Source organism: Carex rostrata, chromosome 5 (assembly GCF_964058835.1).
Source record: "Carex rostrata chromosome 5, lpCarRost1.2, whole genome shotgun sequence".
Classification (NCBI taxonomy): domain Eukaryota; kingdom Viridiplantae; phylum Streptophyta; class Magnoliopsida; order Poales; family Cyperaceae; genus Carex; species Carex rostrata.
In genome coordinates, this window is record NC_135922.1 from 15108933 (window position 1) to 15161496 (window position 52564).

At 34.4% G+C, this 52564-nt stretch overlaps 3 protein-coding genes and 1 non-coding gene across 4 annotated transcripts; all 4 read left to right on the plus strand.

The window, feature by feature from the left end:
* The first annotated feature begins 6848 nt into the window (after positions 1-6848).
* LOC144554868 (small nucleolar RNA R71) lies at positions 6849-6955 on the plus strand. Its single transcript, XR_013511793.1, has one exon. It is a non-coding gene; the product is annotated as a small nucleolar RNA R71 (small nucleolar RNA).
* Positions 6956-17731: 10776 nt separating this feature from the next.
* Positions 17732-21469, plus strand: LOC144554258 (KTI12-like, chromatin associated protein). The gene is made up of 11 exons (XM_078302580.1): positions 17732-18085; positions 18173-18276; positions 18419-18475; positions 18578-18663; positions 18756-18841; positions 19444-19559; positions 19646-19696; positions 19787-19873; positions 20615-20782; positions 20885-20940; positions 21024-21469. The coding sequence occupies exons 1-9, from the start codon at positions 17917-17919 to the stop codon at positions 20780-20782; spliced, it is 924 nt and encodes a 307-aa protein (XP_078158706.1). The 5' UTR covers positions 17732-17916; the 3' UTR covers positions 20885-20940; positions 21024-21469.
* An 11749-nt stretch (positions 21470-33218) lies between these two features.
* On the plus strand, positions 33219-35998 carry LOC144554630 (serine/threonine-protein kinase-like protein CCR4). The gene has a single exon (XM_078302942.1). The coding sequence runs from the start codon at positions 33382-33384 to the stop codon at positions 35719-35721; it is 2340 nt and encodes a 779-aa protein (XP_078159068.1). The 5' UTR covers positions 33219-33381; the 3' UTR covers positions 35722-35998.
* A 2287-nt stretch (positions 35999-38285) lies between these two features.
* Positions 38286-40665, plus strand: AMK2 (adenosine monophosphate kinase). Its single transcript, XM_078302574.1, has 7 exons — positions 38286-38570; positions 38865-38960; positions 39188-39316; positions 39460-39594; positions 39898-40044; positions 40123-40197; positions 40393-40665. The coding sequence occupies exons 1-7, from the start codon at positions 38367-38369 to the stop codon at positions 40510-40512; spliced, it is 906 nt and encodes a 301-aa protein (XP_078158700.1). The 5' UTR covers positions 38286-38366; the 3' UTR covers positions 40513-40665.
* The last annotated feature ends 11899 nt before the right edge of the window (positions 40666-52564 follow it).

Below are 52564 nucleotides of genomic sequence, written 5' to 3' on the forward strand. Positions count from 1 at the left end.
ACAAGATATGTGTAGTGAAATTATAAATGGAGAATAAAACTCTTCTTCTCCAGAGTCATTTGTCGTTCAGAGAATTGTAACCCATTTACGTATAAAAAAGATGAAGAGAAAGAATCAAGGTTATAATAGGAAAATAAAAATTTTGACGGTACTTAACTATAAAAAATTGACTCTAGGGGTAAATAAGAAATATGATTAAGAGTTAAGAGGTATATTAGATATAATATACTGGTACATATCTGATTAGTCTAAATGTAGATGCTAACAGTGATATTCAAGGGGCCCATCTAGCAAAAGAACAAACAATGAAACAGGATATGTGTAGTGAAATTATAAATGGAGAATAAAACTCTTCCTCTCCAGAGTCGTTAGTCGTTCAGAGAATTGCAACCCATTTACGTATAAAAAAGATGAAGAGAAAGAAGCAAGGTTATAATAGGAAAATAAAATTTTTGACAGTACTTATGACTATAAAAATTGACTCTAGGGGTAAATAAGAAATATGATTAAGAGTTAAGAGGTATATTAGATATAATAAAGAGTGTAAGGGTAAATAGGAAATCAAAGAAGTTTTGAAGGGTATATGGAAAATTAACACAAATAATAATGTACCTTCCAATCTCTCACTTGCGAGTTGTGATGAAGCTGTTTCAACCTGTCACTCAAGGTTGCAGCTCCTGGAACAACAGATAATGTGAGTTATTTTATTAGGGTTTGCATTTTAGACAACTTTCTAGCTAGTTAGCGTTAAAATTTACTTACCAATGACTTGTATGTACTGCAATTTGTTAGTGTTACAATGACTTGTATGTACTGTAATTTGTTAGTGTTACAATGACTTGTATGTACACCAGTGACTTGTATGTGTTATAGACCTGTGATGTACACCAATGACTTGTATGTACTGTAAACACCACACCAATGACTTGTATGTACTGTAGCTGTAATTTCTAGCTAGTTAACGCTAAAATTAACTTACCAATACAAACCCTAAACATCAGAGGTATGTACCCTAAACACAAACCCTAAAACTAACAAATTCATTTAGAAACTATCTTCTTCTCCTCTCTTTATCTCTCTCTCTATGCATCTCTCTCTGATTTCAGAATACAAATTCACTTACCGGTACAGTGGTAAAATCAGGTCTGTGTGTAATTTGAGGTTTGATAATACAAGTTCAGGAAAGGATAAAATCAGGTCTAACGTTTTCCATTTGCATCATGTATTCAGAAAATGCTAAATTAAGCTTTTTTTCTCATTTTTATATACCAAAATCATATATGAACTGCAGTATATGAGATGAGATCAAGTGATACAGAAGGAGGTGACTAAGGAGACCTTGTATATGAGAAACTCAAATCCCACTACAGGACACCTCTTAAAAAAATTATATACTATAATATATGCCATATATTAAGTTTAGATGCCACATATATTAGTAAAATTAAATGCTAGAGAGCCAAAACCAAAAAAGCTAGAAAAGTAATAGATGCCACATATTGGACGCTTTCATTTCTACTTATATTTACTAAAATTATGATTTTTGGCTTCAAATGGTATCAAATAACTGGAGCTGTACCAAAAGAGCTAAATACTGGTTCGCCCCATTTTAACACAGCCAAGTTCTTAATTGTGCAATCACAGTTCAAATTGACCATTCAATTACTGGTATTCTCATATTAAACTCTAAACAAATCGTACCGGTAGAACTGAAGCTAGCAGAGGCGGACTACCGACAACTCGCGGGTATTGAATTGCCCAATCTGCATCAAACAAAAGACAAAATCGATACAAAAATTAAACCCCAATAACAATATTATACCTTCATAGGCTTGGTTTTGTGCTTGTGTCCCACAATTTTAATTGGTTTTATTCCTATAGCTCAAATACAACACAAGCACAGAACCAAGCACACAGGCAAGAGAAGCAGGCCAGCACAAGAGAACAACACCAACTTGGTGCCAGAAAAACCAGAGCCAAGAAAGGCTCCTCAGCTGGTACCAGTAAAGATAGAAACAAGCATACAATGAAGCAAAATTTACAAAGAAATGATATGCTTATACTGAAATTTACAAAGAAAACACTATTATGCATGCTCATAAATATTAATGACATGCTTAATTTATTGGCCTTATCAAACTGAAATTTTATTTTGATTTGAATAACCAAGTTCTGACAAGAAAGATAAGCAAAATTACATATTGGTACTCTATCTTTCTGAAAATCATAGAATGCTTAAAATCCAATGACTTTTCATCCTTGAACCAGAATAAGGGGATTTATTAAACCATAAAATAGAATAAAGATCAAAAGACCCTTTTTGCTTCACTACATCTTATATTGTATGAAAAGGAAAACAAATAAAATAAAGATGTTACAGTACTTACCTGCTCAAGATAATAAACATAATATATTGTATGAAAAAAAAAATGACATAAAGTTCTTCATTGATATAACAGATTGTACATAATATATGTTTATGTTACTTCATTGATATAATAGATTGACATAAAGTTCTTCATTAAGTTTATGTTGCTTAATGAAAACAAGCAATGATGTGATACTAATCGATAGCAAAAGTCGATAAAAATACAACACTTCATACCAGATAACTAAGCATAACACAGAGAAACTGAAAAGTAACACAACAGAATACATATAAATTTGAGAGGAGAATACAAAGCAAATTGCTGAACCCCTATATGTATTTCACAGAATACATATAAAACTGGATTCGGCAAGCAAGCCTCTTCACTAGTGGAGAACTTGGAATTAGTGTCGGCTGTTTATGGGTATTAGTGTCGGACATTAGGCGACACTAATCGAGCTGATACTAATACTTTGTAAAAAGCCGACACTAAAAGTAAGGCATTAGTGTCGGCTATTTATTAAATAGCCGACACTAATACTAACTTTTAGTGTCGGCTATTTATTAAAAAACCGACACTAATAAGTATTAGTGTCGGTCATTTAATAAATAGCCGACACTAATGTTTTTTTTTTTTTTAAATTTCAAAAATTCACTATAAATCATAGAAAATTCCAAAAATGAAAATTTTTGTTCAGAGATGCTCATATATTTTTGCTGAACTATATATAAAACAAAGATATCAAATAATTCATCATAATTTACAAATAACACTCACTAAATAAAATATCATCCAAATTGCTCATTTATCGTTATTCTTATAAATGGTTTGCGCAAGAAAGTTGAAATTGAGAAGGCAATGGATTATCTACATGACATGATTTCTAAAGGGCATCAGCCTGATGTCGTAACCTATAATATTCTTATAGATGGATTATACAAAGAATGGTGAAATTGAAACAGCAGTGGATTTTTTACATGACATGATGTGTCAAGGGTATGAACTTGATGTCGTGACCTTTAACACTCTTATAGATGGAGGTGATGTAGCGATGCCTGGTGTAGCGCTGCAGAGTCCACAGAGGCAACTTCATCTAGGCAACGCCTGGTGTCGCGAGAGAGAGGTGGTGTAGCGAGAGAGCACAGTTGACGAAATGAAACAGTGTCATCTTCTGGTATTCGCCTAGAAGAAGCGGCTAGGTTTGAGAAGATCAGATCGGAGAGAAGCGTGAAGCGAAGTGAAGGCTGTGTTTTAAACCCTAGGCGTGCGTTTGAAAGAGGTGCGCGGGACTTAAAATGAAATTTTTTCAGCTTTAGTGTCGGCTGTTTATAAATAGGCGACACTAATAATTGAGAATTAGTGTCGGCTGTTTATAAAAAGGCGACACTAATGTATTAGTGTCGGCTGTTTATAAATAGCCGACACTAATTGTTAAGTATTAGTGTCGGTTGTTTATAAATAACCAACACTAATACATTAGTGTCGCCTTTTTTATAAACAGTCGACACTAATTCTCAGTTATTAGTATCGCCTATTTATAAATAGCCGACACTAATATTATTAGTGTCGGCTTTTTGTAAACGACCGATACTAAAGTATTAGTGTCGGTTTTTTAAGGCGACACTAATTGTATGTTCTCCACTAGTGCTTGTACCAGTTTTATATGTATTTGGCATGCAAGCCTCTTTGCTAATTGCTGAACTCCTATCTCTGATCTCTGATTTCAGTAAAACAACGGGTTTGAGTGAAGAGGGCAATTGTGCAACTGCAAATCGCAAATGAAAAATCAAGTCTGCAATTTGAGAGGACCGAATTTGATTGATATATATATAAATATAGAAGAGTCGGTTCAATTTGAACTTGCAAGGGCGGAATAATTACCGGTCAAATCCATGAGAAGAGATCGAAGAACCAATGTCGTTTGAACTTGGAATGGGGGGACAATTGTTTTCTCTTTTTCAGATGGGAGATCGAAGAACCAAGAGGTGCGGAGATCGAAGAACCAGGTGCGGTGGTGTTCTTCTTTTTTCTTTTTCTTTTTTTGGCTTTTCGGACATCCCTCGGGGTTTATCGCTCTTCGATCTCCGCGTCGTCGGAAAAAAATAAAGGGGAAACGCGTGGCGACTGGAGAGAAGGGAAAACGCGTGGAGACTCTGTTGAATTACTATGCGGCTTTTCATGTAGTGGATACGGTTTTAATTAAATTTAGATTTCTACACGCTTGACAACATTAAACAGCTGTATAAAATCAAAACTATTTATTAAAGGCTGAGATTAAGATCTGTTTTGATGAGTGACTGAGATTTATGGAATCAACGGCTCAGATCTTCTCTGGATAAATAGAGGGTTGGATCCCAAAAAAATTTACATGCTATTAGTAGTGAGGATATTCTTTAAATCACCCCTGTTCGAATTTATTACTTAAAAAATTAATAGTTGCATTTCAAAAAAAATAATAATAGTCATATAGCTAAATAAAATACTACAATAAAATTTTAACTATGCAAATTTTTCTAAAATATTGGAGGAAACAAAAAAGAATGAAGCGAATAGCTTTGGAAGCAAAATATCTGTTTGTACTAAATAATGATTTTATGTTAAAACTACACACATTAAACCGTGATTTTTATTTTTACTCATTTAAATAAATATTTTATTAAAAATAACTAGGTTTTACAAAAATTTATAAAAATGCTCAAACCGTACAGAATATTTGCGGCCCGGAATTAAAATTCCGGACCACATAATATTTACGGTCCAAAAAAAAAAATTTCTTTCGGACCGCACAGAATATTTACGGTCTGAATTTTTCTTTTTTTTTTTGGAATTGAGTGAAGTTTCGTACGAAAATTGACCGACATATAGTCTTGATATCTCACTATCTGTTTGGAGATTTCGTACGAAACTAGACAGCCTTGTTCTAGGATGTCAAGAATACATGTCGGTCAATTTTCACGATTTTTGGAGATGTTTTGTTATGTTAACCAGGGATGCAAAATTGGGCTCATAATGCACTTATTTAGCAGTTCGGGACATTTCGGAGACCTGATATCTCACGATCTGTTTGGAGATTTTGTACGAAGTTTCACAGCCTTGTTCTATGATGTCAAGACTGCATGTCGGTCAATTTTAACAATTTTTGGAGATATTTTGCTATGTTAACCAGGGATTTAAAGTTGGGCTCATAATGCACTCATTTAGCAGTTCGGGCCATTTCTGAGACCTGATATCTCACGATCTATTTGGAGATTTCGTACGAAACTTTACAATCTTGTTCTATGATGTCAATACTGTATGTCAGTCAATTTTCACGATTTTTGGAGATGTTTTTCTATGTTAACCAAGGGTGCAAAGTTGGGCTCATAATGCACTCATTTAGCAGTTCAGGTCATTTCTGAGACCTGATATCTCACGAGTAACTTTTTTTGTTTGCATATTACTCTAATTTAGTATATTTTTACCGCAATTAGCGTATTCTTGCAGATTTAAGTATATTTTTGCTTGTTTTATCATATTTTCCCTGACTAACAAATTTTTTTTTGCATATTAACTTATTTTAGCATATTTTTACCGCAATTGGCGTATTTTAGCATATTTAAGTATATTTTGACATGTTTTAGCATATTTTATCCAAATAACCTTTTTTTTTGCATATTAGTGTAATTTAACATATTTTTACTGCAATTAGCGTATTTTATAATATTTACGTTTATTTTGGCATGTTTTAGCATATTTTATCCGAATAACCCTCTATTTTTGCATATTAGCATAATTTAGCATATTTTACCGCAATTAGAGTATTTTACAATATTTACGTTTATTTTGGCATATTTTAGCATATTTTACCCGAATAACCCTTTTTTGCATATTAGCCGAATTTAGCATATTTTTACCGCAATTAGCGTATTTCACAATATTTGAGCATATTTTGGCATGTTTTAGCATATTTTACTCGAATAACTCTTTTTTTCATATTAGCCTAATTTAGCATATTTTTACCGTAATTAGCGTATTTTTAACATATTTGAGTATCTTTGGCATGTTTTAGTATATTTTACCTGAATAACTCTTTGTTTTTGCATATTAGCCTAATTTAGCATATTTTTACCGTAATTGGCGTATTTTACCATATTTGAGCATATTTTGACATGTTTTAGCATATTTTATCCGAATAACACTTTTTTTTTTGCATATTAACTTAATTTAGGCGCTTTGACACTCATCTTGTCAAAAGCCTTCTGCATGGCATCCATCTTGGCGGTGAGAGCGGTGATCTAATTGACCTCAAGTCGGCCTCCTCCAATCACTCGAGTGCTCCCTCGGCTGGACCATTGTTGGTTGGTTGCCATATTGTCAATTAAGTTCATTGCCTCGGTAGCCTCTCGATCCATGAGAGCTCCACCTGCAACTGCATCAACTGAAGTACGAGTGGTATCAGTTAAACCACCATAAAAAGACTGAACAAGTAACCATTCGGGAATACCATGATGTGGACAAGAGTATTGTAATTCCCTAAATCTTTCCCAAGCCTCATTCAGTGGTTCATCAGGCCTTTGTCTGAAACTGGTTAGTTGGGTCCTAACATTGGCAGTTCTTTTATGGGGGAAAAATCTGGTCAAAAACAGTTTGGACAGTTCCCTCCAAGTGGTAATTGGATCCCTTGGTAATGACCCTAACCAAATCTTGGCTTTATCCCTAAGAATGAAAGGAAATAAAGCAAGCCTAATGTAATCAGCTGTTGCGCCATTGATTTTAATGGTGGCACAACACTCAAGGAAGGTCTGAACATGGGCATGCGGATCCTCATGATCCATGCCATGGAATATGTTTTGCTGGACGATGTTGACAACGCTCGGATTGAAATTAGGTTGGTTGCCGGCAACCCTTGGCAATCAGATTGCTCCTCTAACATCTCCTGCTCTCGGGACATTGAACTCTCGCAACGTCCTTGGCGCATAGTCTGCTCCTTCATCATCAGAGAATTGATCATGTACAGGAGGATCCTGGATGGGTGGATCAGTGATGGGTGGATTAGCTCCGCCGTTATTCATTGTCTTGTTCTGGGTCTGTCTGGCCTCTGTTGTCGGCTTGTACGGTCCGTATGAATCTTGTACGGGCCGTACGGAGAGGTGACAGATGTGGTGGTGTTGGAACAAATGTGTTGGAAGTTTGCCCTTTGCTTCTGAGATGGTAGTTGTTCTTGGGCCGTGACTCTTCCAGTATGTTCCTTCAAAGATGGAATAAGAAAAATTAAAATTAAAATCTAGAATCAAGCAAAAATAAGAAAAAGTCTAGAATTTTCGTTGCCGTCCCCGGCAACGGCGCCAAAAACTTGTTCGCACAGAATATATGCTACAAAGTTTCAGTATAGCAAGCTATACCTTTTAAACCTTTGTTATACTCTGTCAAATCAGATAGCAAGTGTACTATCCTATCGATGAGTATGCTCAGGTATCGATCCACAGGGACGGAAGAAAATGACCGGACTCGTCTTAAAATTACTTGAGATTTTAGAAGTTAGAGAAATTGGTTTGGTCTGGTTCTAACAATTCAAATGATTTATGACAAGTTTAAAAGACAATAAAGAGAATTAAAGTTGTTTTCAATTGATAAAAATGCGTTTTCAGGGTTCAGATTTCATTTCTGTTCAGCCCCGAGGTATATGGCCCATACGGATTCCCGTACGGCCCGTAGGGGACCCCGAGTTGATGCTGCAGCTACTGTTTTCTGCGTTGATGCTAATGTTTAGGGTTTCTATTGACCAGATCTAGATACCTAACCTCAACTTTCGCATTTTGGCCTAATACCCGATTACCGGACTCAAATACTTCCCTCTTAGATGCGTTAAACCTCAACTTTCGCATTTTGGCCTAATTTATCCAAGTTACTTGTTGGTTTACTAAAAGTATCCAAGGACTTTCGCCTCAAGAAAAGTTTCACCTTTCGGGTACTCCTTGGTTTCACCCTACTTCATATACTTTATTCGGTTGGATTAAATGTCATAGACTTGGCTCCTAACACTTAGATGTGCGCATTCATCTAACGGGATGACTAATCAATTCAAGCAAGCACAAATAAAGCAATCAAAATACTACTCAACAAGAAAAAAACAAAGCATTCAACACAAAATCCAAGTAGCATGCAAACAAAACCAAACTAGAAACTACATCTTAACCCTAAAAACAAAGTAAATTAGCTACTCATGTTCATAAGATAACACAAATAACAAGAAATAAAAGAGTTCATGACAAAACAGTGGAAAATCCGAAGATCCGTTGCAAACTCGCGTTTTTCACTTCTCTTCCTCTTCTCCTCCTCGTCTTTTACTCCAAGAAAAGTTGTCCAAGTTCCAATGAATGAATCCCCTTTTTTTGGTGTGGAAATATCTCATTTAATGCCCCAGATCACGCCCCCAGAGGCTTCCTTTTCGGCCTCCTTAAATTATGCTCATTTCAAATTCCAGCTGGATTTTCCGAATTAGCGTCCTACGGCCCGTAAGGGACCCCGTACGGGCCGTATGCTTGTGCTTTGTCTTGGAGACTTTATGCCTCTGTTGTGGAACCTTCTCTGTGGTTGGGCAGATCTTGTACGGCCCGTAGGGAATGTCATACGGGCCTTATGAAAAGTAGTCAGATCCAGTTTTTCGCCCTTTCTCCTGCAAAATACCAAACAAAGCATAGCAGTACCACATTTCATCGAAATGCAAGTACAAAGTCCACTTTTATAGGCTTTAAAACACAGGTTTTAGTATAAATCAGGGTTGTAATTTAGATATAATATGGAGATATCATTGAGCATATATTGGCATGTTTTAGCATATTTTACTCGAATAACCCTTTTTTTTGCATATTTGCCTAATTTAGCATATTTTTAACGCAATTAGCGTATTTTAGCATATTTGAGTATATTTTGACATGTTTTAGCATATTTTATCCGAATAACCTTTTTTTGTGCATATTAGCCTAACTTAGCATATTTTTACCGCAATTAGCATATTTGAGTATATTTTGACATGTTTTAGCATATTTTATCCGAATAATCCTTTTTTGTAGATATTAGCCTAATTTAGTATATTTTTACCACAATTGGCATATTTGAGTATATTTTGACATGTTTTAGCATATTTTATCCGAATAAGTATTTTACCATATTTGAGCATATATTAGCATGTTTTAGCATATTTTACCCGAATAACTCATTTTTTTGCATTTTAGCCGAATTTGACATATTTTTACCGCAATTAGCGTATTTTAGCACATTTGAGTATATTTTTACATGTTTTAGCATATTTTATCCAAATAAGCCTTTTTTGTACATATTAGCCTAATTTAGCATATTTTTACCGCAATTGGCATATTTTAACATATTTGAGTATATTTTGACATGTTTTAGCATATTTTATCCGAATAATTTTTTTTTTTGCATATTAGTCTAGTTTAGCATATTTTTACCGCAATTGGCATATTTTAGCATATTTGAGTATATTTTGACATGTTTTAGCATATTTTATCTGAATAACCTTTTTTTTTGCATATTAGCCTAGTTTAGCATATTTTTACCGCAATTAACGTATTTTACTATATTTGAGCATATATTGGCATGTTTTAGCATATTTTATCTGAATAACCTTTTTTTTGCATATTAGCCGAATTTAGCATATTTTTACCGCAATTGGCATATTTTGGCATGTTTTAGTATATTTTGACATGTTTTAGCATATTTTATCCGAATAACCTTTTTTTTCATATTAGCCTAATTTAACATATTTTTACCGCAATTAGCGTATTTTACTATATTTAAGTTTATTTTGGCATGTTTTAGCATCTTTTACCCGAATAACCCTTTTTTGTGCATATTAGCCTAATTTAGTATATTTTTACCGCAATTAGTGTATTTTACAATATTTGAGTATATTTTGGCATGTTTTAGTATATTTTACCTGAACAATTTTTTTTTGCATATTAGCCTAATTTAACATATTTTTATCGCAATTAGCGTATTTTATCATATTTGAGTATATTTTTGCATGTTTTAGCATGTTTTACCCGAATAACCATTTTTTTGCATATTAGCCTAATTTAGCTTATTTTTACCGCAATTAGCGTATTTTACTATATTTGGGTATATTTTGGCATGTTTTAGTATATTTTACTCGAATAACCCCTTTTTTTTGCATATTAGCATAATTTAGCATATTTTACTGCAATTAGTGTATGTTACCATATTTGAGTATATTTTGGGATATAAAATTTAGTATGGATATAGTTCTAAATTTGTAATAAAAATAGTATATCAATATTGTTAGAAACTAATTAAAATATATTATAAAGTTTGTGAATTATTTCTATATTAATTATAAGTAAGTGCGAATAATATTCATAAATTAGTAAAATGAGATTTTAGTATGAGTATTGTATCAGTGGGATTTTGAATTTTATGTACCGTATTAAGACTTTACTTTGGAATCTAAAAAAAATAAAGAAAGAAGCTTTTGTGGTCTTCCAAAATTCTGCCAAAATACAGCTAGGAAGAGAAGAAAAAAAAAAAAAAAGGAGATGAAAATTTGGCCGTGCAAGTGCAGCGATGACTAGATTCAACTGTCGGAGCATGCTAGTGAGTATCAAAGTACAGCAGTGAGTAGATTCAACTGTTAGAGCTTGGCCGTGAATAGATTCGGTCATCAAAATGCGGCAGCTATCGGACGAAAACGGATCCGATTGTGAAGAGAGATGGAGAATGAAGTATTATAGTGTTTAAGAGATTAAATAAATAAGATTAGATAATGAAAGTAGTTTAGATGAATTAATGAGAATAAATAAGTTTTGAAAATTAGAGTTATTTGATTTAGTATAAATACATTTTTTATCAATAAAATTATTAATTAAATAATTTGACATTTAAAATTATTAATCTTAAAAAAAAAATAAGTACCATGCATGTTAATATAAATAGAAATTTTTTTATGAATTTATGCCATATTCAGGTTCGAATCCATTTGATTGCTCCAATCGATTAATCAAGTCAAAATAGTACCAGTAAATTATTTGAGAGTACTGTTGTTAACATATGGTGACACCTTAAACAATCATCTTTCTAATTACCTTTTTGTTTGGTTGTGTAACAAATAGAATGAAAACAAATTAAGAGTTAAACGACATTGAAGTCCTTAAAAAAAGGGTTGAAACGAGAAAGAGAAATTAACCCTTTTTTCCAAATCAATCTAGGTTCAAATGATGGAATATTCTGTATCCTCCCAAGTTTTGCAGAGGATCACCTTACTTTACGATTTGAGATTAAATATTAACCAATTTGGAATTCGGGTCACCATTTGGGACTGTATTTTTGAGCTTTGAGATTCGTGCCAAGTTAAAAACAACGGTCCAGATCTCTAGTAATTGTAAAAGATTTTCTCATCAGATGATATTGGAGAGGATGTGAATTCCAAATGATGTGGGGCTTCTCTTTGAATACTAACTAACTCGCAAATGCATTCAATTAACTTATATATTGAATTGATGTGGATATATACGATATATAGAGAGATAACTCTAAATATTACTGCATGTGTAGTTCCAACGATCTTTTTTACTCGCAAGTGTGGCGATTAGAGAGGCGGACCACACACAATTAGTTTTCATTAGATTAGATGTGAGACATTAAAAACTACCGTATCATATCAGATTAGATTAGAAACTCTAAGTTTAAGTTTGAGGATGTAGATGCTACGAGATTTGAGCAAATTAACTCAAAATTTGCGTCAAATACGGACCCCCACTACCATCCTGATTCCTGAGTTTAATTAATTGAATCTGACACTGACATATATAATTTATTGCTTATAAATGAATTCACCATTAATTGCCCCACATCTGCCCCTTCTAAGTCTTAAAAATGAGGCTCCACGTGGTGAAAAGTCACATGATTCGTGCCGTGATGAGATTGACGGTTAAGATTCACCCGACAATTGTCCTGCAAGAGAGTGAATGTGATGTTACAATAATAAAAAGTCAAAGTCAAAGGATCTCTTCCCATACTCCAAAAATTATGTCTCTTCGACTGCTATTCATCTAGCTAGGACATGTTCTTTAGGTTGTCTGTGTTGAATTTTTTTTATAAACTATAATTAGAAAAAAAAAACAAATTATGAAACTAACATGATTATTTTTTTTTATTTTTTTGAGACCGAAATGACAATTCAGTCCTAGGTTTTTTCATAATTTTTCAATGTATTTTTTTCTCGAAATATGTGAAAACGGCTGAGACCGAAATGACAATTCATTTCCAAAAAACAAATGGGGACCGAAATGGCATCTCAGTTCTTATGACTTTTGTAAAAAACAAAGCGATCAAGTTGATTTGATAAAAAAAAAATTATTTATGGTTTCTAAAAAAAATCGTCTGTGTTTGCCCTTAGTAATTTATTTTATTCATTTTTTTTTTTTGTTGAGATAGGAATCAAGATCATAATAATTGTTGTACATATGTGTAATTTACTTGAACTTGCCAGAGATAGTTATAATCATGAACAAATATAATATAAGAAATATGACACGTCACGGATGGGAAAGAAATTAATAATGACAAGATTTCAGAGATTCTCTGAAGTCTGATCAGCAAGTTTCACGAGAAATTAATATCTTATGCAATGTAGGACAAATTCATGCCATCTCATTATTTAATCCTATATATATTTTGAAGTAACGGAGAAAGCCAATTTAATTATGAAAAAGCGTAAAATGTAATACTCACATGAGAAAAAAAATATATCAAGAAACTAAGCAAATTCTCATAATTCACATAATAATAAAAAAATGCAGAGAATAAAAAGAGGAAAGACTCATTATATGCAAATTAAAGTAAAGTGTCATGAACATTTTATTATTTCAATATTATTAATTCTAGATGAAACCTAATTAATTTTCAAGTCAAACTATATATATATTCAGACGGGACATTAGAACCGAAAGTTTGCAGCTAAAATAAATGAAAAATAAACCAAAAAAATCGGGTAGGAATGTGTTACCTCAAAAACAATTAATATATGATGACCAACAAAAAAATTTCAAAAGGCTCCCAAAATGAATAAAATACAAATGAAATCATAATGACTTTTTATCAATTAACAGTAATATATGATGGAGTTAGGAGGAGCGCACTACGTACGTACACTGACCAAATAGCCGTTTTGTGGGCCCCACGTTGAGAATCATACTGTCCCAAAAAATTTAAAAAAAAAAACTAATAAACCACTCATGTTTCATTTTGCTTTTTTCTAAATTGTAGACATGACAAAGGGTTTCCTATGGTGCTATATTTTCACCTAAGCTCCAAATATATATTGCACCACAAAAAAAAAGAAAAAAAAAACCCCCCAAAACCTAAAAAAAATGAACAAAAAAAATGAACAAAAATAAGAAAAGTAAAGCATATTGCATAGCCATGCATTTAGTTTAAATTTCACCTAAAAATGAAAAATCTTTTTCCATCGCTTGAATGATTTTTTCTTCTTCTTTCCTTCAATGTTATTACTTTCTCTTGCTCCATAATTCTTGTCCAAATCATGTTCTTGCACAAAATCTCCATTTCCAACCACACCATTTCCGACGTCGTCTTCCAGCCTCCAATAGGCCTTTCTCGTAGAAAAAGCTCGGCGCATCATGTTTTTCAAATCAGAATTGCTTTGCCCGAACCGTTGCGAGGTGGTCGAGTGGTTCCTTCTGAACACAAAATTCTCACTTTTCATGTTGGGATCTGTTGGAGGGATAAAATTGTCTATGTTGTGATTTGAATTTGAATTTGAATTTGAATTTGAATTTGAATCCTTTTCTTGACATTCTTCTTGGGATTTTGAAGAGGTTTCTATTGTGTGGTTGTCATTGTTTTCTCTAAACTTGGAATAGCCATTCATGGCTAATTTGGGTGTCTGGAGGGGAGAAAGATCAGGCGGTTTAGAGAGAGAAAGAGGGATCTAGAAAAGAATCAATGTTGAATGAGAGATTATTTTGAGAGAGAGGGGTACCATCATGTTTTGAATATTTGAATATTTAAACTCTATTTGCTGGAGTGGAGCAGACAGCCAAAAATTAATTAATAAACAATATTATTTTATTTGTTAAAATCTAAATTGACTTACAAGTTATACAAAGTGGTCCCCTCTTTCAAAAAAAGAAGTTTGTAAAAGAATATTAATATGTTATTAAGTGCATATATACCTTTGTAAGATCAGTAATTGTATTTCTTATATAGCGAGTTTCCGAAAGAAAATGATACAATGTCCTTGAAAAAAATTGTAACTGGGTAATGGCTTGATTAAATCCAGAAAATTTCTTTTGGGAATTATTTATAGTAATAATAATTCACATTTCGTTTGTGCTAGCTAGGCATTGTAAATAATTCAGACAACTAGAGTTAGTAGGACAAATTTCATTGCTACATTTTGTTATATAACTTTTGATTATAGTAAGAATTTGGTATTTATTTACTTATAAACAAAAGGTATGATAATGGAAGGTGATAAAAATTTCCTTCTTTCTGTTAGCTTTAATTATCAATGATTTATTGATTTTAATAATATTAATCTACATTTAAAAATTGGCTTCATAATTCAAATTAAATAACACAAGTACATAACTTGTTGATTGGAGCTGAAACGAGTTAACCAAAATGATTTTGAACTTATAGCTTGAGAATACCAAAAATTGAATCGAAAGAGTCGAGCTTGAGCTAGTTTAGAATCAGATATGAACGAGCCGTGTGCTACGAGCTAAACTTGTATCTCCACAAAACTTTATAAACGCTCAATTAATAGAACTTCAAGCTGAACTCACAACCCGGAGAAAAATATAAACTTTACGAGGGCCATATTGCAAATGACACTTCAATAGAAAAAGTACAAATAAAAAAGGACAATTAAGAAACACTAAAAGAAGAGAGATTGTGTGGCCTGATTAGATACATCTAGAAGTGTGACAATGAAAGAGAAACCCAAATTAAAATAAATAAATAACTTTGGTGATTTGAAACGGAATGAATAAAAAATAAAAAAATTGATACACAAAAGGATCTAGAATTAATTAGCATATTCCCTTTAAATGTTTTGTGCCACATCTAAGGGTGTAAACGGAGCGGATTCGAAGCAAATTATGCTAATACCATATCAGTATCCATTTTTCAATGAGCGGATACAGATACGGATAGTAAACATATATCAAAATTTAAAACCATATCCGCCTTAAACGAATACGAATACGAGTTCAAATATGAATACAAAATAAATGATTGTCAGATAATTGAGTTATGCACTTTAAGATACAAAAAGTGACTTGTTGTTGTCTTAAAATAATAACTAAAACCAATTTAGCAGAGACTAAAAGTATACTACATTCACGGACTAAAGTCTTGAATAGAGAAGAATGAAAAAATGGAGGCAAAAGGAAAGAAAATTGCGTTATTGTAACATCATCACCAACAAAAAAGAGATTAAATTAAAAATCAAATCGTATTATCATTTATATCACAACCAAGACTAAAATGAATATGGAATAATATATAACAACTTCTATCCGGAACAGTAAAGTTAAAAGTTAGTTGGGAGTAATTTCGGATCCGAATAATTACAGATACGAATACAGATATTCACCTTTATGAAATTATCCGTATCCGTATCCGTATCCGCCATTTTTTCACCATATGCAAAAATTATCTATATTTGTATCTGCAATTATCCGTGTCCGTTTAATCCGGATACGAAACAGATTATCCGTATCCGTTTAGCCCACATCAATAGAATACCGTGTATTATGGCATGCCAAATTATCTATATCCGTATCTGTAATTATTCGTGTCCATTTAATCCGGATACGGAACGGATTATCCATATCGGTTTAGCCCACATCAATAGAATACCGTGTATTATGGCATGCCAAATTATTTGTATCCGTATCTGTAATTATCCGTGTCTGTTTAATCCAGATACGGAACGAATTATCCGTATCCGTTTAGCCCATATCAATAGAATACCGTGTATTATGGCATGCCTGCCATCACTGTTGTAACTTTGCTTAAAAATACAATATCGTGTTATGTCATAAGATGCTAAAATATTACATTTTAAACAAAAAATAATAATATTTACCTGCCCCCAAAAAGAAGCAGATGCAAACTTGCAACCGAAAAAGCCCAAATAATAAATGAGAGGCCCGTTATTTCTTTATTAGGTAATAAAGCCCATGGGCCTCCTATTATTTTAATTTGATACACAGCCGAAGCGTAATCAGTGGAATATAAGGTGTTTAGTCTTAAGTTAAGCACCCAATTCTGGTTTAATTAATTAGGCCCGTCTAATTAGGCAAAAGTCTAAAGTTAGGCCTACTAACTTAAGTCACCTAAATAGTGGTTTAAGTTTAGGTCGCATTTAGACCTAACACTTGCAATTTTGATTTTTTGTTGATATATTTTTTCACACCAATCTCTCTTGAACAAGCTAATAATATTTTTATAAATTAAATTCCGATATTATGAATTAATTTTGAGTATAATAATAATTTTTTTTTGTTATAGTTGATAATTTTGATTCTCTTCATTTTATTTTGTTATATGCACAATAAGTGCAATCAAATAATTTTTTGGTATGTTTCCCACTGGTTAGGGACAATTTAATTGTTAATGTACTATTATTTTTAAGGTTCTAAATAGCGCTCTATACCGGCGCTATAGTGTTTTCAAATCATAAAAGCTATGATGCTATCAGCGCTATAGCGTGCTATTCCGCACTATAACAGCGCTATTTGGGCATCGCACTGTTTTTTTTAACCAGTTCACTATGGCGCGATAAACGCTATTTAAACATTTGGTTATTTTTAACTATAAATTAATGTATCTCTATTTTTCAATTTGATTGTCAATTTATTTCTAAAATATGTGTTGATATCTTTAAATTTAATTAGAATGTTATTTTTTTCTCATATTATAATGTTATATTTAATTTATATATTCTATTTCAAATTTTATTTATAATTAAAATTGCATGTATGGAAGAAAAAAAAATCAATATAAACTATAAATTCAAACCAAATAATATATAGTTTAACTCATGTCTTAATTTTAGAAACGAATCAAACATTAATAACTTAAAACAGACTCAAATAATATTTAGACCTTGAGTGGGAGCTAATTTGGGTTGGATGGACATCAGACTCAATTTGAGTTTGATGAGTTTCACGTCTGTCTGATCCGCTTTTAGATCCGTGCACACTATTTCAATAAGTATGCGTATCTCACGAATCTTAAAGCAGATTGAATAAACATGGAAGATGGAACCAATTAGACTCACCCAAATTGGTTCCCCTCCTTGCGTCTCAATCAAACAGCACAGAAAAGAAATACAAACCGGACTGGACCGGAGAGACTGAACCAAACCGGACTAAACCTCTCTGATTCTGAACCCAGCTGCTCTCGCCTCTCTCTCTCTACTCGCACCGCACTAGAATTCTAATTGTGTACAACCATTTCTCGATTTCAGTTTCGTTAGTGGTAGGAGAAGTAGGAGATGGCGTTGGTGGTGATGTGCGGACAGCCGTGCAGTGGTAAATCAACGGCTGTGATCCGCCTCGCCGACGCTCTCCAGTCAGCGTGCGCTACTGGAGGGGACCAGCGACTCGCTGTCAGGGTTATCGATGAGTCTTCTCTCCACCTCGGCCGCAACCAGAGCTACGTTGGTAACTGCTTTTCTCTTTTAACCTTGTTTTATTAATATTTACGAATGGGTCCTTTCTTTTTGTTAAATAATAATTTTCTTTTGGCAGATATGGTAGTCGAGAAGAATTTGAGAGGCGTGCTAAGATCTGAAGTTGATCGATCTCTGTCGAAGGATTCTATTATTATTGTTGATTCTCTTAATAATATTAAGGTTTTAATCTCATATATACAAACACGAACATGATCAACAATTTCTTACTTGTTTCCTCTTTTGTGATGGAAGAGGGTAGCTATTGATTGATAGAGCTAAGTTAGTACACTGTGATGTATATTTTTTGTTTTGGTTTATGTAGGGATATAGATATGAGTTATGGTGTCTTGCAAGAGCTGCTGGCATCAGATACTGTGTGGTAACTAATTTGGTCGATTTCAATTTAACATATATCTTTGTCTTAAAAAATCGAAGTGATTTGTATTTATAATGGATATTTGTTCTTGTTTTGTTTATTCAGGTGTTTTGTGATACAGACGTGAACCAATGCAGGGAGTGGAATGAGAAGAGAAGAGAAATCGGCGAACCGGCATATGAAACTAATATGTAAATTGCAATTTCTGTTTCTCGTCCTTCTATTTCTTACATTATTTTTTTCTGGGTTGAAATAAAATCATCATTTTTGTATTGAACAACAGCTTTGAAGACCTGGCTCGGAGATTCGAGAAACCAGATAGCCGCAACCGTTGGGATTCTCCCCTTTTTGAACTTTTTCGTTCTAGAGGTTTCTAACTTTTATTTCCTTTCTAAAATATTGTTTGAGTGAGGCTATGGTACTATGCATAGTGCATATTGGTTCATACTATGTACCAATATCTTCATTTTCAAAGTCCAAACAATTGATCTGAACCGTTCAACATGATCTCCATATGAAAATGTAATTGTAGATCAATTTTTTATATTTTTTTTAGAATTTTTTTATATTTTTTAGGTAGAAAATCACTTGATCTAAGGATTCTAGATCATTTAAAAGAAATGATTTTCTACCTATCTTTAAAAATGGTAAACAACTTCTAAAAAAATGTAAAATCTAGTATGCAAGTATATTTTCGTATGGAAATTATGTTGAACGGTTCAGATCGACTATTTGAACTTTGAAAAAACAAATATATTGATCCGTATTACGGACCGATCTGCGCTATGCATAGTACCATAGTCCATAGCTTCACTCATAATGTTTACTTGGGTTGCATTTTACCTGATACCAGCTTCAGCTTGGTACTGGGCTACTGGCCATCCATAAAAACTACCTCACGTGTGTAATTATATTTCTTTTTGCACTTCAAAACAACATTTGTACTGTCTTAATTTTTGCAACTTATGCAGATGATATTGAAAAATCATCAACTGTAATAGAAGAGGCGGTATCATATCTGACAAAGAAGGTGGATTCCAAGACGAGGGATGTTAGAGTTCTCCAGCCTACTATTGCTACACAAACTGTAACATCTTTTTTTTTTATGTCCGTATGTAATTTTGCAAAAGTTATGGTTGAGTTTGCTAATTTTACAATTACTTGTTATTTTAGGCAGTGAAATCTGAGGCTAACACCTTGTACGAAATGGACAAGGCGACTCAGGTACAGGAATGCAAAATTTGCAAATAATATGGTGAAGTAGATTTCTCAAATGTAAAGAGCACTTAACTGATTATAATTCATCTCTTGTAGGAGATTATAAATGCAATTTTTGAAGCCCAGTCTTCCAATTTTGGAGCTGCCATCGATAAAGTTACAATTGGGCCTGGTTTACCAACAATATCCTTTCTTTTCTCATTGTTGATTTTTCAGCATTTGAGCTTTTATTTTTTCCTAAGTGGGAATTACATTTTGTACCTTCCAGTTTGCGGTATAATTGAAACCGCATTAAGGCTGTTGTTGGTTGTAGATAACCTTAGGTGATCTAGCACAATATAAAAATTAGGAGTGAGGCTCTGGTACTATGCATAGCGCGGATTGGTTCATACTATGGATCAATATTTTTGTTTTCAAAGTTCAAATAGTCGATCTGAACCGTTCAACATGATCTCCGTATGGAATTATACTTGCAAGCTAAATTACACTTGCAGACTAAAAAATTATAAAAAATGTAAAATTTAGTCTGCAACAAGTATAATTTCATACGGAGATCATGTTGAACAGTTTAGATCAATTATTTGAACTTTGAAAATGAAAATATCATACCATTGTACGGACCAATCCACAGGATGCATAGTACCATAGCCTCACTCTAAAAATTAGTATAATTTCTTTAGGTAGAATCCTTATGTGCAAATTTTTGGAGCTGATCAGAATTTGTTCTTGCAATTGAAGTCTTGTTGTCAATAATGTACTGACGCATTTGCAATTTGAATTTTCACCCATGTTCTTTTTTGATAAAAAAATCACATTAACAGCCCTCATGGAAACTGCAGTATTTGTCTATCAAAATTTAACTACCATTTTATTCTGTCCAGTGATGTGTTTATGTTAAATTCCTTGACAAATCAGCTTTTGCACATAAATATTGCGAGAACAGTGGGATTGCCAGAGTTAAGAAGCCTGAGAAGAACGTTTATAAAACTAGCAGGACAGTACAGTCTAAGTGGGCCGCCTCCTCCCACCGACAGTGTCAGTGCCAGACGCATGTTTATTGACTACTTGAACCGTGAATTTGCATCTTCTTAGGTTTTATCTTTACTCTCTTTTTTTTTTTTTTAATTTATGTATCCGACTGTAAAACCTATGAGATGTGTGAAATATTACTAATAATTCTTTTTAACTTTGTAGATGTGCTAAATGGAGTTGACAGCCAGGATAGTTTTGGCATCTCATAGAGGAAATAGGTAATTTACAATTTGTATTTCTTTCATAGAGTGCATGGTGCTTGTTGTTTTACAGGGTTAACATGATAATTTAACGTTTGCAGGGGCACTCATGGAATTTTACTTTCTTAAGTTGTGGGTTGTATGATTCTGTAAAATATGGACACGAGGGGCTCTTCTAGTCTATATTTTATTTTCAACCCTTGGAAGGAGGTTTGAGTTTATTCTATTCGGGGCAAATAAGAAGTCGTTTTCGTGCAAAAAATAAACACAATCAAAATTTGACAAGTAAGAGATCTGTTGTGTACTGTACAACTGGGCAATTCTGTTTGTTTGATACCAAGTTGAGAAAATTTTGGCAATCAATTCCAATGTGATAATGTCATTTATTCTGTATTCTGTGATATGTAACTAGGTAGGAGTAAGAAATACACCAAACCATGGGTTAGTTTTCAAACATAGAAACTTGTATACTTGGGATGTAATTGTAACCATTGACATTGAAGGATTTTTTATTTTAAAAAGTACTAGTTGAGATTGTGGTCATAAATTATTTACTTTTATGCTGGATTTGTGGAGATTCTATTCTGTTACAAAACCAAGTTCTTCTGTGTGAACCAAAATTGAAATCAGAAAAGGCAAGTGTAATGTAAGGTCTATTTTGTCACTTTATGGGACTTAATTTTTGAGAAATTGACGCGCTATCTCTAGGTGGTCATATGACTCAAGCCGCACGCATTGTTGAAGGTCAAAGGGTTACATTTATATACACGTATATGATATAGCTATCATAAAATATTTTACAAACAGCTAAAATATGTGCTGTGGGAGGGACAGGTCAGGTCATGTGTGCCCCACAATTATTGTTTTATTTATTTGATTTTATCTGAGTTGTATTTTTGTGAAAAACATTCAATATGAGATCTTAGAAGTTGACTAGCAATAAAGTTTGTCATGAAATTCTGGTTAATTGATGCTATAAATTTCTCTTTAGTTGTACGGAAATAATTATCAAATAATATATGAACATAAAATAATATACTATTTCCAAGTAACATAGATAGGATTTGAGATGGAATCAAATTATTGTCGCTCCAAATAATTCCAACCATTTCGGTTTAGATATCAGAATCCTTATAATTATAAACAAATTAACTAAACAACATTAGTTGCGCTACAGAAATATTAAAAGAGACAAAATAATTAATTACACATTGCATTATTTAAAATCTTTTGTTTAAATGTAAAAATTATGGAAATGGTATTAAAATAACACAAAAGCACATGTGACGGTTTGTAACTAACTACCACTTGAATAAAATATTTAGAAGCAATTATCACACAATACATTGGCAAATGAAAAGTTGACATTATTACCTTCTCATAGAATTGTTAACATTATATTGAAATATCAATTTTAATGAACAAGACTAAACTTTGTGTGTCCTTGTCCCTTGAACTAGAAGGAATTTTATTTGCCTAATTGACCTAAAATGTAAAAAAAAATGAACTTCATCTTAGCTAGTGAAGTGCTTTATGCATTTATGGCAACCACTTTTCACAAAATATCTTTGGAAACTTTTGGTTAAAAAATGGAAAAATGGGAATAAAGGAATGAATTAAGGCTTGCCACTTTATATATGCTGTCAAGGTTGGATACAACTCATTAGCAGTTATTACAACTAACCTTTCTACTTTTCCTTAAGCCGGTTCAAATGGCATGTATTCACACCTTTCTCTAGCTTTTATTATTATTATTATTTTTTCTTTAAAAAAGAAAAAAAGAAAAGATATATTCATACGGTTTTCAAACCTAATACCTCCAGAGAAGAAAGACAGAGAAAATAAAATAATAGAACAGATGGCACATCACAAAATACTAAATTCATAAATACATGTGTGTGTATATATATATATATATATATATATAGTAAGGATTGGGTGCTATGGATAGCATAGAGGGCTACGGTGCTACAGCTCAATATTCGAGTTTTCAAAATTCTAACGGTCAATCCGAACCGTTCATCTTATTCTCCATATTAATATGTATTTGGAGACCAAATTTTACATTTTTTTACATTTTTTTACTATTTTTTTAGCTAGGTAGAAAATCACTTGATCTAAAAAATTATGCACCATTCAGATATTTGATTTTCTACCTAGCTAAAAAAATAGTAAAAAATTTTCAAAAAATGTAAAATTTGATCTCCAAACACATATTAATATGAAGAATAAAATGAACGGTTTGGATCGACCATTAAGATTTTAAAAACTCAAATATTGAGCCGTAGCACCGTAGCCCTCTATGCTATCCATAGCACCCAAGTCTTACTCTCTCTCTATATATATAGATGAGCTATGGTGAGCTATAGAGTAAAAGAGATTTTTTACTTCATAGCAAAAAAATTTTATTTTAAAAATTCAAACAACCGATCCGAACCATTCATCTTGTTCTACATATTGAAATGTGCTTGGAGACCAAATTTTACATTTTTTGAAATTTTTTTACTATTTATTAAGCCACTTTGAAAATAGCCGATCCGGTGGTCCAGAAATTTTTACTGTTTTTACTGTTCACAAGGATTTTCAGATTTTTCAAAGTGGTTTAATAAATAGTAAAAAAATTCCAAAAAATATAAAAGTTACTTTCCAAGCATATTTTATTATGGAGATCACATCTAACAGTTTGGATCGACGATTTGGACTTTCAAAATGAAAAAATAGCGTGGAGTACAAACGCGTTTTACTCCGCGTCTCACCGTAGCACATCTATATATATATATATATATATATATATAGAGGAGGGATCAAGTTACAACACTTGAAAGTTACAACAAAGTTACAACATCATTTTTTTTCATTTTCAAAGTCCAAATCGTCGATCCAAACCGTTAGATATTCAATCTATATTAAAATGTGCTTGCAGACGAAATTTTACATTTTTTGAAATTTTTTTGCTATTTATTAAGATGGGTACAAAATCGCTGTTTTTATTAAAATTCTGCACCATTAAAAACAGCAATTTTGTACCCATCTTAATAAATAGCAAAAATATTTCAAAAAAATGTAAAATTTGGTCTGTAACCACATTTTAATATAGATTGAATATCTAACGGTTTGGATCGACGATTTGGACTTTGAAAATGAAAAAAAATGATGTTGTAACTTTGTTGTAACTTTCAAGTGTTGTAACTTGATCCCTCCTCATATATATATATATATATATATATATACGATTTTCAAACCTAATACCTCCAGAGAAGAAAGACAGAGAAAATAAAATAATAGAACAGATGGCACATCACAAAATACTAAATTCATAAATACATGTGTGTATATATATATATATATATATAGAGGAGGGTTCAAATGCCTCCATTTTTTGTGCCTCCATTTTTTAAAACTTTAATAATTCAAAATTTAAAACTTAAAAGACAAAATAAAACCATTGGATGTGATCTACATCATTTTATTTATGCACGTGCAAAAAATTATAGCATGTCAATTTTATTTTGATTGTCATCAAGAACTTGTAAAAAACGCACTAATGTGGATGATTTCTAGACGTTGATTTTTGAGCTTATTGATTCACATAAAAACAAAATTGGAATGTAATGATTTTTTATGAGCACATAGAGAAAATAATATAGATCACATCTAACGGTTTTATTTTGACTTCTAAGTTTTAAATTTTGAGTTATTAAAGTTTTAAAAAATGGAGGCATGGTGAAAGTACAAAAAATGGAGGCATTTGAACCCTCGTCATATATATATACTCGTATTATGCCCGTGCGTTGCAACAAGACATATTATAAGAGAAAAAAATTATGAAAAAATATTCAATAAAATTAAGAATTATTCAAAAATTGAGGGACATGATCTTTGAATAGAATTATATGATTTTGTATTTTAATTACTTTGAATTGTGATCTCTTATAATAATTTGATGATGTGATGATTATGTATTTCAAGTACCAATGATTTGAAATAAGAGCTTTCTAATTTTAAATTAATTTGTACAAAATAGAATACCTGATACAACTGATTAGATATAATACCCATGCCATAAGCAAACTAAACGAAGAGACTTAAAATTTTTTGTGACCTTTTCAATTTTGTTTTCTTCTCCTTCTTCATGTCCCACTGATTTGTGCTTCTAAGATTTTCATTGTGATATGTATAGATATGTATATAAACAAAATTGATAATATTTATAAAATTCTTACGGCAATAGCTATAGAAATATAGAAGAGAAAAAAGAAAACATAACTATATCGCTAAATTGGAGAGGGATAAATAATGAATGAATAAAATAAGGAAACATATCGCTCAATTTCAGAATTTATTTAATTTTGATTGTAATGCATCATGTGGCAGTACGTGTGGTGAGTATGTTTTTAGTTTAATTTAGACTTCTACACATTATTCAGATGCATTTAATCAAAAGAAGACAAATTATGTAATTGGAGGGCTGAGATTAAATCTGAAATTTCATCTTTCAATCATAGCCATTGGCGGATCGGACACCCTACGTGCTTAATAATGGAATAGATATATATATATATATATATATATATATAGAGAGAGAGAGAGAGAGAGAGTGACTAATGTGTTAGTGTAATAATCTAGAAGTCAATAATACGATAATTGATTATATAAAGCTTTGTTCATGAATTGGATGATTAATATCATTTTGTTGCTTTGAGTATTATTGTATTTATGAATCATTTCGAGTTCATGACTGGAATTGTGAAACTTCATAATATAGATGATATATACTCTAAAAAAGTCACTGACCAAGGTAATTAGCAGGAACACTAATTACCACGATAAGGTTAGTATGTGGATTAAATGATGGTCAAGTTTTACAGACCATAGACAAGGAGTTGTCATTTTAATCACATAGATATATGTTCCAGGAACATGATATCTGACAGACCCCGAATGAAACATTATACGGAATTGTGTTCGTGTCATTAATGTTTTCATTCAGTGTTAAGTTCTAAAGTATGAGGTATTCATCTTTCCTACTAAGAAATGTATATGTGTGATTGTTATCAAACGCTGTTGGTAAAATACAGTTATAACGGTAGCTCTTCGGTATACATGGCTTAGCTGAGGTAGTGATGGTTTACCAAAAGTACTATTGTCCCTCGTATCTCTATACGAGCTATAACATCACTGGGCCCCTTGATAGAGTAAGATTATCAGCGCGCGGTATGATTACAAGAGTAATCATATTTGATAATGTAATACCGTGAACTTTTAAAATTCAGAATTAATGAAAATAATATGTGGTTAAATCGAATAATATATATATACGTATATACGAAATTAGTGACGTGGATGGTGAACAATAATTATACGATTAATTGTGTTAAGAAAGATGAGCAATAGGTGTTATATAAATCATTTAATCAATATCGAATAAGTGGAGGGTTTATTTTGCAAAAATACCACTTACAAGTGGGGCCCCTTTGTCATTCTTTCCTTCCCCCTCCTTCCTTTCCCTTCCTGCGTCCCCACCCCTTCCTTTTCTTTTCCTCTTTTCCTTTGTTTCCGCCAAGAGAGAAAGAACGAGAGAGAGAGAGAGTGAGAGAGAGACACCCCGGTGACCGTATTGCGTGAAAACGGAGATTTAGGAAGAGGAGCTCAAATCTCGCACATCCATCCGTTCCATTGGTAATTCCCCTTCCTATTTCTCTCTCATTTCGTGATTCCTTGTTTTTAGGGTTTCGGTGAAAATCCGTAGAATCGTACCAAATTGATTATTCCGTGCCTTTGTTGTTTATATAGTGTAAATTGACTGATTTCGTGTTCCAAAGTGCAACCAAATTCCAATTTACGGATTTTTCCCAAAAAAATTGATTTGAGGGTTTAAATTGTAAAAATGCCGGAATTTAATAAATTGACCTATGTATAGATCCTAACGAGCACGGCTAGCGGGATTGACGAGCTTACCGAGTCGCGAGATCGCGGACCCTCTGCGTGCCCTACGTAACCAGGTGCGGGGGTTCACGGGATCTGTTTTGGGGTTTATTCGTAGAACTAAATAACGGTGCATATTATTATATTTATGTTGATTGCTTGATTTAAATAAACTGTGCATAGCATGTTGAATCTCTGATTGAAAGCATTTGTTGCCGCATTGCATTAATTGTGATATTAGTGTAATTGAATTGTATAACTGTTTTGATTCTCATGTTGGTACGGTTTATCGATTGTTGATCTGTCGTTTTGAATAAGTGAGTGGAACCACAGTATGACTTGGATTGATTGTGTGAAGTGAACAGTGTATCATAGTGGAAAGTCTAGCTAGCTACTAGACTTTCATCCAGGACCCTTATGCGCATCTGGAGAATGGCCCTAGTGAACCCAGTACCGGTTGGGTAAGGGAAGTGCAGTGTAATTTTAGGTAGAACTGTGGTTCAGTGATTCAGTGATTCAGTGATAGTGTCAGTGATTTCTTTTTGAGAAAAGTGGTATTCTGTTGCATATTCGCGGAATATGCCCGTGTTTATTTTAAGTGATGAATTGATGAGATTGTATGACTTGAAACCAGAAAATAGAACTGTTAAGCCGGAGGCGATAGATAGTTGATATCTGTACCTCATAACCAGACTTATATATATTATATCTGTGAAACCAAATCTTTCTGGAAATTCGTTGATTGATGTTGATGAAATGTGAATTGAAATCCGTTTGAATCTATTCCTGGTACATGTGCATTTATTGTTATTGGTAAATAAATAACTCGATGCCCTATTGCTAGTGTATTTAGTTCTGGTGATGGATTTCGCACAAATCCAGTAGCCCTTTAAATTCCGCACTGAGAAAACGGATGACAGGTTTTCTCACCCCCTCCCCTCGGGGAATTTTTCCCTTTGAATTGATATGTGCAGGTAAACGCGAGTGAAGTGGGACTCGGGCTCGACACGTGAGTGTAGGCCGGGCTAATAGGTTATGCCAAACCCTTTTATGTCCATTTTGAATGTGTAGTTGAACCCGTAGTCGGTTATTTTGATGTATAGGTTATTATCGAACCGTATTATGTTATAAAACCCTAACGGTATGTTTTAAATAGTTGTTATGATTTAAATGTTGAAATTGCATTTTTAATGTCATTAAAAGGTCCAGTGAATGGGGAGTAATTGTTTAATCATACGGGGATTTGATCGGGTTTGAAAACGGGGTGAAATTTCACGAAAATGGGCAAAGGAATGAAAAACAGTACCCTTATTGCGGGCCGCAATAACCCTATTGCGGGCCGCAATGAGAGTAGACAGAGAAAAGTTCGCAGCTTAAAAAGCCAACCAGGTCATTGCGGGCCGCAATAAATTCATTGCGGGCCGCAATAAATTCATTGCGGGCCGCAATAAATTCATTGCGGGCCGCAATAAATTCATTGCGGGCCGCAATGAATGGAGGCAGAAGTGCTGTGCAGAGGCTGGGAATTTTGGAATTTGTTGCGGGCCGCAATGAATGGAGACAGAGGAAAATTTCAAAGGCTGGAAATTTTGGGAAGTGTTGCGGGCCGCAACAGCCCTATTGCGGGCCGCAATGGGGATTCTGAAAAATGCTGTTTTGAGTATAACTTAGCCAAATTAAGTCGGATTTGAACCAAACTTGTTTTAAATCAAATCATATGATAATTTGACTAATCTGGACCGTCGGTTAAAGGATTTTCATGCCATTTGACTTCTTTGAAATCAAAATTCTCCGGGCTCTATTGAGCGGTGCTTCGTAACCTCAGACAACGCTCGCAGGGGGCTGCCGCCCCCCTGCCACCCCCCGCATACTAATAGAATCGGGCCCACACACATAAACATAACGTTTTATATATATATATATATAGATCTGCATGAACAAACCGCATTTTAAAACGAAACTGCGCGACCCCCTGTTCCGGGGTGTGACAGATAATCTGCTCAAGATCAAGAAAAGATTAAGTTTACAAGGATGACACACACCTACCTTGAAACTAATTTGATAGCTATGTGACAAAAGAACTGACACAAGTAAATTGTTTACTGGATCATGATATTGTACTATACAGCATCATCTGTGTAATTGGATGGTCATGATGTATACTGCCAGATACCGCTCATGATTATAGAAGTTAAAACAGTTTTAATTCTATTTACCAACATAACACAGATCCTATCGGGTCACACTATATAGGAGTTAATCGGAGAATCTTATTGTGATTGATTATAAATTGGTTATAATCAATAGTAAGATGGTTATAATTAATTATACGTGTTATAATTAAATTATAAATGTTATGTAAAAATAACAAGCAAAAACATTGGTTAATTTATAAACGTGTGTGACACGTTGTATAAAAGTTAACCGGTTAATTTATAAATGTGCAGGACACGTTGTATAAATTATCGAAACAACAACCGCAAGAAATATAATTGTTCAGAATAATTATACAAATATTATTTGTATTCGGGCCGAGGACATTTTGGTCTTTTCACATGTCATCCTTATCCACATGACACGTCATCGATCTTATCCACATGACATGTCATCATCCTTATCCATTCAATGTCATATCTTGTAAATAGGCATATGTTGAGGGATATTTCTGTCTTTTGCGAACCTCCTCAAAAACCTATAAATAGAGGGGTGCATGTAGAGAGAAAAACCACTAATTCACTCGTATCGTTTCGTGTCGAAACAAATCGGTATTTTCTCTCTTTCTCGGTTTCTCTCCCAAATAGTGTTTCGGTTGAGAAAAGAAAGTTATACGTAGTTGACGTATAATCTTGCGGGTTGTTGTGAAGTATATTTACGGGATTGGTGAATAGTGTTTTCCCAAATTTCACGGTATGTCAGTTTTTCTTATTTGTGAAACTGAGTAACCGAAAATTCATGTTTACGGGTTTTCGTCTTTTCCTTGTGAATAGTGTTTTTGCAGAATTCCGCAGTTTACGGTATTTCTGGCAAAAGAAATAAACCGCTCTCTGGTTAGTCCTGGTGGATAACCTATAGAGACACCATACGTTTGGTGCTCCGAGGAGAATCATTCCCATGATGTAGCTCTACTCGCTCGGTCTGCATTCCAACTGTGATTTGGAAACAAGGTATAAATATGTTATATTAATTTATTTAATTGGTAAGTAGATTAAAGTTTTAGAAATCAATCATGGAGTAGATATGTAAAAGGATTAAATTGGGTTTTGATGTCAAAGGAATACTGAAGGTGGACCGTCTTGGAAAGTTTCCTGACATACCTCGTTTAATCCTTGGCTTAAGTTAGAAGTAAAATTTTTGTTTTACGTTCTTTCCGCAGCTTAAGCCTAAACGGGTTTTGGTTACCCCGAAACCCAACATAATGTGCATTCGTATGCATATGGCCCAATATGCATACGGTCCAAATTTGAAATTTCGAAATCCAAAACGTTGATCCAAACCGTTCATCTTGTTCTCCATATTAATATGTTCTTGGAGACCAAATTTTACATTTTTTGCAATTTTTTTACTATTTATTAAGCCACTTTGAAAATCGCTGATCCAACGGTAACAGTAAAATAAAAAAGCACCATTGGATCAGCGATTTTCAAAGTGGCTTAATAAATAGTAACAAAATTCCAAAAAATGTAAAATTTAATCTCCAATCACATATTAATATGGAGAACAAGATGAACAGTTTGAATTGGTCATTTGGACTTTGAATCCAGTGATCTATAGTTCAATGCAAAAAAAAATACCAATGCATTGTAATGTATGGTAGTCTTTCTCTCTCTATATATATATATATATATGAGAAAAAGTTAGGTATTAGTAAAATAATAAGTGTGGTAATTACGTTTATTTTTTATTTTTAGTAATATTTTTGTCATATAAGTAAAGAAGAATTATTATTGTTTTAACAATTTTCAAGGTCACTTCTTTTTATTTAATTTTTTTTTTAAATGAAGGATGGCACGAATTCTGTCCTTATATTTTTTTAATAAAGGGTTTCTCAATTTGCTCGTTTTTCGTATTACAAATAAGCCAAATTATTTTCACACGCTTGATCAATTAAAAATCTAAACCACAAAAAAAAAAAAAAAGAAGAAGAAGAAGAAATGATTAGCAATAGGCAGGGAGAATATATATGGAGACAAATAGGCACACGAAAGGAGAATTTTCAGTACCAACTAGCTATGGTTATTCTTGGAGAAGGTTCTATTGAGCAGTCTTAATCTTGAGCATTCTATTTGACTTTTAGGGTTTTTATCTGATTAATTGTTGCAATTTTAGAGGTTACTTTCCAAGAAATCCATAGTCAATAAAGTGATAAACTAAGTTATTTCACAACCTCTCAAGTTTTTTCTCCAACCTCTTTTTCTACTTCCATTGGTTTATTTCACATTTAAGCCTCTAACCTAGGCCACCATTTGCCAGTCATATATCTAGAGAATATTAAATCATAGGTATATATTTTTTTTAAAGAATGTTCTTTTCATATCAGATTTTTTTTTAAAATTAATGTTTTTGAAAATTGTTTGCTTTTTTATTTTCCCTTGAATTGTTTATTCCATTCTAGAATGTTCCATTCATGTTGGATTACAGACATTGCTTAGCACTAAAGTTTAATTTAGCATAGAAGTTTAAGCATTATACATAGTTCATTTTAAAAAAATTCCAATCCAAAAGAACAGTATATATTTTGACATTTTCTTTATAAATTATTAGGTCAAAAAAGTCCATGCACAAGAGACTTCATGAACACCATTTATTACAAAACTATTATTTTGTTTAATTATTTCAAAATAAAATTACATTTATTAGGTAAAATTTTCACATGCACAAGATGATTCAAGAACACATTTTATTACAAAACGATTACTTATTTAATTATTTCAATATTAAAATTATATTTTTTATTAGAGGAGGGTTCCAATGCCCCGTGTCTTTCATATCTCATTATACCTCATATTTTGTATCTTCATTTTTAAAGTCTAATATATCGATCTAAACCTCTTAGTATGATATTCATACTAAAATATGCTTAGCGATGAAATTTTATAATTTTTAAAAAAAATTTACTATTTTTTAAGATAGGTAGAAAATCACTGCTTTTGTAGGGTCTAGATATAGTGATTTTGTACCTATATTAAAAAATAGTAAAATTTTTGCAAAAACTATAACATTTCATCCTCAAGCATATTTTAGTATGGAAATGATGTTAAACGGTTCGGATCGACAATTTAGACTTTAACAACGAAAATATACGTACAATATGAGGTATGAAAGACATGAAGTATTGAAATCCTCCTCTTATTATTATTATTGTTATTATTTTCTTTGCTTATAGCATTGAACTATTATTGTGAATAGTGCGTACGTGCGCTTAGTGCATTAATCGAAGGAATCAGATCTCCTGCCCTCTGGGGTGCAGGAAATTTCTGCCCCCAGAGTCACTACGGAGTGGACCCGGTTACTGTTAAAGGGTTTAGGGTTAAAATAGTTTTGGATTTAGGTTTTAATGGAGATTCACTCTGCAGTGACTCTGGGACAGAAATTTCCTACCCCGGAGGCAGACAATTCGGTTCCTTAATCGAACTCTTTTACCATTATTTTATTATTATTATTATTATTATTGATGTTGTCATTAATGATATGTTATTCTATTTGGTTAAGATAGAAGCCGTCACGTCACCTTTAGAAAGTTTCAGAGAAAGAAAATGATTTATGTCATTGTTGTTGTTCAAACGGAGATAATTTAATTCTAAAGGGTGGTAAAAGTAAAAATAATTATTCCAGAAAAAAGTGGAACAAATTCAAAGGGACCGAGTAATTGGACTCGGTACCCCCTATTACCCCGTATAAGCCGTGTTTTATAGTATTTTAGTCTCATTTCCCCTTTTGATTTTTGATTTTCTGTGGCATGAATATCTGAGTACTTGGTATTGTGATGCTTCTTGAAATCATTTAAGATCATATCCTCTCTTAATATAAACAAACAAAATCTATAGATATCAATGGCTGGGGATCGGATGTTTCTGATTAGGGGTGTTCAAACGGTCGGTTCGGTTGAATCAAACGGTTCATATGTGACATCTAACTGAATTTGATGTGATACCCATCATAACATCTTTTTTTACTGATTGACTGATGATATTTAAACAAGGATTATAGCCTTTGTTTCATTGCCACATAAAGAAAATTGTTTCATTGTCAATATTGGAGTATGGCTATAAAGAATCCTTTGTTCTAAAAAGTATATTAGTTATGAGCCACACCAACTTTTGAATCTACTTTTATAATCAAATAAGAAGCACATAACCTTAAAAAATAAATAAATTAAAATCTCACAAACAACCCCACCAAATTTGAAAGCCTCAACCTTTCCCATACGTATACACACCTTCCCCTCTCCTCTCATTTCTTTCTCCTTCTCTCTCTCTCCAGCGCATTACCTACCATGAAACACAGCCTTTGTACACAAATCCAACCAAAACATCAATGCCTCTTTATTTCTCTTTGCTCTTGCTGTTGCCGATCTCTCTCTCAATTCCAGTTGCTCTTTCTTCACCTTTCTCCACTCTTGCCATCTCCAGACTCCACAAAGAAACCGTAGTTTGTGCTCTCATGTCGAGTTCTTATATTTCGTTGACAGCCTATGACCTTACTTGCATATCCTTACCAAGTGGAGACACAATAAACTATTCTGCAGAGAGTGGTGGCTATGGCGACAATTCTTTTGTTCAGTACTCGGCCTTAGCAACTGCCGATGATTTCTTATGTGGGATCCAATCACCACCAAATGCAAAGACCTCCATGCTTTGGTGGTCTTTTGAAGGCGACAATCCGAATGACCCGTGGGATAAAAAAAGGGTTTACTGGGGCCCACCTTTGCTCGCGATATCATCTGGAGACTCTCATGTCTGCGGCCTGAAAAATGAGTCGGGTGGGTCAATTGAATGTTGGAGGTGGCCGGAATTAGATATCCCCGACGGCATCGGTTTTAAAGCAATTGCGGTTGGTGGTGACTTTGTTTGCGGTATTACGAGTTGCGGCGGAATCATAAAGTGCTTTGGCAACAAGACAGATGTAGTAGGCAAAGAACCAGCAGGCAGTTATAAAATTCTCGCTGCCGGGTCACACCATGCGTGTGCAGTTAGCACTGCTCATAACTTAACTTGCTGGGGTTTGGGTGCACCCAAAATTTATCCAGTTCCTGATGATATGCGGTCTATGTCTCTTGGTACCAACATTACTTGCATCTTGACTTCCAATGGAACAGTGAAATGCTGGGGAAAAGGAGCGGCGCCTCCACTGAAGGTAGCCAAGTTGCAATTTGTTTCAATTGAGGCAAAGGGTGATTCGGTTTGCGGTGTGTTAATGGGGAACTACTCGGTTGTTTGTTGGGGCAGCAAGAATTTTAAAAACAGTTCTTTCGTGTATGATCGAATTCTACCGGGCACTTGCGCACCGGAAACGAGTTGCCCGTGCAGGTCCCTTTCTGGCTCAGCTAATGTTTGTAGTGATGAAGGTTATGTAATTTGTCTACCATGTGAAATTATTCTCACGAATAATAAAATAATTGTAACTCCACCTTCCCCAAATGCATCTCCTACAAGCCCTCCTTCAATTCCCGGAGGAAACAAAAGTAACACTGTAATGATCGCTGGAATTGCCGGTGGTGTAGCCTTGGCATCTTGTGCTGTAATAGTAGGGCTTGTGCTGTACAAGATAGCAAAGAAGAAAGAACAGAGGCCCAATCTGGCACCAAACGATCAAACAGGGGAGCGGCCAAACCCTGTGAGACCGGTTTCATGGCAACCAATAAATGGTTTAGTATTCTCATTTCGGGATTTACATCGTGCCACTGACGGGTTTGCAGATTCAAACAAGATTGGATCGGGTGGCTTTGGGACGGTTTATTGGGGTGTTTTGCCAGATGGGCGCCAAGCTGCTTTTAAAAGAGCGCACCAGAGGCGCCGATGCGATGTGGAGAGTGCATTCCTCTCAGAGCTGGCACTCCTTTCACGTCTTAACCATATAAACCTCGTTGGTCTCTTAGGATTTTGTGATGAGCGTAGCGAGCGTATACTAGTGATGGAACACATGCCGCACGGCAATCTTTACGACCATTTGCATAGGCTTCCTCCTTCTGATTCTTCGCCGCTTTTCACTTCATGGACAAATCGGCTCAGGATAGCATTAGATGCGGCACGGGGGATAGAATACTTGCATTCATATGCGGTGCCCGGAATAATCCACCGTGATATCAAATCGTCAAATATTTTACTTGACGAAACATGGACGGCAAAGGTGTCAGATTTTGGATTATCCATGATTAGAAGTAATGCCGGAACTGGAAGTAGCAGTGCCGTATCGGCTGGGACAGTAGGTTACATGGATCCTGAGTACTACAGGCTCCAAGAATTAACCGAGAAGAGCGACGTGTACAGCTTTGGAGTAGTACTTCTAGAGATGATAACAGGTCTGAAAGCAGTTTTTAAGCCGGGGGAAGATGAGGAGCCGTGCCATGTGGCAGAGTACGTGAAACCGATATTGAATTCGGGTGATACGGCGAGACTCTTTGATAAGCGGGTCACGTTGAAGGACGGCAGAGAGGAGGAGGCAATTAATATTGTGGTGAAACTAGCGGCACAATGCGTGCGGCCCCGAGGGAAGTCACGGCCCACAATGAAAGAGATTGTGATGGAGTTGGAGTGGGCCATGGGCCTTTGCGTCGATGACGAGGATGAGATGGTGGAGGTGGTGCTGGAGGTGGAGGATAGGGGGAGCACCATGAGCACCATGAGCTCCATGAGCACACATCATGAGTTGGAATGACCTGTTGAGATTGTGACACGTCGGCGCCAGCATGGCGAATTGATGTGACATGTGGGTCCATCTTGATCCATTCTGGCGATGATCACATTGTAAATTGATTGATTAAGAATTTGATTTGGAGTTGGTGGGGTTGAGAAACTGTCAATATCGCTTATTTTTTGGGGGTTAGTTGTGAGCTTTTTATCAAAATATTTTTTTTTGTATAGAAATGTAGGCAAAATATTTTACCAGTATAGGATTAGACTAACATTGATAGGAAGACAGATGTGAGGGAATTGTAATTTGTTTTTTTTTTTATTATTATTTTTTGTTTTTCAAAGGACTTGACCTAAATGGCATGGAAGCAACCAACTATGAATAATATAAAGAAGTTTTGGGGCTAATTTTCTGTTGGCGCACTGGTTTTGGTTGGCCTAAATTTATCCTCAGTTTCTACTTTTTAATTGATTGTTACTAATGATATCCATTATACGTACGTGCTGAGATTATCTGTACAGTACCATTTCAATATCAATATATAACCTAACTAGATTTAGAAGATGGAAATAATATTTAATTTTAACATCCACAATTAACAATTCCATCTGTACAGCAAATGGGACACACTATAAGATTTATAATCCTGAAATTCCTGCCTTTTCAAATCTAGCCGTTCAATTTTTTGTGTGCACGCATATCTAAATAACTAGTTTTTTCTGTGCACGCATCTCAAAACAAATCAACAGTTGAATTTAGAAAAGTAGGAATTGTAAGCTACTGTTCACATGTAAGCATCGCAGCAGATTTAGATCCTTAATTGACAGATGTCAAAGATTAGTAGAAAATAGCTATATGCTGAACTTCCTAACAATTAAGTTAGGTAAATTTCCAATAACAATTAATTATATGCTTTCAACAACCAGAGCAAGAGGTATTTTTTTTTTTTCACTATTAATTTTAATAATTTCTAAGTTGGACTATTTCATTAAGAATTAAATCAAGAAACCAGCTAATTAATTACCTGTTTTTCTAGGAGGTTTGGCAGACCCCACCATCTATAATTAATTCTGTTTGTAATTAAGAGGTCAGATCTGTATCTCAACTGTAATCAATTGTTTTTAAGCTCAATTGATTCAGTCAGAAAAATCAAACTTAGTTGACTTGGTTTAGATTATGTGTCATTTGACAGAGTCCCATTCCATACCTTTACTTACACAACACAATATGCCTTTCTTTATGAAGTATGTGTACCATTCCATGGTTTTGAACTAGCTTCTCTGGCAAATTAAAAATTACTACTATACTCCCCACCAAATCCCCTTGATGTGATGTGGATTTTTTTGTCTTCTCTAGAATAATAACTAATTAGTAAATTGATTTAGAATACTTTTTGTGACTACTATTTAGAAACTCTATTTAAAAAAGTTAATTAAAATTTGAATATAATCCCGTTTTTCAGCCACCTGTCATTACAAATTGACAACTTCACATTATGTCTCCACGAGGAGAGTTTCAATATCTCATCATGCCTCATATTTTACATCTTCGTTTTCAAAATTAAAACTGTCGATCCGAACCGCTCAACATGTTATCCATACTAAATTATGTTTAGGGATGAAATTTTTTACTATTTTTTAAGATAAGTACAAAATCACAATTTTTGGACGGCTCAAATACAATGATAATCATTGTACCTATTTTAAAAAATAGTTAAAAATTTTATTTTCAGTATATTTAAATATAAATATTATATTGAGCAGTATAATTTTCATTTTGCAAACGAAGATACGAGGCATTATGAGATTAAAATTGTAAAATATCAGTCGTCAAGTTGGTCCAAGATATGGCCCAAAAGTATTATAGGCTTTATTTCATCTCGCACAATCCTAAGCTGCAGCTTATTGGGCCGATATGGGCCTAAGTTTAGGTGTACACGGTTCTTATTGAACTTGGCCCTTTTTGCTGTTATTTTTTTTTCTTTCATTAAGTTTATTATTCATTCAATGTATCTATAAATCTATATGATGATTCTCTTGAGTCAAATTTGAAACTATGAAAGTGTAAACCCTTTCGATTAATTAATTTTTCCTTAATAGTTTAACGTTTTATTTTCTCTGCCGCACTCGGACCGCTACTCTGGTCTAAAATGACCACTACAACTAATCCTAATAACAAAACCTTAATTTTTTATTCTCTATGTCGAACATTCATATTAATCTGTGTAGTAAGTCGCTGACAGAAGCCTCCACATTTGATGCAGAATCACTCGCCACACATTTACGCATTGCATACCCGAATCAGAGAATTCGAACTCGAGAAAATTTCTTTCTAGTACGCCTGTATTTCTCCTGCGCCTACAGTACAAAGAAATCCGACGACTATCGAATTCATTTCGCCTAAGGTAACAGATTGTTTCCGGTTAGATTATGACTGTCCGATCAGAATTCGCACTAATATTAAAGGATCCCCGTGCATCCTACCTTGGTCCGGATTATGATCGTACGGTCCAAGTATTTACTGTAATTTTCTGTTACCTCAGAGATTCGGACTCCCAAAGAAATCCACCGATTTTCGTCACAAATAAATAAATTATTTTTTCTTTGCCATAGAACTGATGTGTGTGAAGAGAGAGAGAGAGGGGAACGAGAGAGGGGAGGCTCAAAGGCATGGCTGCTTCTCTGAGCTATTTCTCTGGCTCGTCTCTCTCAGCGACGGAGAAGCCATTGATCCCTTCTATCTCTACAAGTAATAACAGGCGCCGTACCAGTGGTGTGTGCTTCTCTAACTCTCGTAGCAATAAACACAAACACCATGAGCGCGTGTCGCTGAGTTCACGATGGAAGTCGCCGTGTATCACTCGGGCAACCAAGGTTTGATAATTGATTGTTTTTTGTTTGTTTGAGGGGTTCTGATTCTCAGAAATATCATACTGGTCATACTGGTAAACTGTTTACCTAAATCTGAGCAGCGATATTTTTCTAAATAAGAAAATTTTAATTTTAATAGGAAATTCTAGAATGTGTTGTGAATTTAATCAGAATTTGACTATGGCATGTCAATTTGTACCACTTTTTTTTTTTGAAAATACTGGTAGCAGCTACACAATTTGTACCCTTAAAGTTGGTATGTCTCTGGTTAATTGTTGTTGATTTCCTGAATTTTAGATTGAAGCAATATCAAAAAAAGAGCCTGTGAAAGTTATGATAGCAGGGGCACCAGCATCTGGAAAAGGGACCCAATGCGAGCTTATTACAAATAAAGTATGTGGTTATATTAATTTTTGCTGATTAGTCACTTAGTCTGCTGAAGCACAATTAAGTATCAGTTATAAAAATTAAATAAACAAAGTTGGAATGCCTGTTAAAATCTTACAATGAGATCCTTTTTTTTTTAAATGTAAGGAAGGGAATTGATGTATTATATGGAGATTTGGTTTATAATAAGCATATGCTATGAGTGCATGTTGGATGTTATATTTATTATGCAGTTTGGGTTGGTGCATATATCGGCTGGGGATTTACTAAGAGCAGAGATTGCAACAGGATCTGAAAATGGCAGAAAGGCCAAAGAATTCATGGAGAAAGGAAGGCTAGTACCTGATGAAATTGTTGTCATGGTACTCTTTTTATTTCTGTTATAATTACTGTTTCTTCAATTGTTCTCAACAGTACCCCTTTTTCTCTAACTTTTTTACACCTTTTTTTTTCATCCAAAATTTTAAATCTTTTATTTTTTTGTTTTTACTTAAACAAATTGAAGATGGTGAAGCAACGGTTAATGCAACCTGATGTAGAGCAAAACGGGTGGCTATTAGACGGGTACCCACGAAGCCTCTCGCAAGCTATGGCTCTTGAAAACCTTGAAATTCGACCTGATATCTTCATTTTCTTAGAGGTTTGGCACCCTACAATAATATCCACACTTCTCCCATGCATTTCTCTATTTTTTGTTCTTATTTCATACACATCTCGTGTACAAGTGCATGTGCTCGCCATAAATGGGTGCGCGCGCACACACAAAAGATGAGGTTAATTTGGTCATTTTTGATCTTGACATATAATTAGCAGTTGCTAAATGATGTTTGGTACCCTGAAACTGGTATGCAAGGAGATAATAGAATATTTTTAGGTTACCATGGTGTATATCGTCTATGTTTTCATACTATTTTCATTAATTTTAATTTGTTATGATGGTTAGGTATCCGATGAGTCACTGGTAGAGAGAGTGGTAGGAAGAAGGCTGGATCCTGTTACAGGAAAGATATACCATTTGAAATATTCACCTCCTGAAAATGAAGAAATTGCATCTCGCCTTACCCAGCGCTTCGATGACACTGAAGAGAAGGTACCATTTTTTTGGTTATCAAAATTGCATCTCGCCTTACCCAGCAGCTATATTCATTTTTTATTCTCTCTCTAATAGGTGAAATTGAGGCTAAAGACTCACTATCAAAATCTTGAATCTGTGATTTCCATTTATGAATCTGTTTTGTACAAGGTACTCTCTCTCTATCCGCAACCCCCCTAACTATTAGCAAAATCAAAACATTTTTTGAAGTGAAATGAAATTTAGAACTTGAATAGACTATATTGTTAAATGAAAAGTTTACCTTTCAATAAGCACTTGAATTGACTAAACCATTCTTTATGATTTTGAGTTTTACAATTGACCCTTGAGCATTGATAATTTTAGGTAAATGGAAATGCATCAAAGGAAGAAGTTTTTGCTGAGATCGAAAAGGGATTAATGTACGTTTTAGAGAACAAAAGGAATTTGGATTCCGCTTCAATAACAGCTGGTACGACACAATAGAGGTTATCGTTAACTAACTAATGGATGTATATTATTTATACATGTCATTAAGGAAGTTAGGTAACTTGAAATTGAAAGGTCATATTCATCTGTAATGTTTCAACTCTCTTTTGTGGAATGTTTTGGTTGATTAAACTGGAGAATAGCAACTAAGAGCAAGTTTATGTATTTTTTTTTATCCTTACATCTATTCTCTGATGTATTGCAGATACATTTGTGAAGTTTAGAATTTACGAATCATTAGAAAAACAGTAGTGTCATCTATGCTTTGTTTGAAAGAAACATAGCTATCATTGTTTTTTTGAAGGCCAAGGCGAAAGCCGCATGAGAGATGGTTCAGTGGGTGCAGCTGTTGTGTATCAGCTCTGCGCCACTGCCTATGCGGCTATGCCTTCTTATCCGCATGCAGCACTAAGGATCGGATCACTCACATAGAGAGGAAATATGTGCTCCGGAGTTGGGTGGGCCATTCTTGCATTTGGGCCCTTTTCCTCCTAGTTATTCTTATTCACATCATCATACCTTAATTTAACAAGAAATATATTATATTTAGTTATTTTAGCAGCACGGCAATCATCATACCGTACTTGTAACATTCTTGCATTTGGGCCCTTTTTTTTGTTTTAAAATTTGTTCAACATTATTGACATTAATTAACCTGAAAGATTTAAAAATAACCGACCCTTCAAAAAATTAAAACTACGTGAATCCTATTAATTGCCTCCTCTTAATTTCCTATTTAAACACTAAACCCTACACTACGCACCCTTTATTTAATTCCCTGCCGCCTCCGTTGATTGTTGTTTTTGTCTCCACCGACCCAACCCTTTTATTTTGATTTATCTCAAACCTCCAACTCTCCATCTCAAAACTTTAGATATTAGTATTTATATATCTCATGATCTAAAGTTATCAAGGCTCCCCTTTCATTCGGGAAATCTGCAACTAAGGTAATTAAAATTATATCATTTGATATTAAATTGGCAGTACAATAAATTGAATTGATTGGGATAAGATAATCAGGTTTATGGGCTTAGAATAATTTTTATCATTGGATTGTATGATTTTAGTTATAAGAAATTATTTATCTGGAATTTATTAGGTAGTATTTTCTTATAAATATTAATTTCATTAATTATAATATAATATGAATTTGTTAGTAATAATCCCTTTAATAATGTTAGAAATCTGAAAATAATATTTATTAACAAGTATTAATCTAATTATATTAATATCTGAAATAATTTGTCTTTGATTTCATTAAATGTAGTATTTACGTTGTAATCATAATATAGTACTTATTTTAAGGTCACGTGAAATTAAGTTTTGGTTATTTCTTTTATAATTTAAAAATATTTCTTAATTTGTTTCTTCTTTCTGCGTGAGAATTATTTATATGATTGTTATAATCTCTTAATAAGGAGAACCATACCAAAATAATATTTCCATAAATTTGAGTCCAATTTCAGAAAGCATATAATATGGACATTACAATATTAATTTATTTAGAAGTAAAGATTTCATTTTCATAATTGTTTACAATTATCTTTTTATAGATCTAAAAGTAAATTCAGTAAAATATAAAATTACATAATCTTTATTTAAATATAAATTTCAGCAAATATAAAACTTAGAGATCTCTTCTGATCAATTATAAATAGTTGTAGAATAAAAATAATTAAATGATTTTCTCGCTAATTTATTGCTGAGTTATTTTATACTAATTTTACGATACATCATATTAAGATTTCAAATTTGTTTGCAAATCAAAATGAATTGTCAAAGTAAAACTAATTAAAGTATAATATTAGGATTAATAATATGTGAATATAATACTAATAGTATAATCAAGAAGTTTTAGACAATGAGAACGAGTGAATATTATACATTATTAATTAGAGGTATATTATTGTAGCAGATTCGTCTTTTAAAGATTTAAACAACGCAAGAGACGATCAAGAAAATTACTTCAATATCAGGTGCAGGTTTCCTGGACTTTTTGTAAAATTATTTACTTATTCCTTTGTGTGCATTATATTTTTACTTATGAAACTGTGCATGTTGATTCGAACAACCCCTTTGGCTTTGTTTAGAAAATAAATAATATGATTATTTCGTAATTAATTAAATGGTGAACCAAATCCCAGGTCATTATACTTTGTATATGTTTCTATAATTGATTGCTACCATATTGAAAGTAACTTGTCAATTAAGTTGTCATAATTTATTATTGATTTTGATCATTAATTAACTTGTCAAGAAAGTAACTCTCTCAAATGATTTTTTCCTTTCTTTGTACACAAGAATAGTTTAATCCTCCGTTATAAAAGAGAATAAAATCTTCCGAAATCTTTTCACCGCACCCACTTGAAGTCTTTGCTTAGTCAAGAAGTGACCTTCTCTCACTTAAAAGGCAATTAAAGACGTGAGCTTAAATTTAGAAAATTTCCCTATTAGTTAAACTCATTTTCATTTTTCTTGGCTTGCTGCCTTTTACTCTTCTATAGGGGTGAAAACGGAGCCAGATTATCCAGCGGATATCCGCTCCGTATCCGGGAATTATCCGAATCCGGATTCGGATAATTTCCGGATACGGATTCGGATAATTATCGGAAATCCATAGAAGATCCGGATTCGGATACGGAGTCCTAAACGGAGCGGATATCCGGATTATCCAGATTCGGATAGTTTGGCTGGACCCATATAAAAGATAAATTAAAAGTTGCTATAGGTGAGATTTGAACCCATGTCCTCCCATCTCAAAGTCTTTGGACTAAGTTTCAAACCACTAGACCACAACATCTTTTGTTACCATTTATTTATTTGATATATATATTATATGAATAGATTATCTCCCATCTCTTATAAGTTCATTAATATTTATATTTAATGTTTTAATTAATATTTGTATCTTAGAAGTTCATATATCTTAATTATCCGACCATTATTCGTTTTATATCCGTATTTGAATCCGTATCCGTGGACTATCCGTTCCGTATCCGTTTAAGGCGGATTTGGTTTTGAATTTTGATATCCGTTTACTATCCATATCCGTATGCGGATATGGTATCAACATTATCCGCTCGGTATCCGATCCGTTTTCACCCCTACTCTTCTACCCAACCCAAAGTAACTAAAAAATATTCTCTCACCCACCTCTCTCGCCAAGTAGAAAAAGTAGAAAAAAGTAGAAAAAAGAGAAATAGAGGTAAAGAAAGAGAGGTGAGAACCCTAATCCAGATTCTCGGATCCTCCAGTGCTACATGCCCAAGTCTCAGAAGCAATACAAATCACAATCAAGAGATAACAGAAACCAATTTGAGGCAATTTTGATAAAATAGGAATTCTGACAAGATAACCAAGCTCGATTGCTCATATGCAATTCGGCCAATTCATTAACAGAAATCAACATACATTTCCATAGGAATGCTAGCCTTATATAGGCGATGGAATTTGTAAAAGAAAGTAAACAAAAACGATACAAATTTATTCAAAAGATTCCTGGAGTGCCATCTCAGTAGAAAGCATTGAGCTGGCCTAACAAACTCCAGTAACTAAACCTGAATCCTGTCTGAGGAGATTCTCTTTGTCTCGCCTCCAATAACGACTATGTTGCATCTCCAGTTTTATTTGTTTGGGCCCCTTGCGTCAGTTTCTAAGAACTCTTTTCTCTTCATTAACACCTTGGGCCCACTGTCATTGGCTGATTCTTTAATAGCACTCTGCCCATATGTGCTGCCCTTCCTACCCGTCTCCTTCTCTTCTTCATTCAGTTCTGAATGTCCAACAGTAACTCCCAAATTGGAAATTCTCCGTTGCATTCCTCCCTACTTAAAAACATTTGTGACCTCACGAACAAAATCGGGATACCTTTGTACCATCATCTCATAATCCTCCCATGTCGCATCTTCGGGCAATTGATTTCGCCATTGAATCAGCCATTGTACCTCTGCTGCATTTCTCCTCTTGACTAACTTACGATCCAGAACTGCAACTTGTTCTGGTACCGTTTTCTCTACAGGACCTGACAAAGGTAAAGTTGGAGATACCCCTTGAGTAGCACCCATTCTTCCTTTGAGTTGTGATACGTGAAATACAGGATGAACGGCTGAACCCGGTGGAAAATTGAGCTTATAAGCTACAGGCCCTATGCACTGAAGTACTTCAAATGGTCCGTAAAACTTGGAACTCAGCTTCTGATTCCTTTTACCTCCAACTGAAATATGACGATAAGGTTGGAGCTTAAGATAAACCCAATCTCCTTGAGAGAATTTTCTCTCGCTCCTGTGTACATCTTCATTCTTTTTCATGCGGTTCTGAGCTTTTCTCAAATTCGCCTTCAACTCATGCAATGCTGATTGTCTATCTTTTAAATACACATTGACAGATTCAACTTGACTTTTTGGTGCACTACCCAAAGCCAACTGAGGGGGAGGGTATCCATATAGAGCTTCAAAGGGAGAGGTCTTAATTGCACTGTGCCAATTCGAATTATACCACCATTCAGCTAAAGAGAGATAGTTCTTCCACTTGTGCTACTTATCATAGACCATACTCCTCAAATATTGCTCTAAGCACTGATTAACCTTTTCTGTTTGTCCATCTGACTGGGGGTGATATGCTGTACTCATATTCAGCTGAATTCCCAACTTAGCCATCAATTCCTTCCAAAAACGGCTTGTAAACACTGGATCCCTGTCTGACACTATATTCATGGGCAACCCATGTAATTTGTATATGTTGTCCATAAACTCTTGTGCCACAGTCACAGCTGAAAAGGGATGAGTTAATGCTACAAAGTGAGCATATTTAGTGAGCCTGTCCACCACCACAAAGATGACCTCATAACCCTGTGATTTCGGCAGCCCAGTGATGAAATCAATGCCTATGCTACACCAAGCCTCCTCAGGTATGGGTAATGGTTGAAGTAAACCAGGATAGGCTACATTCTCTCCTTTGTTGAGTTGACAGTTTTCACACTCTTGCACATGCTTGTGCACTGTCTCCTTCATCAATGGCCAAAAGAAGTACTTTTTAGCCCTTTGATAGGTGGCTGTTATACCTGCATGCCCACCCAAACTAGAACCATGCAACTCTCTCAAAATTCTGTCCCTCCAACCACCATTCTCTCCTACATAGATTCTTCCTTTATATCTCACTATTCCCTGATGTTCACTGAATTTCTGTGTCAATAGTTTCAGCACTCATCTCCTTTCTTACCCTTTCAATCCATCTATCCCCCTCATAACTCTCTTTTAACTCGTGGATCCAACTTGGTATTATTTCACTGACCATGCACACGTTAGCTTCTTTGTTCACATCTTCCCCGTTTTGCCCCTCTTGTCTAGATAATGCATCAGCAACTCTATTCTCAACTCCCTTTTTATACTCAATTTTATAATTCAATCCCAACAGCTTGCTAAGCCCTTTATGCTGCATTGGTGTGTTTATCCTTTGTTCCAACAAATATTTCAAGCTAATCTGATCAGTTTTTATGGTAAATTCAGCCCCTAACAAATAATGTCTCCATTTGGTGACTGCTGTGAACAAGGCCAGTAACTCCTTCTCATAAGTAGATAAAGACTGATTTCGGACTCCCAATTTCTTACTAAAAAATGCAATTGGTCTTCTACCTTGCATAAGGACAGCCCCTATACCCCCTTGACTACCATCAGTCTCTACTACAAAAGGTTCTTGAAAATTTGGCAATTTCAAAACTGGTGCTGTCACCATTGCCTTCTTGAGCATCTCAAAAGCTTGTTGGGCTGTTTCATTCCATTTAAATGAATTCTTCTTCAAAAGCTCAGTTAAGGGTCTCGAGATAGTGCCATACCCCTTAATAAACTTCCTATAATACCCAGTTAAACCCAAGAATCCTCTCAGACTTTTCACATTTTTGGGCACCGGCCAATTGGTCATGGCTTCAACTTTGCTAGGATCAGTAGACACCCCCTCTTTGGATATGATATGACCTAGGTATTCAATCCTGGGTACACCAAATTCACATTTTGACTTTTTGACAAACAATTGGTTTTTAGAGAGAAGTTACAACACAAGTTTTAGATGGTGGAGGTGAGTTGTGAGGTCCTTGCTATACACCAAGATATCATCAAAGAATACTAAGACAAATTTTATGATATAAGGTTTAAACACACTGTTCATGAGGGATTGGAATGTGGCGGGAGCATTAGTCAACCCAAAGAGCATGACTTTGAATTCAAATAGACCTTCATGTGTTTGAAAAACTGTTTTGATTATATCTTGATCATCCATCCTGATTAGGTGGTAACCCGACCTCAAGTCAAGTTTGGAGAAATAATGGGATTCATTCAACTCATCTAAAAGGTCATCAATCAAGGGAATTGGGTATTTGTTCTTGATAGTCTCTTCATTCAATCTCCTATAGTCAATACACATCCTCCAACTACCATCCTTCTTCTTGACTAATAGCACAGGAGAAGAATAAGAGCTTGTGCTGGTTTGGATCAGCCCCTTTTTTAGCAATTCTTGTGTAATCTTTTCAATTTCTAACCTTTGGAAATAGGAGAACCTATAAGGTCTTAGGTTGATAGGTTTGGAACCAGGATTTAGGATTATTTTGTGGTTTATGGCTCTTTTTGGTGGCAAGGTTTGTGGTTCTTCAAATACTGTGGAAAACATTTGCAACACCTTTTCTAGTTCCCCTTCTACCCTTGTCTCTTGTGTGACTTCCTCCTCTATCTTGAATAATTGTGCCAAGAAAATTTGACTGCCCCTTTTTCCCTCCTTCACCACATCAATTGCACCTTCACACATTTTCACCTCAGCTGTTGCCTTTGAATTCAACACTTGCAATTCTACACCTTTTGGATCCTCCTTTTGCACCTCTACCACTCCTCTGAATTTTTGCATTGCCACTACTATCTTTGGTGTTAATAAGTTGAAAGCTTTGCCCTGAAATTCTACCAACACTTGACCTTGTGAAAAAATCAACTTGAGAGAACCCAAACTGGCTATCCAATCCACTCCTAAAATGACATCGTACCCTTGTACTTCTAATACCCTCAAATTTGCTTGAAAAGGATATCCCTGCAAAGTAAAAGGCACACCAGGACATAGAGTGTTGGTTATCATTCGTTCACCACCTGCACTTCTCACGGTCAATTTGCTAGTTTGTACTGTTGTCAAATTCAGTTCTTGAACTACTAGGGGACTGACAAAGGAATGAGTGGCGCCAGTATCAATTAGAGCACAGATTGGGAGAGTTCCCATCATGCCCTTGAATTTCAATGCTCTACTAACTTCATTAGTGGTGTCACTCAAAGTCACCAATTGTTCAACTTCTTCCTCTTCCTCTACTCCATACTCCATCTCCTGTTCTAGTTCTTGTTACAGACCTTCTTCCCCTTCCACCTCTTCTTCCACCTCCAGAGAGTGCAATCCTTTATTACACTTGTGCCCTGGCCCCCCATTTCTCATTGCATCGAAAACACAGACCTAATGCCCTCTTTTGATCCAATGAAAGGTTGTTGTTCTGGTTCGAGATTTTCTGGTTTGAAGGTGGTTTGTAACTGTGGTAGGGTTCACTAGCCTTCTTCACATTGCCGACTGACAAGGCATTTGGTTTGGCAAAAGTGGTGGTCATAGGTCTGTAAGTGATTGGAGTGGATGCCTTTAAAAAACTTACCTTCTTCTCGCCTGGACTGACTGCTACCTCCAGTTCTAGGGCTAAGTTAAAAGCATCATCAAGAGTTGTTGGTTTGAACAGGTTAATTGAGTTTTGAATCTCATCCTTCAACCCACTAATGAAACTCCACAAAAAAAAAAAATTCACTCTTAATGCCAGTTTCAACTAACAATCTTGTTTTGGCTCGCTGGTACTCTCTAATGTAATCATCCACTGTACCGTCCTGTTTCACCCTTCTAAACTGCACCACGGAGTTCAACTGAATTCTAACTTTAAATCGTTCAAAAACTGCATTGACTAACACTGGCCATGGTGGATCTGGGTGCTCCACCCTATAACAGCTGAACCACTCAGCTGCATCACCAGTAAAATTCATAGAAGCCATTTGTACCTTGTACATCTCAGGAGTTTGGTAATAGTTGAAATAAAACTTACAGTTCTCCAGCCAATCGCCCACCTTACTGCCATCAAACACTGGTAACTCTATTCGTGGCATGACTATCCTTTGAGCCATGTTCTGCTCCTGGTATTGGTCACCCTTCCTTTCCACCTTATTGACCTCAAAATCATAGTCAGGGTGGCCATCTCGTATCTCTACTCGATCAGATTTACCCGACCGGTACGGGGTATTGCTGTGCTGACCAGTGTCAGGTCCTTTACCAGACCCGTTTGCTCTAAGCGATTTAGTCATCGTCTCCATCATCAGCATCATCTGTTGAAAGCGCTCTTCCTGGAGCTGATTGGAAGCGTGAAACTGTTCCTCCCTCGCCTGAAACTGCTCATCTCGCATGTGAAATCCAGTTTGCATCTCCCATGCTAGCTGATTGAGCTTGTCGTCAATGGTTGCCAGGTCGAGTTGTATAACTACATCCTCGGGAGGATCTGGTGCCCTCTTTGGCGGCATCTAAAACCGCTTGTGACACTACTTCCCAGTTGCAATCTTAGTGCTCTGATACCACAAATTCTACGTGCCCAAGTCTGAGAAGCAATACAAATCAAAATCAAGAGATAACAGAAACCAATTTGAGACAATTTTGATAAAATAGGAATTCTGACAAGATAACCAAGCTCAATAGCTCATATGCAATTCGGCCAATTCATTAACAGAAATCAACATACATTTCCATAGGAATGCTAGCCTTATATAGGCGATGGAATTTGTAAAAGAAAGTAAACAAAAACGATACAGATTTATTCAAAAGATTCCTAGAGTGCCATCTCAGCAGAAAGCATTGAGCTGGCCTAACAAACTCCAGTAACTAAACCTGAATCCTGTCTGAGGAGATTCTCTTTGTCTCGCCTCCAATAACGACTATGTTGCATCTCCAGTTTTATTTGTTTGGGCCCCTTGCGTCAGTTTCTAAGAACTCTCTTCTCTTCATTAACACCTTGGGCCCACTGTCATTGGCTGATTCTTTAATAGCACTCTGCCCATATGTGCTGCCTGTTGGGTTTTGGAACGGTTCAAACCCATTAGTTTAGCTTAACAGCGGAAGTGTGTAAAACAAAAATTTTACGGTTAAGTTAAGCTAAAAATTAAACGAGGTATGTCAGGAAACCTTCCAAGGCGGTCCACCTTCAGTATTCCTTCGGCATCAAAACCTCATTTAATTCATTTACAGATCTACTCCATAATTGATTTTCTAAAGCATTAAATCTATTTACAAATTAAATAGATTAATATAACAATTTATACCTTGATTCCAAATCTCAGTTGGAATGCAGACCGAGCGAGTAGAGCCTCACCAGGGATGGAATCGACTCGCAGTATCACACGTGTGATACCTCTATTGGTTATCCACCAGGACTAACCGGAGAGCGATTTATTTTTTTTGCCAGAAATACCGTAAACCGCGGAATTCTGCAAAAACACTATTCACCGAAACCGTAACCGAGAAAGAGAGAAAATAGAAACTCGAATCGATCAGACAGATCAGATACGATATATGTGAATTAGTAATTTTCTCTCTACCCGTACCCTTTTATTTATAGGCAAATGTGGTGGTTTTGCAAATGACCAAAATGCCCTTGGCATTTGGCCTAATTACAAAAATTTGCCATTAGAATGGCGGTTCTAATCAAATGACAAAATCAAATTCATTTTTGCTACTATTGCCGACATGCATTCTTTTTATTTATTTATTTTTTTTTTCTTTGCCGACATCCACACTTAATATATATATATATATATAGAGGAGGGATCAAGTTACAACACTTGAAAGTTACAACAAAGTTACAACATCATTTTTTTTCATTTTCAAAGTCCAAATCGTCGATCCAAACCGTTAGATATTCAATCTATATTAAAATGTGCTTGCAGACCAAATTTTACATTTTTTGAAATTTTTTTGCTATTTATTAAGATGGGTACAAAATCGCTGTTTTTATTAAAATTCTGCACCATTAAAAACAGCAATTTTGTACCCATCTTAATAAATAGCAAAAAAATTTCAAAAAATGTAAAATTTGGTCTGTAAGCACATTTTAATATAGATTGAATATCTAACGGTTTGGATCGACGATTTGGACTTTGAAAATGAAAAAAAATGATGTTGTAACTTTCAAGTGTTGTAACTTGATCCCTATATATATATATATGTTGAATATATATATAGAAATGTATATATTTGATTCGGCCGACATGCAAATGAATTTGATTTATATTTTGAATCTTTGGATTTCAATTTTTAATTAAAGTTTTAATTTGCTAGGTTAGCCTAAACTTAAAACCATAATTAATATTTAAAATCTAAATCAAAATTATATATATAATTGTTCTAAACAATTATATTTCTCACGGTTCAGTTTCGGTTGTTGTTCGGTAACTTTTATACAACGTAACGTGTACATTTATAAATTAACCGTTGTTTCTGCTTGTCAATTTTATATGACATTTATAATTTAATTATATCACGTATAATTAATTATAACCATCTTAATATTAATTATAATCAATTTATAATTTATCAATAAGATTCTCCGATTAGCTCCTATATGGTGTGACCCAATAGGATCTGTGTTATGTTGGTAAACAGAGTTAAAACTGTTTTAACTTCTTTAATCATGAGCGGCATCTGGCAACACATCATGATCATCCAATTACACAGATGATGCTGTACTGTACAATATCACGATCCAGTAAACAATTTACTTGTGTCAGTTCTTCTGTCTCATAGCTATCAGATCAGTTTCAAGGTAGATGTGTGTCATCCTTGGTAACTGTATCTTTTCTTGATCTTGAGTAGATTATCAAATATAATTACTCTTGTAATTATACCGCATGCATATAATCTAACTCTACCAAGGGGCCCAGTGATGCTATAGCTAGTATAGAGATACGAGGGACAAGTAGTATTCTTGGCAGACTATCATTTCCTCAGCTAAGTTATACATATGGAAATGCTACCGTTATGGCTGCTTTTTACGGACAGCGTTAGATAACACTTACTTATATATATTTCTTAGTGGGAACGATAAATACCTCATACTGTAGAACTTTGACACTGAATGAAAACATTAATGACACAAACACAATTCTATTTAATGTTTCATTCGGGGTCTGTCAAATACCATGTTCCTAGAACATGTATCTATGTGATTAAAATGACATCTCGTGTCAAGTGGTTTGTAAAACTTAACCATCTTTTAATCCACATACTAACCTTATAGCGGTAATTAGTGTTCCTGCTAATTACCTTGGTCAGTGACCTTTTAAGAGTATATATCATCTATATTATGGAGTTTCACAATTTCAGTCATGAACTCGAAATGATCCATAAATGCAATAATACTCACGGCAACAAAATGATATATAAATAAACATTCAATTCATGAACAAAGCTTTATGATTAATTTATCGTATTATTGACTTCTAAATTATTACAAACTAACACTGCCCTTCCTACCCGTCTCCTTCTCTTCTTCATTCAGTTCCGAATGTCCAACGGTAACTCCCAAATTGGAAATTCTCTGTTGCATCCAGCTCCATTGTACTAATCACGGAGGAGGAGTGCATGGCCTCGCCGGAGACTGCCTGAGGAGATTCAGAGGAGAAGGTGTGCGCGGCAGCCTGAGGAGCTCACTTTTACCCCTCAAACGGTACCAAAATCAAACCCTTATTTTTTTCAATTGTGAATTTGTGAAATGATTTGCAATTTGCCACAGTAACATGAAATTTTAAAGTTTCTTGTGTATGATTTTGCTACAATTCCTTTTCGTATTTTGTTCATTGCTTGTTGTGGTTTGCTTTATTTATTTATTTATTTTTCTTATGACTAAGAATTATATATGGTCAGTGCAATTGATACCACGTCATACTCCTTTCAAAATATTTGGAAACAAGCTAAGAATAATTGAAAGATTTTCCAACCGTTGCTGGTGATCGAT

Excerpts from the sequence above, each read along its gene's own strand:
- LOC144554258 (XM_078302580.1), top strand. The coding sequence starts at position 17,917 with ATGGCGTTGGTGGTGATGTGCGGACAGCCGTGCAGTGGTAAATCAACG. Across the intron at positions 18,086-18,172 it reads CCGCAACCAGAGCTACGTTG|ATATGGTAGTCGAGAAGAAT; the intron begins GTAACTGCTTTT and ends TTCTTTTGGCAG. Across the intron at positions 19,874-20,614 it reads TTGGGCCTGGTTTACCAACA|ATAAATATTGCGAGAACAGT; the intron begins ATATCCTTTCTT and ends CAGCTTTTGCAC.
- AMK2 (XM_078302574.1), top strand. The coding sequence starts at position 38,367 with ATGGCTGCTTCTCTGAGCTATTTCTCTGGCTCGTCTCTCTCAGCGACG. Across the intron at positions 38,961-39,187 it reads GCGAGCTTATTACAAATAAA|TTTGGGTTGGTGCATATATC; the intron begins GTATGTGGTTAT and ends TTTATTATGCAG. Across the intron at positions 40,045-40,122 it reads TCGATGACACTGAAGAGAAG|GTGAAATTGAGGCTAAAGAC; the intron begins GTACCATTTTTT and ends TCTCTCTAATAG.
- LOC144554630 (XM_078302942.1), top strand. The coding sequence starts at position 33,382 with ATGCCTCTTTATTTCTCTTTGCTCTTGCTGTTGCCGATCTCTCTCTCA.